Source organism: Staurois parvus, unplaced genomic scaffold, assembly GCF_062004578.1.
Source record: "Staurois parvus isolate SC_StPar_1 unplaced genomic scaffold, SC_StPar_1.0 ptg000245l, whole genome shotgun sequence".
Taxonomy (NCBI): Eukaryota; Metazoa; Chordata; class Amphibia; order Anura; family Ranidae; genus Staurois; species Staurois parvus.
In genome coordinates this window covers 221,494-283,712 of record NW_028318041.1, presented here as the reverse complement: position 1 = coordinate 283,712, position 62,219 = coordinate 221,494, and the positions used below count along the sequence as shown (strand labels likewise).

Sequence of the window (62,219 nt, the reverse complement as noted above, 5' to 3'; positions counted from 1 at the left end):
CTTTTGTTGCCAGCAGTTTAGACATTAACCACTTGCCCTCCAGAGGATTTACCCCCCTTAATGACCATGCCTCTTTTTGCTACTCAGCGCTGCACTAATTCAACTGGTAATTGCGCGGTCATGCAATGCTGCACCCAAACTAAATTTACGTCCTTTTTTTCCACACAAATAGAGCTTTCTTTCGGTGGTATTTGATCACCTGTGCGCTTTTTATTTTTCACGCTATAAAAAAAAGACCGAAAATTTTGAAGAAAAATTATATTTTTTACTTTCGGCTATAAAAAAAAAAAATATATAGTAAACTCAAAGTTAGTTATAAATTTAGGCTAAAATGGATTCTGCTCCATGTTTTTGGAAAAAAAAAAAATCCCAGTAAGTGTATATTGATTGTTTTGTGTGAAGTTATAGCGTCTACAAACTATGGGAGAGATACTGCAATTTACGTCTTTTTTTTTTTTTGCTATACAGCGCTGCGCTAGTTTACCTGACAATTGCGCGGTCATGCAATAAGGTACATAAATCAAATTTATGTCCTTTTTTTCCACACAAATAGAGCTTTCTTTTGGTGGTATGTGATCACTTGTGCTCTTTTTATTTTTGGTGCTATAAACAAAAAAATTTGAAAAAAAAAATCTCACAGTACACAGGACATGGAAATGCAATTATTTTACTAAATATAAATTGCTAAATACCTTTTCTGATCAGCAGTTAGAGCAGTCTTGTGACTTCCATCAGTGTCCAGCAGAGCACTACCCAAAGCTTGTAGGGGAGTTTACTTTCTGCTCTAGGAAGATGCAGAACCCCTGACCTCTGTCTGGACAGTGGTGATTGGCCCTATGCTGATCACATGCACTCTCCCAAGAAAAAAACAACTCTCTAGCAATACACATCAAACTGAGCACGTGCAAAATGCCTACAGTTCAGTCTATCTAATCAGGAGATAAGAGGTGGTCACTTGAAAAAGGGAAAAAAAAGGGGAGGAACAGAGAAGACAGGATCAAACAGCCTTTTTACACAATGCGGAGGATTAACCCCTTAGGTTCCACAGTGAGTATAACAAGCATGCTGTACTGTATAAACAGACTGATTTTACTGTTGTGGGTTTAGTAACACTTTAAAGCCAACTGAACTTTTAGTTTCAATCAGCCAAATACATTTTAGATGCATAAAAACAAAATGTCTGACAGTTTGTTTCCTTTAAAAATCAGCCACAGTGAGTAAAAAAAAAAGCCTGTTCCCTGCCAGCATGTTGTAGAGTAGGTTCCTTGCTCTCTGTGGGGAACCATTTATTTCTGCAGAGGTCCAGCCTATCCCTGCTGAGTCTGAGCTCTCCAATCATTTGGGATATGAGCTTTGCTGATTGCAGAGCTATAGGTTGAAATCACTGGAGGCATGTCAGACCTCTGCAATGAGACCATGTCTCTGCAGCAGCCAACAGGCTTTTCTACTCAGGCTGTGGCTGCTTTAGAAAAAAAACAAAAACTGTAAAAGACACTGTTTTGTTTCAATGCATCTGGAAAGTACTTTGCCTTTTTTTAACCTGAAGTTTAATTTATGAAGAGAGTCTATGTTAGCCAAATAAATGCAAAGCACCAGACAGTAACCACAAATAATCTGCACTTTTTTCAAACACTTTATTATTTGCCAGTCAATTACAACAAATCAGGTATATTAGTAAACCCTGCAGCTATTATTTTTTGCTCGCTTGTACTGCTGATCTATAGCACTCAGCATTTCCTCCATACAGCAGTGTCAAGTGGCATCCCTGATCTGCATGGTACCCGAGCTTGCTTCTAGTTAGCTCATTGGGATAACAAATGAAAAAAAGGAATCTCTAGAAACGTTTAGATTTGCATCCTCCTTTTAACACTGAAAAACATACAGAGAAACGAGGGAGTTTAAAAAGACCAGAGCAGACGAATTTAGTTTATTGCCCAGATTAAAGCTGGACTTCAGAGATGAACGCATATTTTCTAATACAAAAGTCATGTGTTCTCGTTGGATCTCTGTGAGCTTTGTGTATTTCTTCCAGATCTGGGCAGTAATCCAGTGCGAGACTTCCTGTAATAAAGACCGCTCACTGCTGCCCTCTCTCCTTGTGCAGGAGGACTGGTCTGGTCTCCACCCCCTACTGTAGTTTTCTACAGACAGCTTTTAGTAGGTGGGTCCTGCTGAGCCCCTCCCACAGCTCTTCTCTCTGCACAGGTTGTGTACAGCACAGTGATGATGTCAGAGTCACCTGTACACGGTAATATCTGGTTTTGTAAAGGTATTTAATGCACATAAAAGATGGAATGATAACCTTTATGGCTGTTGAGAAATATATTGAAATGAAAATTTTTTTTTTTCCTGGAGTTCCTTTTTAGGGCTGGTTCCCACCATAGAAACAGTCTGGATGAGTTCCTGGCGTTACGTTTTAGGACTGGTTCACATTCTAGAAACAGTCTGGATTAGTTCCTGGCGTTACGTTTTAGGACTGGTTCACATTCTAGAAACAGTCTGGATTAGTTCCTGGCGTTACGTTTTAGGACTGGTTCACATTCTAGAAACAGTCTGGATGAGTTCCTGGCATTACGTTTTAGGACTGGTTCACATTCTAGAAACAGTCTGGATTAGTTCCTGGCGTTACGTTTTAGGACTGGTTCACATTCTAGAAACAGTCTGGATGAGTTCCTGGCGTTACGTTTTAGGACTGGTTCACATTCTAGAAACAGTCTGGATGAGTTCCGGTTCATTTTTTTCTCTCTCTTTTGCCTTCAACTTAAATAAGGACATGTGCATTCTGGCGTGTTCCAGTGCATTTTACTGCGTTCCAATACAGTTCAGTGCAGAAAAAAAATGCAGCATGTTCTACTGTTTTACTGGAACAGACCACACAGGTGTGAACTAGGCCATTGGAAACCATGTAACCGCCTGTCAATGCATTTTTGATGCAGATAACAAAAAAAAACGCACAGGACTGCATGTAATGTGAACTGGCTCTTAAAATCAAATATATAATAATATTGTCTTTTAGGACCCTTGCATCTGTATAATGATTTTTGTTTTTTTGCATATGTATTCAAGATAAAAAAAATTTTTTTTTTACACCTCCATAAGACAGATGTGTATTTGGTAGAATCTGAGCAGTAGTGTGATGCAAACTAGTGAACATCTGACCGCCATTAAAAGCATTGAACGCAGCATTCAGCTCTACACTCCTGCTCGCCTCTGCAAAAGTTATGCCAAGCACATGTCCTGTGATCGATCATGTTTCATTCTCCCGGGTGCTCGGAGATATACATTTCAGTCTGTATATACCAGAAAGTGCGGACAATGTAACAATATATATGTATACTATCAGCTAGGACAACAGATGGGGCTGTCTGATTTTCTTCCAGTTAAAATGCTTACATCCTATTTCACTTCAGTTTCCTTGAAAAGGTTTTTTCAGCCCCGTATCCATTAGTGGCGATCGATCGATGAACTGCAAATTGATTGGAATGTCTGACACAAGAACCACTCGATTCTTTGCCTTAGGTTCCTTCATTTCTGGGTCTGGCAGCACCTGGAATTGCCGGATCATCTGGAGATGCAAAGAAAATTGTTACCGAGACATGAAAGTGGAACTCCAGCAAAAAAAATGTTGTATCAGATAGAGCTGGATAAGGCTTTTATAACTTGCAGTGGGAACACAGGACAGAAAATGAGGGAAATCTTCACAACAGAGTTACAGACATACACTATATTGCCAAAAGTATTGGACCATCCCTCCAGATCATTGGTTTGTTCCAATCCCCTCCATGGCCACAAATGTATACAATCAAGCCCCTAGGCATGCAGACTGCTTCTACAAACATTGGTGAAAGAATGGGTCGCTCTCAGGAGCTCAGTGACTCCAAGCGTGGTCCCGTGATAGGTGGCCACCTGTGCAATAAGTCCATTTCCTGGTTACTAAATGTTCCACGCTCAACTATTAGTGGGATTATAAGTGGAAGCAACAGCAACTCAGCCACCAAGTGGAAGGCCACGTAAAATGACAGAGCGGGGTCAGCGCATGCTGAAGAGCACAGAAGTCACCAACTGTCTGCAGAGTCAATAGCTAAAGACCTCCAAACTTGGTGTGGCCTTCAGATTAGCACAACAACAGTGTGTAGAGAGCTTCATGGAATGGGTTTCCATGGCCGAGCAGCTGCATCCAAGCCTTACATCACCAAGTGCAAAGCGTCGGATGCCGTAGTGTAAAGCATGTCACCACTGGACTCTAGAGCAGTGGAGACGTGTTCTCTGGAGTGACCAATCACGCTTCTCTGGCTATCTGATGGCCGTGTCTGGGTTTGGTGGTGGCCAGGAGAACGGTACTTGCCTGACTGCATTGTGCCAAGTGTAAAGTTTGGTGGAGGGGGGATTATGGTGTGGGGTTGTTTTTCAGGGGTTGGGCTTGGCCCCCTAGTTCTGTGAGGCAGGGAAGGAGCGGCCCAGCCAGAAGGCCTGGTAGCAGCTACCGACCCCACCAGCAGCCACAATACTGACATTGCTGCTGTCCAAAGGTGTTTCTGTTGCTCTTTCATCCAGTATGAGGGTGCTCTAATATAGGAGGTGTGTTACTGGCCAGATTACCAGGTAAAAGCAGAGAAGAAAAAGCAAAAAAAAGGAAAAAAAAAATTTAACACCCACCACATCTAAGGAATATATTATATATTTGGTTTTAATATATTATATATTTGGCTTTAATATCGCTTTAAAGCAGGGTTCTCCAAACTTTCTAAACAAAAAGGGCCAGTTTACTGTCCTTCAGACCTTAGAGGGGCCAGATTGTGGCCAGCGAGGAAAGAAAAAGTCTCAGGGCCAACATCAGGAAGAGTAAACAAGGTCTCAGGTGTGGTGTTCAGTTGCATAGTGCGTGTGGTGAGTAGCAGAGGAGTAGTGCCCTATCAGTGCCATCACTGGAAGGAATATTGGTCCATCATTGATGTTAGTGGATGGAATAGGGCCCCATCATTGATATTAGTGGATGGAATAGGGCCCCATCATTGATATTAGTGGATGGAATAGGGCCCCATCATTGATATTAGTGGAAAGAATAGTGTCCCATTGCTCGTGCCAGTTGGGGGGGAATTATTATTATTATACGGTATTTATATAGCGCTAAAAGGTTTGCTCAGCGCTGTACATTATAGTGGGGGACAGTACATGAGACAATACAGTAACAATACAAAACACGGGTTCAAGGGCCCTGCTCTTTCGAGCTTACAATCTAGGAGGGAGGGGATAGTGGTACAGGAGGAAATGGCTGTGGGGGATGGAGTGGTAGGAGGAGTGGAGGAGTACAGCAGTTAGGTGAGGGTGGGGTAGGCTTCCCTGAAGAGATGGGTTTTCAGGGTGCGCCTAAAGGTGAGGAGGGAAGGTGACAGTCTGATGGATTGGGGTAGTGAGTTCCTGGAGAAGTCCTGCAGTCGGGCGTGGGAGGTGGAGACCGGGGAGCTAGAGAGTAGGAGGTCTTGTGAGGAGTGAAGGGTATGTGTTGGGTGGTATTTGGGAATCAGGTCGGTGAGGTAGTTAGGGGCAGTATTATGAATGGCTTTGTACATCAGTGTTAGTAGTTTGAATTTAATGTGTTGGGCAATCGGGAGCCAGTGGAGGGAATGACAGAGGGGGGTGGCAGAAGCGAAGCAGTTGGTAAGGTGGATGAGTCTGGCCGCTGAGTTCAGGATAGACTGAAGCGGGGATAGTCTGTTATGAGGTAGGCCGGTGAGAAGGGAGTTGCAGTAGTCCAGACGTGAGATAATAAGGGAGTGAACGAGTTGTTTAGTGGTGTCTGGGGTTAGGAACGGACGTATTTTGGAGATGTTGCGGGGGTGGAGCCTGCATGAGTTTGCCAATGATTGGACATGGGGTTGGAAGGAAAGGTTTGAGTCTAGAGTGACACCTAGGACTTTGGCTTGTGGGGTGGGACTGATGGTGGCGTTGTTGGTCGTGATGGAGAGAGAAGGAGGGGGGGCGTGGGCTGGGTGGAAGATTAGGAGCTCGGTTTTGGAAAGGTTCAATTTGAGGAAATGGAGTGACATCCAGTCTGATATGTCGTTCAGCAGGTGGGTGATACGGGCGGAGACTGAAGGGGTGAATTATGCCCCACTTTGGTGCCAGTGTTAGGAATAATGCCCCAAGGGCCAGATAAAGGCTAGCAAAGGGCTGCATCTGGCCCTTGGGCCGCAGTTTGGAGACCATTGCTTTAAAGGGTTAGTTCACCTGTTAAGAAAAAATGAAAAAGAAAAAAAAAAAAGGTAAAACAAACACTCTAAGCCACAGGTGTTAAACTGGCGGCTCTCCAGCTGTTGCTCCCATGAGGCATTGCAAGATTGACAATTACAAGCACATGACCCCCAAAGGTAGAGGCATGATTGGACTTGCAGTTTTGCAATAGCTGGAAGGCAGCCAGTTTGACATCCCCCCCCCCCAGTCCCACCAAGGCCCTGCTTTACTTAGCTCTGTGGGTAATAAGTTGTCAGCGCCCACACAGATACCTCCCAACCTTTTGAGATAAGAACGAGGGACACCTATTATCAAATGTATGTATGCATAAGACACACCCCCTTTCAAGAGAATTATACAAAATAAAATATAACTTAGACCCACAAGTGTTTTTTTTTTTTATACACTACCATTCCTTTATACTGATTTTTGAAATTTACAGATGCAGCAATTTAGATGGAAGGTTTAGCACTGGGAAACACTTTATGAAAGATAACAATAGATAAAGCATTTTATATACAAACTATAGCGATCAGACCAAAATGAGGGACAAATGAGCAGGACAGAGGGAACTATGTTCCAAATCAGGGACAGTCCCTCAAAATCAGGGACAGTTGGGAGCTATGCCCACACAGCCAGTGCAGTGGTCTGGGGACCGGAAATGCATTTTCCGCTCCTCCTTTCTGCAGCCCTTCCAGGACAGATCAGACTGATTCTGATGGGTCAGCACTGGGAACAGGACTAGAATCGGTCTGATCTGTCCCCGAAGTCTTGCAGGGAGAAGGGGAAGAAAATGGATTTCAAATCCCCAGACCACTACACTGGCTGCATGGGCACCGACACCTCATTACCCACAGAGGTAAGTGCAGCAGAGACGGAGGGGGGGCATGTAGAGCATTAGTTCACCTTTTCTTATTCTGAAAAGGTGAACTTACACTTTACATACAGGGTACCATAGGAGTGAGGACTTTACTCCCAATAGGTTATACTGTAATATTCTGAGAGTGAAATTAAATGGACATATGGCATTCATACACCAGTATCTGATAGTAGCACACAACTCACCTGAGACAGAGCTAAGTGCATTTCCAGCTCAGCTACCCGACGCCCCAGGCACCCCCTGACCCCATACCCAAAGGGGATAGAGCTAAAGGGGTGATGTTTCCTCTCAAAGCTGCGCAGCCACCTCTGGGGCAGGAACTTGTCAGGTTCAGAGAAGCTGTTCTCATCCCGGGACAGAACATAGTGAGAGAGTACGAATTGGGTCTGAAAAAAAAATTGTACATTGAGAGTGAGCGGTCTGCTGATACTCTTTTTACCATTTACCCTCAAGGATCTCTTCATTAGTGCAGATTGCCTCAAAAAGCATCAAACTCTATAAAAGGAAGGGTTCCCTGTACCCCCCGAAACACAGACTGTTCTTAGAAATGCATAATTGAACATTTTTTTTCTAGATTCATGAAACTTCTGGCCCTCTCATATTTTACTTGAAGCAATAAAAGCCCTTTGATAAAAGTATTTAAAGGCTAAAAGTTTACTTTTCCAACAAGTTCCTTTGCATTCAATGCCCAGTGCATGTCTTGGTATTTTAGGCAGGATGGGGAGCGTCCCTCACACTGGGAGTTTTTCTGACAGGCCTGGGAAAGGCCACACGTATGATTTCAATGAAGCACTGCACGGTGTGTTTTAATATATTGGGGTGCCTGAATGCATTTTTATTGGAAAGGTGAAATTAGTCTTTGCACCAATGAAAGCCAGGCAAGTAGCATTTTCAAAAAGAGGTCATCAGCTGCAGTCATTGTGTATCTACCAGGGGCGGACTGACCATTCGAGCACTCGGGCACTGCCCGAGGGCCCGGGGTCAGTAGGGGGCCCCATGAAATGTCCCTGGTACCTTTTATAGGCTTTGAGTGTAGGCAAGGACATAGGGGCCCCATGATCCCCTATTGCCTGGGGGTCCCATGAGTTGTCAGTCCGCCCCTGGTATCTACCTGCACAAATACCAGGGGGGGTAGTTTGAATTCTAAAAACCATTGTACTGCTGACAGACTCTCGCTTTCTCCACTTTGTCCAAAACAAATATTTTTTTGGCATTGGACTGGCAATTTTTGGTAGCACAAAAGCATAACCAAAAATTACTCATGTACCAGCAATAAAAAGGAAGTCAGGGTATGATTTCACAGTCTCGTGTTGCAGTCTGTGCTGGGACAAGGTCCTATAGCACCCAAGGCAAAAAAAAAAAGGTCAGAGGGCACCCTCCACCCCTTCCAATTAGCTATCACCTTCTCCAGCAGAATATGTTTCAGGTGTTGCCCTCTTGACTGCTGAAGTTCCCAAGGTTATGGTCTCTTCTGCTAGTTGCCTGGTTGGCTGGCCAAATCAGCCCAGAAACACCCAAGGTGAAAACTTCAAAATGCATTTCTTCTCCTTAGCCATTTTTTCCCAGTTCACATTATACAGTATATATTTCCCTAAAGATTTGGATCCCTTCCAATTCCCATTGCATAGCCTCTGGGTAGATGCTTGAATTATTCTGCAGTATGTACAGTGGTACCAGGGGTCAGGGTGGTAACTGCCTAGCAGAGACCAAGCTTAGCAAGAAGAGAGCCTTGTTCCCTATAATATGCTCCTTATTTCCCTTGTAGAACTCCTTTCCATGTATTGGGTGTTCTATGTTTGGAGGAACTTTTTGACACATATCTGTCTGAACATGTACGGACTTTATTATGGATGGATATTTATTGTATCTATGTTTATGTGTGTATTTACACTTTATGTGTGGCATCTCTTGGGGATATTCATATGTGTGTATTTGATGTCATTTTCTTGTTTATATTTTCTTTTCTAAAACGTTTTTACATGTTTTGTAACATTGGAATTGATAGGTTTATCTCCGGGACTCAGGAGTGCTGATTGAGGCACGTTCTTTGATTAACACCTATAAGAGACAACACTTCTGATTCTCTCTTTGTTATGACCAAGCAGGTGACTGTGTGAAACGTGTTACCAGATACCATTGTCCTGGTGCCTTTTGTGTCCTTTTATGCATCAATAAACAAACAATCTTTACTTTTTCATCATACCTCCGGTGTTTGGCCAAACCCTTCTTTTCCATGTGTACCTGGTGACGAGCCAGGGTCTGCACCTGTGTTGGATTTGATTTTGATTGTTTTACCTGAGCGGTATTTCTTTTTTCATTAGAACAGAAGCCAGGCTGGGTAAAGAGGTAGGCAGAAGAGGCAACTGCCTTGGAAACGTCAGCCGGAGGGTGCACAAAAGAGCAAGACCCGAAACCTGTGCTACTGAAGAGGTTCACAGCTAAATGGGAAGGCATGGGGGGGGGGGGGCGCTCTGACTTCTTTGCCTTGGGTGCTGTCATGTTTCACATGACTGTCATATGCCTTTAGGTGTTCTTTGTATTTAGTCTCTGCTCCTCCCTTTCCTTTGGTTTAGTTTATGCTGTATAGATAGCCCTTTCCCAGTAAGGCTTTTCAGCTTCAAGCCTCATGTCATGAAGCAGATCACATTATGATCTTTTGACCTATCCGATGTTCATTGTTGTAAAATTCTCTCAGTTTGTGGAATAAACTTCACAAGATCTACAAAATGTCTTCTGGATTGAGTCACTGTCTGTGATATTCAACTAAGATTGGAGTTATCGCTATCTCATCACAACTGTAAGTTACAGAGATCACACTTTCAATGCTTAGATTGGAGAGACAGAACAGGTGCTAAAAAGGACCTTGTCCGGCCACTGGAGAGAAAGGAAGCAAGCATACCTCTTGTGTCATCTTCCACCCCAACTGGCAGCCATTGATGTTTAGAGGACTAAGCTTCCAAAAATCCAGAGAACCACACTAGGGCTTCAAAAAGGACAAAGAAAGGTTTCTATTGAGTGTTTCTCAGTGTGTGGTCTCCACTATTAGGCAGGGAGCCTGTTGACTATAAACTTATAAACTGAAAAAAAGTTTCAGGGCCTTTTTTCTTTTTTTTGATTTTCTTGCACCACAAGGTGGTCACTTCTTCCTACCCCTCAGCCCCCCATTACTGAAGAAATGGATGCAATACCATCCTTATAATGGAAATTACTTACATCTTTAGGGAATACATATCCTTCTAGAACGATCTCCTTGTCTGTTATAATACGTCCGTTTTGTGGAACCACCGGATACAGCCTAAATTTAAAAAAATGTATTAATGTGATTGTTTCAATAAATACACAAAAATGTATAACCCTGGAGGTTATAGTAAAAGTGGGACTATAAAGGAAGAGTTATCCACCTCACTACTGCAGAGCACAGTACATCTTTAGAAAAGAAGGACTTCACATTTCTCATTCTTGTACAGATTTCAAATATAAGGAGATTATTCCTTTCCAGGACAATAGCTGGAAGCATGCAAGTCAGTCCTTTATACCCAATGGTTAACCGTACATCCAGATCCACTAGTGTATAGTACAGATCTAGCACAATATCGCACAGCCATTTTTTTCCAACTGGATCGCAAAACACAAAAAGAAAAAAAAAAAGAACAAAACAAACAAACACACACACACCACACAAAAAAACTAACTGGGTTTCCTTATTAAAGGATACAAATAAAACGTTCTCATATATTTTATTAGGTAGTTCAAAAGAGACTCTTGCCTCAGGGTTTCCTTGAAGACTGCTTTCAGCAGAGGCATTCTAGCAAGATCCTCATGGGAGGGAACTTTGTCTCCTGGGATAACTCTCACCACCTCCTCATAGAGAGTCTTTTGGACCTCTGGGTGCTTTGCCAGCAGGTACAGGGCCCATGTCATGGTATTTGATGTCTGCGGGAAAATCAGATAAAAAAAACTGTTGTTGTGGCTCTTCTGAAAATGCTAGTAGCCTGGCTCTCTTGCCACTGCTCTGGTTGTTATATCAGACCAATAACAAGTATACAGAGAAGTCAGCATGAAGAACAGAAATTGTTCAAAGGTCAGCAACTCAAAGTATTAGACCAGAAATCAACAGGAGATCCATGTAAATAGCATTTTCCAATAGAGATCAGCAAGGACTACCTAGGTATTTCTGTCATGATAGGTGTATATTAAAGAATAAGTTATACCTTTTATGTAGCACCTTGTAGACAGGTGCTGGGTTAGGTTCATTTAGTTTTTAACTCTATTGTAATCAGTTGAGCTGCATGTGATTATTTTGGTCTGTGCTGCGTCTCACTAGCTGCAGGATTGACTGCGTTCCCCTTTTTCTGGAGGTTTCTGGAAGACAGCGGGCTGGGAGAGTCAAATGAGCAGCTGAATATGTATGCAATCCCAGCCATCCTCTGGGGAAGATGGGGGGGTGACCAGATGGTGGCTGGGAGGGAGCATAAATAATTTAATTGCAGCAACTCAGAATGGTTCTCAGTAGTTTGTATGGCCTCCACGTGCTTGTATGCATGCCTGACAATGTCGGGGGAGGCTCCTAATGAGACCACGGATGGTGTCCTGGATGGACAGAAACATGATATCCCAGAGGTGACCTATTGGATTTAGGTCAGGCGAGTGTGGGGGCCATTCAATGGTATCAATTCCTTCATCCTCCAGGAACTGCCTGCATACTCTCCCCACAAGAGGCCGGGCATTGTCATGCACCAGGAGGAACCCAGGACCCCCTGCACCAGTGTAGGGTCTGACAATGGGTCCAAGGATTTCATCCCGATACCTAATAGCAGTCAGGATGCCATTGTCTAGCCTGTAGAGGTCTGTGTGTCCCTCCATGGATATTCCTCCTCAGATCATCACTGACCCACCACCAAAACGGTCATACTGAACGGTGTTACAGGCAGCATAACCTTCTCCACACCCTTTCACGTCTGTCACATGTGCTCAGGGTGAACCTGCTCTCATCTGTGAAAAGCGCAGGGTGCCAGTGGTGGACCTGCAATTCTGGTGTTCAATGGCAAATGCCAATCCAGCTCTATGGTGCTGGGCAGCGAGCACAGGTACCTCCTCATGCTACCAGTAGTGACACTGACCCTAGCCAAAGGCAAAACGCGTGAAAAACAGTCAGAAAAGAGGAGTAGGGAAAAAATGTCAGTGGCCTCCACCTGTAAAACCATTCCTGTTTTGGGGGTCGTCTCATTGTTGCCCATCTAATACACCTGTTGTTAATTTCATTAACACCAAAGTAGCTGAAACTGATTAACAACCCCCTCTGCTACTTACCTGACCAGATCAACATCCCAGGAGTTTCATTGACTTGATGCTAGACTCTGATTATAAAGTGTTCCCTTAATATTTATGAGAATTGTATAACTTAGGTATTTCTGCTAGTTTTCTGATGGTTCATTGTACTCCATGATCTTTTACTGAACAAGCTGTACGAGGCAGTTTTCCATTCCAGTTGTTATCACTTTGTACTATGGATCTTCTAATCCCCCCTCTAATTTTTGCACCTTATGTGCTTGGTTGTAAACCAATGGACCTGACACAAAGTACACAACTTTAGCTCAATAAACCGTTTACATATAAAGTGCAGCGCAAACCAACAAACAAATTGGCATACTTGACAACTCAATACAACCTCACTGTAATTAGACCAGTGTAACTATACCAACAGACACACTTACTGAATGAATAATAAATCAAAAGTGAAAAATAGGGTGTATAAAAAAAAAAAAAACACCACACCAAAAGTTTTACAGCATAATATACATCAATGCATGTAGAGAGTCCATGGAAGTCCATATATAAAACACCAAGTGAACTAAGATAAATGAGGAATATTGTACTGCATTTAGTGATCCTTTAACCACTTGCCTACCGGAAACTTTCACTCCCTTCCTGCCCAGGCCAAATTTTTAGCTTTCAGCGCTATCACACTTTGAATGACTGACTATTGTGTGGTCATGCAACACTGTACCCAAACTAAATTTTTATCATTTTTTGAGACAGCTTTTTTATTTTACTATTTTTATTTTTTGCTAAACAAATGAAAAGACTGGAAATTGTGAAAAAAAAGTTTTAGTTTCTGCTATAAAATTTTGTAAATAAGTAATTTTTCTCCTTCACTGAGGTGCGCTAATGAGGCTGCAGCGATGGGTGACATTGATAGGCTTCACTGATGGCCACTAATACAGTGATAAGTGCTAATAAAAAAGCACTGACACTGTACTAATGGCACTGGGCAGGAAGGGGTTTACATCTGGGGCGATCAAAGGGTTAACTGTGTGTTTTAATATGTAGACAAGCTGCTTTGTATTGCTCTGCTGTGCAGAGCAATACAAAGCAGCCTGTTTGTGCTGACAGGCGAGAGATCTGTGTTTACACACAGACCTCACCCCTGTCAGCTCAGCCGCCAACCACCAAGTCCTGGCTGAGAATCGGTGGCCGGAACCTGGTGATTGACATGCAGAGGAGCCAATGGCGGCGTGGGTAGGGATCGCGCCCCCTACCCGGAAATGTAACGCACACAATTTTGCACATTCCTGCTGCCCTGTACCAGTACTTCTGCTATAGGGCAGCTGAGAAGCGGTTTTACTCATAGGGACACTCTCCTTTGATGACACTTAAAAGGATCATTGAATGCAATAAAATATTTCATCATTTCTCCTAGATCACTGGGCGTTTAGAGATGGACTTACTACATGCATTGATGTATATTATGCCTTGAAATTTTTTTTTTTTTTTTTTTTTTTGTTTTTTTACACACACCAATTTTAGTTTTGTCTCAATTTATTAGTCATTTTAAAATAAAAAAAATATAAATCCCATAAAATATAGAAGGAGTCAACTTATAAAGCATAAATTCCCTTTAAAGTAAAAATGTGCTTCGGTCGTGCAGGTTACGGGGTCACTTAGAGGCTCCCCTATATCGGGTGACTCTCTCACCATCTTGTCTACGTGCCCAATGGCCAGTACATAGCCAGTAATGTCATATGGTGCTGGAGGGGGAGAGGTCTTTACTCTGTAAGCTCCATCCAAATACTCCTTTAAAAAGTTGTTACTATTTCTGAATAAAGGAAATTATGAAATGAGGAAGCCTTTACAGAACACACTGTGTCCACCCCAGCTTGAAGGATCTCCGGCATGATCCCATACACCTCCTTCAGGCCCAGCGTCCCATTGGTCAGCAGATGAGTAAGATAGGCTCCTCCCAAATCTTCTCCTCTTTGGAGGCGCCCTTCAATGTCTTCCATTTTCTTGTCAATCATTTTCGTCCCTACAAAGAGCAAGTGCATTAACAGTGCAGCATTTATTACAAAATGTGGGATGTTAGTAAAATGCATCTATAGCCAAAACCTTTTCTAGTTTTGTAGGGAGTTGGAAAGGATTAGAACCCCTATCCGGTTTTACTGATATCTGAGGCTCCATTACAAAATGCAAATCCAATCTGATGTGAACAAAAGCTCATTGGCACTCTGCCCAAGCTCATACCTTAACGGATTTTAAGATGGTTGGAAATGTCCGACATGAAATATGCATTAAGCATATCCCTCTATAGTGTGTACCCGTCTCTGTAAAGAGCACTAAGTGCCATTTCTTTCTGCTGCCTTGTTCTACTACTACTTCTGACAGGTTTTCCTGACACCAAGAGAAAAATGGTGACAGGGGAGGGAGCTCTAACAGGTTGACAGCCTCAGCTCTGTTCCTGTGAGCTGTGTGGAGGGGTATGTCTCCCTTCCCTCCAATTAGCGCAGAGATCTCCTCACTGGAGCTCTGCAGAGTGTAATTTCACCTCTCCGCCCCCTTTTTTCTAAACTCTTAAAAAAGCTTTCTGAGAAGAGAAAAAAAAAAGGAGAAAACGAAAAGAGAGAAAAGAGAAAAGGCAAATTGCAGATAAACAGGTACAACTTATGTAGGAGGATTTGTTTAATCTCTGTGTATCACCCGAGACCAGCCACTTCACTAATTATATGTAAGGGTTTCAACCACTTTATTTAGTGAACAAAGGGAAGCTATACATGGTTTTAAATCAATTGAATTTTAAATGCATATTTTATATAAATTACACACTTTATACAAGGATCTTCTTTGCTTCCTGTATATAGAGTTTGCAGTGCATTCTGGCCTTTCTAATAAGCAAGTCCAGCACTACATGCTCAGTTTTGTGATTACCCGAGTCTAACCGAATTCCTAGACAGCTTTCTCCTGGTAGTCACAGTATGCAGTAGACTCATTCAACCATGTATGTTGTAAATACACAATGCAGAACATAGCAGGATATCACATTATCCCAGCCATTTACAGCACAGCAGAAACATTACTCAGAGGTGGTGAAAAGCAGGCTCAAAATTGCTATCCGCTGGTAACATCAGATATTCTTAGTCAGTATAATAAATAAAATATATGAAAATACTCTACGTTCTCCTTGCCAGATGGTGCCTTGTGTGATTGAGCAGGTTGGCCGTAGGATTGGACAGGTTGGCCGTACGATTGGACAGGTTGGCCGTAAGATTGGACAGGTTGGTGGTAGGATTGGACAGGTTGGCCGTACGATTGGACAGGTTGGCCGTAAGATTGGACAGGTTGGCGGTAGGATTGGACAGGTTGGCCGTACAATTGGACAGGTTGGCCGTAAGATTGGACAGGTTGGCGGTAGGATTGGACAGGTTGGCCGTACGATTGGACAGGTTGGCCGTAGGATTGTAGAAGAAAATGAAAGAAAGAGCGCACAAAGCTTGCGCATTACCTCGATAAATAGTGACTAATTTTATTATTAAGGAAATATACTCACAAAGTGATGTTATAACAGGCATAAGTAACCATAATCCACACAGGGTTACAGGTAAATCCAAAAAGGGGGGGAATGAAGGCTAACGCGTTTCGAATGGTGCTTAGTGTCACTAAACAGGCTGAACTGCTGTAATACTGACACTCAGTGGCTGAATGTCTGCTTGCCATGGGAACTCTGCCATACTGAAGTCTCTATCTGCTCAACCCAGCTCTGATGAAGAAGGGAGCACCCTTCGAAACACGTTTTCCTTTATCCCCCCCCCCCCCCCCCTTTTTGGATTTACCTGTAACCCTGTGTGGATTATGGTTACTTATGCCTGTTATACCATCACTTTGTGAGTATATTTCCATAATAATAAAATTAGTCACTATTTGTCGAGGTAATGCGCAAGGTTTGTACGCTCTTTCTTTCATTTTCTTCTACAGTTTTATCAAGCTTCCCCAGCTTCATGATAGAGCTGCACAACCTCTGATCACCAGCGGATGAACTCGCTGCTTGTTACTAAACGCCCGTTTGATCTGAGTCTTTGAGCGCAGGAGATAATGGATATTTGATGACTGTGGCCGTAGGATTGGACAGGTTGGCCATACGATTGGACAGGTTGGCCGTACGATTGGACAGGTTGGCCGTACGATTGGACAGGTTGGCCGTACGATTGGACAGGTTGGCCGTACGATTGGACAGGTTGGCCGTAGCTAAAGCTGGGTATGGAAATCAGTTTCTTGTGCACTGTACAAACCTGATTGCTTGCAGATCAAGACATCACTTACCATAAGCAAAGAGGGTGTCCCAGGCCTCTACAAAACGTCCCCAGTAAGGAAGCCAATTTCTGGTCCAGTGAGGTAGCCGTTCAAGCACTACCTCGTTCTCCAACATGATTCCAACCGAGCTGATGAATTTCTGGGTTTCATCTGCAACCTCACCTCTGAGACAGCCCAGGCGGGCCTCAAATATTACACCACAGATGCCTATGACAACGCACACAATTAAAAAATTGCAGATAATAATAACTGTAAGAAAATGGTAAAATTACCTTGTGTAATGCATTTCGATTGGCAGTAATGAATAAAGACAATTTCTATAGACTGGCATTCAGGCATTTCAGCAGTTGGTATATGTACAGTATCACAATGCAGTAGTTGGTAATTGTACAGTATCGCTAGGCTTGGGCCTGTATTACCAAAGGGCGACTTCTGCTGGAGGGGTGGCAGTTTGCGGTACGATGGGATGGCAGTTTGTTGCTGCTGGTGTAACACCCTGCTATAATATGTCTAATGGAGGATGTTGAAGCCAACACAAGATTTCACTGTCCTGCAGAATACTAGCATTCACATGTTGAAGAACAGCCATGTGGAACTTGTATGCTGAATTGCAGGACTTTACTAATGAGCATTGCAGCTGGAAACTACATTTCCCAGAGGAGCTTGCGTGTGGGCGGGGACATATACATCTCAAAGCCCAGGAGACTGATTAGGAAGTGAGAGGGGAGAGAGAGGAGAAAGTGTGTTGATGGCTGGAGTACTGGACCAGGCCGCAGAGCCAGAGAGGGAGGAGTGGAAAGATTCGGTCTTGCCACTCAGCGCAGTGAGCCAATCTGGGATGCCAAATCAGGACTGGAGAATCTTCCGTGGGCCCGCCCCCCATCTGCTGAAAGACAAACCGCTAAAACCTGCCGACACCATTGATTGGGTGAGAGTCTCGTACACTCACTATCCAAGCTGACCACAGGACACCCAGCTGCAGGCCAGGATACAGCAGTGCCAACGGAAACAACAAATTTACCCTTCCCAGGTAAACAGGATTTCTACTACTGTTGCCTGTGGCCCTTGTCACACAAAGTTGATCTTGCTCACAGACACTAATGCCAACTGTTACATTTCACTACTTCGAATGTGTCCTTGTTTAGTGCCTTAAAGGGGACCTTTCATCAGTTCACTACCATTAAGAGGAGAAGTACTTATTAACTATCATCTACACCAGGGGTGTCCAAACTATGGAAAAATTGCATAAAAGAAATTGGGATGTCTCACAAAATTAAATATTATGTAATAGAGTCCAAAAAGGAAAATTCTTAATTACTGCATAATGAAAATGCTGCTGACTCACCAAATACAATGGTGGTGTCCTCAGAACCATGTTTGTTCTCATTAGGACCTCTATGCCAGTGGATCTCTTTCCCCTGGTTTTCTCTTCTTTTTACTGTGTCCAAACTATGGCCCTTCAAGTGTTGAGGAACTGCAAGTCCCATAAGGCCTTGCAAGACTGACATCCACAGGCAGAGGACTTTTAGTACTTCAACAGCTGGAGGGCCATAGTTTGGACACCCCTGATCTACATCTTAGATCTTCACACCAACTGGGCCCCAACTAGCGCATGGAAGACTATATTGTTCTTAAAAAGGTACATTGGTTGATTATAGACAAGAGCTCTCTCCATTTTCAAATCTAATCCTTGCCATCAGGTTCTGAGGACCCGCAGTGAGTTTTTCTGTTTATTCATAGTTTTTCTCGTTCACTGGGGATTCAACAGTCACCTCAAGTTGGAGGCCTTACTGGGAGCTGGGCAGGGTGTGGAGACTAGGTGCAACTTGGAAGGGGGGGGGGGGAGTACCTGTACCTATTCCCATGCATGTATGTGTATATACACACACTGTAATATTAATTATACACACACATTGCAAAAGAAGTTAAATGCCAAAGAGTTCTCTTCCAGGCAAGCCGTGGAGCTCCAGGGTGCTTGTCAAACAGAGGAAACAGGATTTTCAGTTTTCTCAGAGACTGGAAAACCCCCACTTTGGGTCTTGGAGCCTTGAGTCTTTGTAGAGACTTGGGAGGCATGAAGTGTATCATCCTGGGTCCAGGTTTTGAGGACATCCAGCACACTGACTGTGCAGGGCTTTTGTTAGAGACTTGACAAGTGTCTAGGGCTCCATCTTTGTAGAGCGGAGTTCTCAGACCTGGAGCAGCCCTGAACACTAGTGGGAGAAGAAACCCCTGAACCATCAGTTTGGCCAGTGGCCTGTATATGTTAATCACCACACTTATATCCAGTATATAATGCCTTTAATTGAATCCAATCTGAATGATTGTCATGGATGACTGCAAGTCACAGCTCTTGCACATTTCTTTAGTAGGGACTTTGTGTATTATAGCGACAGTGCCTCTGGGTGGGAAGAGTACCTGGACTTACTTTCAAAGGCAAACTTATACATCAGTTCAGCCACATTGGTCACCACCAGTCCCGACTGACTCTCTGCTCTCAGCTCCCTGATCTTGTCCAGCAGTTCGGGGACCACCTCGTTCAGCGTGTCAGTGTAGCGCACGGCATCGGTTGGTTTCAGCATCTTCTGGTTGAGCACTGAGCGCAGTGTTTGCCATCGATGGCCCTGTCTTTGGAAATGTATGACATTCATTTCATTGGGACAAACCGTGAAAGGTCTAAACATACGACTATGGACATTGATGCCAACTTGTTCTATAGACACAATACTGACTTGGTGGCTGGGAACGACTTCCTGTTAGTCCGGACAACCAGCCGAGGCATACAGAGGGCGGGAGGAGATGGAACGGAGGAAGGCCGGAGCCCATCGGGAGGAGAGAGCCACCCCCGGCCGGCCAATCCCTTCATTTACTCCCCCTCCCCGTATATATATTATCACTGATCCCGGACACCGCCGTGTATACACCCCCCTCCTCTGTATATACACCACACCCCTCCCCCCTCCTCTGTATATACACCACACCCCTCCCCCCTCCTCTGTATATACACCGCACCCCTCCCCCCTCCTCTGTATATACACCCCCCTCCTCTTTATATACACCACAGCCCTCCCCCCTCCTCTGTATATGCACCACAGCCCTCCCCCCTCCTCTGTATATACACCACAGCCCTCCCCCCTCCTCTGTATATACACCACACCCCTCCCCCCTCCTCTTTATATACACCCCCCCCCTCTGTATATACACCACACCCCTCCTCTGTATATACACCTTACCCCTCCCCCCTCCTCTGTATATACACCACACCCCTCCCCCTCCTCTGTATATACACCGCACCCCTCCTCTGTATATACACCGCACCCCTCCTCCCTCCTCTGTATATACTCCTCCCCCCTCCTCTGTATATACACCTCCCCCCTCCTCTGTATATTCACCACACCCCTCCCCCCTCCTCAGTATATAAACTGCACCCCTCCCCCTTCTCTATAGATACACTACTCCCCTCCCCTCTATATATACACCACACCCCTCCCCCACTGTATACTGAGCGCTGATCCTGTATATACACCTCACACTTCCTTTATACATTCCCACCGCTCATATATACCGCAATATTACCTCCCCCCCTTAAAAACTTTACCACTTATCCCTCACTCTGCATTTATAGTATATACTGAGCCTCTATATAACCCCCCCTTCTTTACTGCCAATCTATACCTCCCTTTCCCCACTGCTTGTGAATACCCCCCATTCTCTACTGCCTGTATATACCACCACCCTCCTCCCACTGCCTGTATATACAACTTCCCCTTCTCTGCTGCCTGTATATAACCCCCCCTTCTTTACTGCCTGTATATAACGCCCTCTTCTGCCTATATTTACCACCCCCCTTATTTACTGCCTGTATATAACCCCCCCTACTTTACTGCCTGTATATAACACCCTCTTCTCTTCTGCCTGTATTTACCACCCCCCTTATTTACTGCCTGTATATAATCCCCCCCCCTTATTTACTGCCTGTATTGGAACATATGTGGTTGTATTCTGGATTACACGAAGTGCTCTCTATATTGAACCTTTTTCTTGTTCTCTTTGTAACTCAATAAATACAGATTTTTTTTTTTTTTTTTTAATCTGCGTGTTCTGTAGTTCCTGTCATGTCTGCACCCGGTATTTATTTTGTGATATAAAACATTTCAACAACGAGTTTCGTGGGGAAGAAAATGGCAAATAAAAATCTCCTCTAGTGTATAGAATTGTGACACAAGTCATATTGTAATTGAATGTTATTAGAAATGACCTTTCCTGTTCAGTCATCAGCGCTGTGATCTTCTGTAATATACAACATGGCAGCCTGGAGGTGTTCTACACACAGATGGTGTACAGAGCGCCCCCCACAAATGTCATTTCCTGCTTGTGTGATTGGTTGACTGATTTCCCAGAAGTCTGCACTAAGATACAAGTCGGATATTGGGCATCCTCTGCAACAAAAATGTCATTTTTGATGAGATACTCAAAAAACTTCATAAAAACTTCCATGCAGAGTGAAAACTTTGTGAAAATTGTGATCGTGTCTACACACATATCCTCAGTTCGTCATTGAAATCACATGACTTACCCTGAGTGATTTCAGTGACGCAACACATTGGTACGCAGTGACGCAGCTTCCGGCACGTGGTGAAGCACAGCCGGCGTGGACGCCATCTTAGGACACCCAATTTCCCTAAGCCATGCAGTACACCCAAGCATGAGGTTTATATACAATTTTGTGATGTTATACAAGTGAGTGGGCATTTGTTATTTAACCTCTTGCCGTCCGCCTGCTGTTTATAAATGGCAGGGCGGTGGTACTCCAGGGGCGGGTTGCCGTTCATAAACGGCACCCGTCTTTTCTAGCTGTGCGCACTCCTTGGGAGCGTTCAGCACCACGATCCGGTGCCCGCTGTGTCCTCAGGACACAGTAAAACACCGATCATCGGACGGGACCTCTGTACGAGGTCCCGATCATGTGATAACTGATAGGCCAATCAGTGATCACATGCAAAGTAGTAAGCAAGATATCACTTGTGACATCATTGCTTACTACGTGTGAAATCTGTGAATGATCACAGAGGTCACATGGTACAAGGCTATTCACAACAGCCTTGTACCATGTGAGAAGGTGTGACCAATCACAGCCCACTCAGTATTTCTCAATGGCTGCAAGAATGCAGACAGAAAGAAAAATGATTGCTTTTACATCCTATATGGGTGTAAAAGCAATCACTGTAAAAAAAAAAAAAATCTTCATCACCCCCACAAGTAGTACAGTGTCAACATGGTGACACTGTACTGCTAGGGTGACAGTATGTAAAAAAAAAATAAAAAAACATAAATAATAATATAAAAAAATAAAAATGTAAAAAAAAGTTTAAAAATGATCATTTTTGGTTTTAAACTAATTTGGCTTATTTTTATTTTACTAAAAATATAACGGAATAAATTTTTGTCAAGATTTATGATGAAAGATTATTTATTTGCAAAATTTTATAAGAAAAACACTTTTTAAAAAAATTTTTGGACATTTTCATTTACATAGCAAAACAATACCACCAAAATAAAGCTTTATCTGTCTCAAAAAAATGGTAAAAAATTCATATGGGTACAGTGTTGCATGACCGCGCAATTGTCATTCAAAGTGTGATAGCGCTGAAAGCTGAAAATTGCCCTGGACAGGAAGGGGGTGAAAGTGTCCGGACTGGAAGTGGTTAAAATAAAGGCTTTATTACTGTAATTACTACACTGTGGAGGGTCTTTTGTCTCTCACCATGGGGGGTATGGGAGAGTATGTTATATAGCAGATGTACATGTCGTGGGGGGCCTGGAGAACCGTGTTACCTACCAGAGAGGGGGCCACAGGTGGATTACTTCTGATACCAGCTATTGCCAGAGAAGGATCCTGGAGTGACCCTGAAAGCGAGGTGGCCCAGTGGCTCGCTAAAAGGAGGTGAGGGGGCAATTGAGCCACTGAGGATATGTGTGTAGACACCATCACAATTTTCACAAACTTTTCACTCTGCATGGAAGTTTTTTTGAAGCACAATTGATTTGGAAGATTTATGGACTATTAGAGACTTTATCTGTTACATATATATTTATTTATATACCTTTTTTACAGTTTTTATTTATGATTGCATTTTGTATGTAATAATTAGTTTGGTCACTTTATGGTATTTATATATTTTGCACAAGTCCCTTTGTGTGTTATTTCCCCATTCTTAGGAGTTTCATGATATACCTACTTAAGTAGGAGGTGTTGGGGGGTTTATTGTTTCCCAATAAATAATAAACCTCAGGATGCACTTTGTGAGCACTTTAGTTAGTATGTACACCATATACATCTATATTGATCTTATCACTAATTATTGTTTTGTGTGTGACAATCGCATGATTTATTGATTTGAATATTATTTATGGTGTTTTTTAGCGCTGCACTATTTTATTATTTGATTACACTGACTGTTAAGGTATCAGTTTAGAGTGTTGGCTGCTTTATTATTTACATATCACTTCCTTTAAGCGCAGGAGGAATTTTCCAGTTGATTGACAATTATGAAATCCCTCCCATTACATTCACTCTGCACATGGACACAGACAAACAAACAGCTATAGCGGGTAAAATAAGTACTGAACACGTCACCATTTTTCTCTGTAAATATATTTCTAAAGGTGCTCATGACATGAAATTTTCCCCACATGTCGGTAACAACCCATGCACTCCATACAGATCAGCAGTTTTTGAAATACTCAGACCAGCCCGCCTGCTACCAACAACCATGCCACATTCAAAGTCACCTAAATCCCCTTTATTCCCCATTCTGATGCTCAGTTTGAACTTCAGCAAGTCGTCTTCACCACGTCTAGATGCCTAAATGCACTGACTTGCTGCCATGTGATTGGCTGATTAGCAATTTGTGTTACCAAGCAATTGAGTAGGTGTACCTAATAAAGTGTCCGGTGAGTGTATATTGTTATTATACAGGATTTATATAGCCAACAGTTTGCTCAGCACTTTACAATATAAGGGAGACAATACAGCAACAATACAGCTCAATACAAGAGGGTTAGGAGGGCGTATGTGAACTTTTATATGCACTTTTTGCTTGTGCTGTAGTCCTCATAAAAAGGGGGTATCCGACCCCCCCACCCCGATACACACCGGCTTTCATGGAATTTATTCTTTATTAAAATACCACTTTGGACTTTCTGACCATTGGTGTAATCCTCCTACTCCTTCTTGCATAGTCTGAGAACTAAGGGGGGGGGGGGAGCCAGAGAAGTCATATTCCTGATCTGCTTACTGCCAGGTAAGTAGTATCTTCAGCCCAAGGCCTCTTTCACATAGGCAGCCACGAAAGGGGGCTGTGGCAAAAACGGGCCATTAAGCCGTGGTTTTCATGGCCATCTAAAATCTATCATACAGCCATAGGGAGATTGTAGAAATGTGGTCGCTGCGAGACTTTGCATCACAGCCGCAGCAAACTTAACTCGGCTTGTGGAGCTGACAGGTGGCACCTCCAGTCAAACTCACCCGTTCGAGTCAGTGAAGCCGCACCAATAGGGGATGTATAAAAAATGAAATGTGGGTGAATATACAAAATCCAATATACAGTATTTTCCGGCGTATAAGACGACCCCCTACTTTTCCTGCTAAAATGTAGTGTTTGGGCTATACTCGCCGTATAAGACTACCCCTCTTCCAATGCACACCAGTGGGAGGAATAGTGCCCCATCATTAGTATCAGTGGGAGGAATAGTGCCCCATCATTAGTATCAGTGGGGGGAATAGTGCCCCATCATTGGTGTCAGTGGGAGGAATAGTGCCCCAACATTGGTGTCAGTGGGAGGAATAGTGCCCCAACATTGGTGTCAGTGGGAGGAATAGTGCCCCAACATTGGTATCAGTGGGAGGAATAGTGCCCCAACATTGGTGTCAATGGGAGGAATAGTGCCCCAACATTGGTATCAGTGGGGGGAATAGTGTCCCAACATTGGTGTCAGTGGGGGGAATAGTGCCCCATCATTGGTAACAGTGGGAGGAATAGTGTCCCATCATTGGTGTCAGTGGGAGGACTAGTGCCCCATCATCGGTGTCAGTGCCCCATCATTGGTATTAGTGGCAGAAATAGTGCCCCATCATTAGTATCAGTGGGGGGAATAGTGCCCCATCATTAGTATCAGTGGGGGGAATAGTGCCCCATCATTGGTGTCAGTGGGAGGAATAGTGCCCCAACATTGGTATCAGTGGGAGGAATAGTGCCCCAACATTGGTGTCAGTGGGAGGAATAGTGCCCCAACATTGGTGTCAGTGGGAGGAATAGTGCTCCATCATTGGTATCAGTGACACCAATGATGGGGCACTATTCCTCCCACTGACACCAATTACACTTGCTGACCCTGTTCTAGTATGGTGATGCTGCAGCCAGCATATGTGGTTGCAGCAGCACCTCTACACTGAACACTTACCTGCTGCTCCTGAGGAGGTGGAGCCGAGCAGCCGCGCGAACATCCAGTGGCCGAACTGAAGGAGCAGCCGCGCTTCCTGGACCGGATCGTCGTGGGACCGGAGCCAGGTAAGAAACAACCCCTGCCCACCCCTATACTTAGTGTCCCTTCTGTTGGAAGGGGGGGTGGTGGCGGCGGCACCGCGCCACCCGCCTAAAAAGTGTCAGTATGCCGTATACCAGCGTATAAGACGACCCCCGACTTTTGAGAAGATTTTCAAGGGGTAAAAAGTCGTCTTATACGTCGGAAAATACGGTATCTCTATAAAAGGAGATTCCAAAATGACCATAAATAAAATGGCTGCTGAACACCCGGCTGACCATCAAACCCATACAAAACAAGTAATATTCATTTTAGTGTATATTTTTTTCTAAAAATTTGTGTTAAATGAAAAGCTGCACAAATATCATGCGACATAAAAAAATTGTCACAGCCACCACTTTATTCTCCAGGGCCTCTGCTTTCAGAAAGTATATAATGAATGAGAGTTTTCTAGCAAAAATACTGATATTTACACATATGTGAAAAATTAACAAAATTGCCCAGAGCAGCAAGTAATTAAAGGAAGGGATTGCTTTCCCCCACCGAGCCGAGATCTGACAACTACAGCTGGGGTGCCGATATGCAAGAGATAAAAAATCAAAATCATGTCACATGTTCCCAGAGCTGCAGCATCGCCAGTCCCCCCCCCCCCCCCCACCTAATATCTGCAAAATTTGAAAACAGCGCGGCTGTGTGGGGCTCCACCCACATGGCCGGGTCATTCATTCACAGACTTCCATGAATGAACTGCAAGTCCTGGCAGCCTTAGTGGCTGTTGGTTTGTAGTTTTCAATGAACTACCGTGACACTATGGAACGCCGTGGTAGATCAGTGAAGCTTCCTGTTAGAATATCTGCTTGGCCGTACATCCAGTACATCCAGTACATCCCTTACATCCTGTACACCCCTTACATCCCGTACACCCCTTACATCCAGTACATCCCTTACATCCTGTACACCCCTTACATCCTGTACACCCCTTACCTCCAGTACATCTCGTACACATTTATTTATTTCATTCCTTTATTTATTTATTTTAGTTGTAATTTAAGAGCGCTGTTATTGTGGTCTCTTTCACACATATATATGCATAAGTCCTACATTTGTTTTTAAATTGGGGTATTCATAATTCCTTCCCGCCCGGCCTATTATACACTGACAGCCGTGCGGGAACCCTATTGTACACTGACAGCCGTGCGGGAACCCTATTGTACACTGACAGCCGTGCGGGAACCCTATTGTACACTGACAGCCGTGCGGGAACCCTATTGTATAATGACAGCCGAAGGGGAACCCTATTGTAAAATAACGGCCGAGCGGGAACCCTATTGTAGAATGACGGCCGTGCGGGAACCCTATTGTACAATGACGGCCGAGCGGGATCCCTATTGTACAATGACAGCCGAGCGGGAACCCTATTGTACAATGACGGCCGTGCGGGAACCCTATTGTACAATGACGGCCGAGCGGGAACCCTATTGTACAATGACGGCCAAGCGGGATCAGGATTGTACAGTGGTGGCCGTGCGAGAACCCTATTGTAGAATGACGGTCATGCAGGAACCCTTTTGTAGAATGACGCCCGAGCGGTAACCCTATTGTAGAATGATGGCCGTGCGGGAACCCCATTGTAAAATGACGGCCGAGAGGGAACCCTATTGTAGAATCACGACCGTGCGGGAACCCTATTGTAGAATGACGGTTGAGCGGGAACCCTATTGTAGAATTACGGCTCTGTGAGAACCCTTTTGTAGAATGATGGCCGAGCAGGAACCCTTTTGTAGAATGACGCCCGAGCGGTAACCCTATTGTAGAATGATGGCCGTGCGGGAACCCTGTTGTAGAATGACGGTTGAGCGGGAACCCTTTTGTAGAATGACGCCCGAGCGGGAATCCTATTGTAGAATTACGGCCGAGCTGGAACCCTATTGTAGAATGACGGCCGAGCGGGAACCCTGTTGTAGAATGACGGCCGAGCGGGAACCCTGTTGTACAATGATGGCCGAGCTGGAACCCTGTTGTAGAATGACGGCCGAGCGGGAACCCTGTTGTAGAATGATGGCCGAGCGGGAACCCTGTTGTAGAATGACGGCCGAGCGGGAACCCTGTTGTAGAATGACGGCCGAGCTGGAACCCTGTTGTAGAATGACGGCTGAGCGGGAACCCTGTTGTACAATGGTGGTTGAGAGTGAACCCTGTTGTACAATGACGGCTGTGCGGGAGCCCTGTTGTACAATGACAGCCGAGCGGGAACCCTATTGTACAATGACGGCCATACGGGATCCCTATTGTACAATGGCGGCAAAGTGGGATCCCTATTGTACAATTACGGCCGAGTGGGAACCCTATTGTAAAATGACAACAATTGCTGTGGTGTTCAGACAGGGTAGTGGTAGTCAAGCAACGTAAAGTACCCAAGAAAGCCTGGGATCGGTTCTGTTACACCTATTGTACGACAGTCAAGCTGGAATGACGGCCGTGCGGGAACCCTATTGTAGAATGACGGCCGAGCGGGAACCCTATTGTAGAATGACGGCCGAGCGGGAACCCTATTGTAGAATGACGGCCGTGGGGGAACCCTATTGTAGAATGACGGCCGAGCGGGAACCCTATTGTAGAATGAGGGCTGTGCGGGAACCCTATTGTAGAATGACAGCCATGCGGGAGCCCTATTGTAGAATGACGGCCGAGCGGGAACCCTATTGTAGAATTACGGCCGTGGGGGAACCCTATTGTACAGTGAGGGCCGAGTGGGATCCCTATTGTACAATGATGGCCATTGCTGTGGTGTCTGTTGTCGGTGTTCGGATAGGGAAGCGGTAGTCTAACAGAAGTACCCCAGCGCATCCTGGGGTCGGTTCCAATATACCTATTGTACAATGACGGCTGAGCGGGATCCCTATTGTACAGTGACGGCCGAGCGAGATCCCTATTGTACAATAACTGCCGAGCAGGAACCCTATTGTACAATGACAGCCATTGCTGTGGTGTTCAGACAGGGTAGTGGTAGTCAAGCAAAGCAAAGTACCCAAGCAAAGCCTGGGGTTTGTTCCGTTACACCTATTGTACAATGACAGCCAAGCGGGAACCCTATTGTAGAATGACGGCCGTGCGGGATCCCTATTGTACAATGTCGGAAGAGCGGGATCCCTATTGTACAATGAGGGCCGTGCGGGAACCCTGTTGTACAATGACGGCCGTGCGGGATCCCTATTGTACAGTGACGGCCGAGCGGGATCCCTATTGTGCAATGACGTACGTGCGGGAACCCTATTGTACAGTGACATACGTGCGGGAACTCTATTGTACAATGTCGGAAGAGCGGGATCCCTATTGTACAATGACGTCCGAGCAGGATCCCTGTTGTTCAATGAGGGCCGTGCGGGAACCCTGTTGTACAATGACGGCCGTGCGGGATCCCTATTGTACAGTGACGGCCGAGCGGGATCCCTATTGTACAATGATGGCCGAGTTTGATCCCTATTGTAGAATGACGGCCGTGCGGGAACCCTATTGTACAGTGACGGCCGAGCGGAATCCCTATTGTACAATGACGGCCGTGCGGGATCCCTATTGTACTGTGACGGCCGAGCAGGATCCCTATTGTACAATGACGTACGTGCGGGAACTCTATTGTACAATGACGGCCGAGCGGGATCCCTATTGTACAATGACGGCCGAGCGGGATCTCTATTGTACAATGATGGCCGAGCGGGATCCCTATTGTACAGTGACATACGTACGGGAACCCTATTGTACAATGTCGGAAGAGCGGGATCCCTATTGTACAATGACGTCCGAGCGGGATCCGTGTTGTACAATGAGGGCCGTGCGGGAACCCTGTTGTACAATGACGGCCGTTCGGGATCCCTATTGTACAGTGACGGCCGAGCTGGATCCCTATTGTACAATGATGGCCGAGCTTGATCCCTATTGTAGAATGACGGCCGTGCGGGAACCTTATTGTATAGTGACAGCCGAGCTTGATCCCTATTGTACAATGACGGCCGTGCAGGAACCCTGTTGTACAATGATGGCCGTGCGGGAACCCTATTGTAGAATGACGGCCGTGCGGGAACCTTATTGTACAATGACGGCCGTATGGGATCCCTATTGTACAGTGACATACGTGCGGGAACCCTATTGTACAATGTCGGAAGAGCGGGATCCCTATTGTACAATGATGGCCGTGCGGGAACCCTGTTGTACAATGACGGCCGTGCGGGATCCCTATTGTACAGTGACGGCCGAGCGGGAATCCTATTTTACAATGATGGCCGAGTTTGATCCCTATTGTAGAATGACGGCCGTGCGGGAACCTTATTGTACAGTGACAGCCGAGCGGAATCCCTATTGTACAATGACAGCCGTGCAGGATCCCTGTTGTACAATGACGGCCGTGCAGGATCCCTGTTGTACAATGACGGCCGTGCAGGATCCCTGTTGTACAATGACGGCCGTGCGGGATCCCTATTGTACAGTGACGGCCGAGCGGGATCCCTATTGTACAATGACGGCCCAGCGGGATCCCTATTGTACAAAGACGGCCGAGTGGGATCCCTATTGTACAATGACGGCCGAGCGGGATCCCTATTGTACAATGACAGCTAAGCGGGAACCCTATTATACAATGACGGAAGAGCGGGATCCCTATTGTACAATGACATCCGAGCGGGATCCCTATTGTACAATGACGGCCGAGCTTGATCCCTATTGTAGAATGACAGCCGTGCGGGAACCCTATTGTACAGTGACAGCTGAGCGGATTCCCTTTTATACAATGACGGCCGAGCAGGATCCCTATTGTACAATGACGGCCGAGCAGGATCCCTATTGTACAATGACGGCCGAGCAGGATCCCTATTGTACAAGGATGGCCAAGCGGGATCCCTATTGTACAATGATGGCCGTGCAGGAACCCTGTTGTACAATGACGGCCAAGCGGGATCCCTATTGTACAATGACGGCCGAGCGGGATCCCTATTGTATAATGACAGCTAAGCGGGAACCCTATTATACAATGACGGACGTACGGGATCCCTATTGTACAGTGAGGTACGTGCGGGAACCCTATTGTACAATGTCGGAAGAGCGGGATCCCTATTGTACAATGACGTCCGAGCGGGATCCCTGTTGTACAATGAGGGCCGTGCGGGAACCCTGTTGTACAATGACGGCCGTGCGGGATCCCTATTGTACAGTGATGGCCGAGCTGGATCCCTATTGTACAATGATGGCCGAGCTTGATCCCTATTGTAGAATGACGGCCGTGCGGAAACCTTATTGTTCAGTGACAGCCGAGCAGAATCCCTATTGTACAATGACGGCCGTGTGGGAACCCTGTTGTACAATGACGGCCGTGCGGGAACCCTATTGTACAGTGACAGCCGAGCGGGATCCCTATTGTACAATGATGGCCAAGCTTGATCCCTATTGTAGAATGACGGCCGTGTGGGAACCTTATTGTACAGTGACAGCCGAGCGGAATCCCTATTGTACAATGATGGCCGTGCAGGAACCCTGTTGTACAATGACGGCCGAGCGGGATCCCTATTGTATAATGACAGCTAAGCGAGAACCCTATTATACAATGGCGGCCGTACGGGATCCCTATTGTACAGTGACGTACGTGCGGGAACCCTATTTTACAGTGTCGGAAGAGCGGGATCCCTATTGTTAAATGACGTCCGAGCAGGATCCCTATTGTACAATGACGGCCGAGCTTGATCCCTATTGTAGAATGACGGCCGTGCGGGAACCCTATTGTACAGTGACAGCCGAGCGGAATCCCTATTGTACAATGACGTCCGAGTGAGATCCCTATTGTACGACGGCCGAGCAGGATCCCTATTGTACAAGGATGGTTGAGCGGGATCCCTATTGTACAATGTCGGAAGAGCGGGATCCCTATTGTACAATGACGGCCGTGCAGGAACCCTGTTGTACAATGACGGTCAAGCGGGATCCCTATTGTACAATGACGGCCGAGCGGGATCCCTTATGTACAATGACGGCTGAGCGGGATCCCTATTGTATAATGACAGCTAAGCGGAAACCCTATTATACAATGACGGCCGTACGGGATCCCTATTGTACAGTGACGGCCGAGCGGGAACCCTATTGTACAGTGACATACGTGTGGGAACCCTATTGTACAATGTCGGAAGAGCGGGATCCCTATTGAACAATGACGTCCGAGCGGGATCACTGTTGTACAATGAGGGCCGTGCGGGAACCCTATTGTACAATGACGACTGTGCGGGATCCCTATTGTACGGTGACGGCCGAGCGGAATCCCTATTGTACAATGATGGCCGAGTGAGATCCCTATTGTACAATGACGGCCGAGCAGGATCCCTATTGTACAATGGTGGCCGAGCGGGATCCCTATTGTACAGTGATGTTTGAACGGGATCCCTATTGTACAGTGATGTTTGAACGGGATCCCTATTGTACAGTGATGTTTGAACGGGATCCCTATTGTACAGTGATGTTTGAACGGGATCCCTATTGTACAGTGATGTTTGAACGGGATCCCTATTGTACAATGATGGCCGAGCGGGAACCCTATTGTACAGTGACAGCTGAGCGGAATCCCTATTGTACAATGACGGCCGAGTGAGATCCCTATTGTACAATGACGGCCGAGCAAGATCCCTATTGTACAATGACGGCCAAGCAGGATCCCTATTTTACAAGGATGGCCGAGCGGGATCCCTATTATACAATGTCGGAAAAGCGGGATCCCTATTGTACAATGACGGCCGTGCAGGAACCCTGTTGTACAATGACGGCCAAGCGAGATCCCTATTGTACAATGACGGCCGAGCAGGATCCCTATTGTACAATGACAGCCGAGCGGGATCCCTATTGTACAATGACGGCCGAGCGGGATCCCTATTGTACAATGACGGCCGAGCGGGATCCCTATTGTATAATGACAGCTAAGCGGGAACCCTATTATACAATGACGGCCGTAAGGGATCCCTATTGTACAATGTCGGAAGAGCGGGATCCCTATTGTACAATGACGACTGTGCGGAATCCCTATTGTACGGTGACGGCCGAGCGGGATCCCTATTGTACAATGATGGCCGAGCTTGATCCCTATTGTAGAATGACAGCCGAGCGGGATCCCTATTGTACAATGATGGCCTAGCGGGATCTCTATTGTACAGTGATGGCCGAGCGGGAACCCTATTGTACAGTGATGGTTGAGCGGGATCCCTATTGTACAGTAATGGCCGAGCGGGATCCCTATTGTACAGTGATGGCCGAGCGGGAACCCTGTTGTACAATGACGGCTGAGTGAGAACCCTATTATCCTGGGAGGACGTCATATGACACCCTCCAAGAATTGGGCCGCCATTTGTTAATTAAAATTTTTTAAACAATTAAAAAAAAAAAAATCTGTCACCAGTCAGTGTCCCTGATCACCACCTAGCCAGTCATATGATGACACTGTACTGCACTGGTGAATTATTACAAAAAACTTCAGAAAACTCGCCATGCCTCTTACTAAATACCTCAGACTGTCTTCTTTCTGAAAAGCGGTCATTTTGGGGGTATTTATACTGTTCTGGTGTTTTTGGTCCTCAAGAAATTAGATCTTCATTCAAAGTGCAGCGCCATATGCATTCAAAGTGCATCAGCACTGAAAGGTGAGAACTGTCCTGGGCAGGAAGGGGGTAAAGGTGCCCGGTAGGCAAGTGACTAACAATATAAATGCTAAGTCCTGGCTTTGTTTTGCTCCTGGGGGATCCTGCCTCCAGTAGTGATTCTTCCTTCTTCCCTCCTGTCTGTCCCTCTGGTTTGCACCAATCCTGCGACCCGCACAGGATGGCAATCCTCGGTCCTGGCATGGAGGATTCTTACTAATACTAAAGATAATCCTATCACAAGATGATTGTTTTTAGTCTCGGAGGATTCTTATTATTACTAAAGTCCTGTGTGGGATCTATTATTAGAGGATTCTTCTGTCTGAATAGAACTAACATTGGGAGCGAACACTAAGCTCCTCCCTCCTCCTATAATCTCCTCCTCTTACGCCGTACAACATCCATATAAACACTTACTGCATTTCCAAGCCGTTTTTCCAAATTCCACGAATCCCTGAAAACAATGGAGAAACCATTGGCCGACTCTACGAATCCTCAGACAGATATTCTCTCTGGCCTCCTCGCACGCTGCCATGATTTCATCCAACTTGTTGGTAATACGATAAAATCTCTTCCAGGCGTTCATGATGACGTCCTCTTCAGTCCAAAGATTGAAACTCCAATCTCAGAGAAATCTGAAACCACGTCCTCTCCTGTGCACCGCTCAAATGAAATGACTGACTTCTATTTACAGACTCTGCTCACTGTGACATCACTTCCTCTGTCATGACCATATATGGGCATACAAGCCCCACCCACTTTTTAAAAAACCTTTCAAATCCACCCTGGTCAAATGACCATATATGGACATACAAGCTCCGCCCATTCCCCCCAGAAACCAATACGGTGCCTCTAACACCAGGATTGTCGGGATGATGATAAAATATATAAAACCCAAAACTGAAACGATTCTCAGTCACTCCACCCTGACAACATTTATAAACATTGATAACGTCCCATATATGTGTCACATACAAAAATATGAATCCAGAAAATAGATCTGTGATATGATGCCGGGTGACAGGTCCTCTTTATACAGACATTGGGGTCTATTACCTCCTATGCCCCTCCCCCCAGCACGGAAAAGATGAGAACCTGAACTAAAGCTGGGGGAGGGACATGTACTGAGCTTCTATTCCGCTCAGCCAATCACAGTGCGGTGAATTTATCAACACAGGAGAGGCTGTGCATTGCGACCAATCAGCTTCTCTATTCACCTGATTTAGTTAAGCTTTAAACTTGGAAGAATGAAGCTGATTGGTGGACAGTTACAGATGTTTCTGCCTTCATAATTTCCTTTCGCACAATCTGGGCACCGCCTAGAAGGCGGGTCTGCCGGGGAGCATGACCGCAACCAATCAGAGACAGGAGGCAGGGCCGAAAGGTAAACATAGTCCGGCTCCTCCCCCCAACGACTTCCTGGTAGTCCGGACAAACAGCCGAGGCATACAGAGGGCGGGAGGAGATGGAACGGAGGAAGGCCGGAGCCCAGCGGGAGGAGAGAGCCACCCCCGGCCGGCCAATCCCTTCATAGACTTCCCGGTGAGTCCTCCTCCCCCTCCCTGTATATATATTATCACTGAGCCCAGACACCGCCGTGTATACACCCCCCTCCTCTGTATATACACCTCACCCCTCCTCTGTATATACACCTCCCCCCTCCCCCCCTCTGTATATACACCTCACCCCTCCCCCCCTCTGTATATACACCACACCCCTCCTCTGTATATACACCACACCCCTCCCCCCTCCTCTGTATATACACCTCCTCTGTATATACACCTCACCCCTCCCCCCCTCTGTATATACAATTCCCCCCTCCTCTGTATATACACCTCACCCCTCCCCCCCTCTGTATATACACCTCCCCCCTTCTCTGTATATACACCACACCCCTCCCCCCTCCTCTGTATATACACCACACCCCTCCCCCCTCCTCTGTATATACACCGCACCCCTCCCCCCTCCTCTTTATATGCACCTCCCCCCTCTGTATATACACCTCCCCCCTCCTCTGTATATACACCTCACCCCTCCCCCCCTCTGTATATACACCTCCCCCCTTCTCTGTATATACACCGCACCCCTACCCTTCCTCTGTATATACACCGCACCCCTCCCCCCTCCTCTGTATATACACCACACCCCTCCTCCTCCTCTGTATATACACCAAACCCCTCCCCCCTCTGTATATACACCTCACCCCTCCCCCCTCCTCTGTATATTCACCACACCCCTCCCCCACTGTATACTGAGCACTGATCCTGTATATACACCTCACACTTCCTTTATACATTCCCACCGCTCATATATACCGCAATATTACCTCCCCCCTTAAAAAATTTACCACTTATCCCTCACTTTGCATTTATAGTATATACTGAGCCTCTATATAACCCCCCCTTCTTTACTGCCAATCTATACCTCCCTTTCCCCACTGTTTGTAAATACCCCCCATTCTCTACTGCCTGTATATACCACCACCCTCCTCCCACTGCCTGTATATACAACTTCCCCTTTTCTACTGCCTGTATATAACGCCCTCTTCTCTTCTGCCTGTATTTACCACCCCCCTTATTTACTGCCTGTATATAACCCCCCCCCCCTTCTCTTCTGCCTGTATTGGAACATATGTGGTTGTATTCTGGATTACACGAAGTGCTCTCTATATTGAACCTTTTTCTTGTTCTCTTTGTAACTCAATAAATACAGATTTATTTTTTTTAATCTGCGTGTTCTGTAGTTCGTGGGGAAAAAAATTGGCAAATAAAAATCTCCTGTAGTGTATAGAATTGTGACACAAGTCATATTGTAATTGAATGTTATTAGAAATGACCTTTCCTGTTCAGTCATCAGCGCTGTGATCTTCTGTAATATACAACATGGCAGCCTGGAGGTGTTCTACACGCAGATGGTGTACAGAGCGCCCCCCACAAATGTCATTTCCTGCTTGTGTGATTGGTTGACTGATTTCCCAGAAGTCTGCACTAAGATACAAGTCGGATATTGGGCATCCTCTGCAACAAAAATGTCATTTTTGGTGAGATACTCCCAAAGGGAAATCACTGCCACTTTCCTCATTAGAGCCCTGCAGGTGCAGCAGCTGATTGATAATTATCAAATAATAAAATAGTGCAGCGCTAAAAAAACCCATAAATAATATTCAAATCAATAAATCATGCGATTGTCACACACAAAACAATAATTAGTGATAAGATCAATATAGATGTATATGGTGTACATACTAACTAAAGTGCTCACAAAGTGCATCCTGAGGTCATCTACACGGCCTCTATAAGGTGTCATCAATACCACACAAATGATTGGTAAACAATAAACCCCCCAACACCTCCTACTTAAGTAGGTATATCATGAAACTCCTAAGAATGGGGAAATAACACACAAAGGGACTTGTGCAAAATATATAAATACCATACAGTGACCAAACTAATTATTAAATACAAAATGTAATCATAAATAAAAAAATGTATATAAATAAATATATATGTAACAGATAAAGTCTCTAATAGTCCATAAATCTTCCAAATTAATTGTGCTTCAAAAAAACTTCCATGCAGAGTGAAAACTTTGTGAAAATTGTGATCGTGTCTACACACATATCCTCAGTGCGTCAGTGAAATCACATGACTTACCCTGAGTGATTTCAGTGACGCAACGCGTTGGTACGCAGTGACGCAGCTTCCGGCAAGTGGTGATGCACATCCGGCGTGGACGCCATCTTAGGACACCCAATTTCCCTAAGCCATGCAGTACACCCAAGCATGAGGTTTATATGCGATTTTGTGATGTTATACAAGTGAGTGGGCATTTGTTATTTAACATAAAGACTTTATTACTCTAATTACTACACTGTGGAGGATCTTTTGTCTCTCACCATGAGCGGTATGGGAGAGTGTCAGGGACCATGGAGATGCATGGGTCTGCACATGCGTAGGTGTCTGTCAAGACATGCAGGCAGCAGGGCACTAGGACCCAGGCGCACCCGTCGCCTATGACGGTGTTGGGCAGGCACTAGGACCTAGGCTGCGCCTGTCAGGTGCAGGGCGGTCTACTTAAACCAGCCCTGCACAGACACAAGTTGCCGTATGGTCTGATCTTGTTCCTGTGTTCCTGTATTGCCGTTGTTTGAGATTCGTTGCTGACCTGCCTGGACCTGACCCCTGCTGACTTCTTTTGCTCTGACCCCTGGCTAAGTTCGACCTCTCTTTTGGATATCCCTACCTGATCTGAACTACTGGTACCGACCCCGGCGATTGACCTGACTATTCTTCTTCCTGCTGCCTTGTACTACGCTGACCCCTCTGTTACCGACCTGGCCCGTTTGACCACGCTATTGCTCAGCCATCCATCCGACCCGCACGGATTAGCTGCTTTTCTGCAGACCTGTCTGCCTCTTCACGTCAGGCTCTCTATCTGTCATTAGCTCTGGTGATTCCCCTACCTCAGGTGGGTGTACTCAGGGGCCGCGACCTGGTCACTGTCTGCTCCAAGCCCATCCCCACCATTAGGGGCTCTGGTGAACAAGCGGACTGGGGCTTAGACTCCGCGCCCGGGGAATCCTGTCCTGTGGACTGCTAGAATACACTAGGTGGTCCATATCAGAGAGTATGTTATGTAGCAGATGTACAGTCAGGTCCATAAATATTGGGACATCGACACAATTCTAACATTTTTGGCTCTATACACCACCACAATGGATTTGAAATGAACAAGATGTGCTTTATCTGCAGACTGGATATAGAGAAATCAGGTGGCGCTCACACCTAGTGCATTATCCAAGGTTTATTGTAAGGAGTGAAAAATAAAAACATACTCACAGACGAAGCATGTATCTAAAAAGCATAGAGAAATGATGATGGCCACAACGGCAGGCAAGGTGTTCTCACTGTCAGTGCGGTCAAATGGCTGACGCATTTCGTCTCCCACTATCCATTCATTACACATCAGCATCAGAGGTTGGTCATTAGCTCTTAGGAAAGTGATTCGTCCCCGAAACGTGTCATCCATTTGACCGCACTGACAGTGAGAACACCTTGCCTGCCGTTGTGGCCATCGTCATTTTTCTATGCTTTTTAGATACATGCTTCGTCTGTGAGTATGTTTTTATTTTTCACTCCTTACAATAACCCTTGGATAATGCACTAGGTGTGAGCGCCACCTGATTTCTCTATATCCAGTGGCTGATCTCCCCGTCTGAGGAGGGCTGCACCCCTGAAGCATTTCCTTTGGTTGTCGCTGTCCTGGTCCCCTTGGCTTCCCTTTTGGCTGTGCATATCCTGAGGCGCTGGAGAGTACATATGATATCCGGTTTGGTTGTTTTTTTTTAACTGCACACTGTGAGCTTTAATTTTAGGGTATTTACGTCCAAATCAGGTGAACGGTGTAGGAATTACAACAGTTTGCATATGTGCCTCCCACTTGTTAAGGGACCAAAAGTAAAGGGACAGAATAATCATAAATCAAACTTTCACTTTTTAATACTTGGTTGCAAATCCTTTGCAGTCAATTACAGCCTGAAGTCTGGAACGCATAGACATCACCAGACGCTGGGTTTCATCCCTGGTGATGCTCTGCCAGGCCTCTACTGCAACTGTCTTCAGTTCCTGCTTGTTCTTGGGGCATTTTCCCTTCAGTTTTGTCTTCAGCAAGTGAAATGCTCAATCGGATTCAGGTCAGGTGATGGACTTGGCCATTGCAGAACATTCCACTTCTTTCCCTTAAAAAACTCTTTGGTTGCTTTTGCAGTCAGCTTTGGGTCATTGTCCATCTGCACTGTGAAGCGTCCAATGAGTTGTGAAGCATTTGGCTGAATATGAGCAGATAATATTCCCGAAACACTTCAGAATTCATCCGGCTGCTTCTGTCAGCAGTCACATCATCAATAAATACAAGAGAAGCAGTTCCATTGGCAGCCATACATGCCCACGCCAAGATTTATATAGCCAACAGTTTGCTCAGCACTTTACAATATAACGGGAGACAATACAGCAACAATACAGTTCAATACAAGAGGGTTAGGAGGGCGTATGTGAACTTTTATATGCACTTTTTGCTTGTGCTGTAGTCCTCATAAAAAGGGGGTATCCAGACCCCCCCACCCCGATACACACCGGCTTTCATGGAATTTATTCTTTATTAACCACTTCCTGTCCGGACACTTTTACCCCCTTCCTGTCCAGGCCAATTTTCAGCTTTCGGCGCTCTCACATTGTGAATGACAATTACTCAGACATACAACACTGTATCTAAATGAAATTATTATCATTTTTTTCAAACAAATAGAGCTTTAATTTGGTGGTATTTAATCATCACTGGGGTTTTTATTTTTTTGCTAGAAAAATGAAAAAAACTTAAAATTTTGAAAAAAAACATGTTTTTCTTAGTATTTGATACTAAATTTTGCAAATAAATATACTTTCTTCATAAATTTAGGCCAAAATCCATTGTGCTACATTTTGTTGGTAGACATAACCCAAATCAGTGTGTATTATTTAGTCTTTGTGAAAGTTTTATAGAGTCCACAGACCACGGTATATATATTTGATATATTTGAAAATGTATCAATCCTGATGTACGGACTACCTATATAATTTCTTGGGGCCCTAAAATGCCAGGACAGTACAAATACCCCCCAAACGAACCCTTTTTGGAAAGTAGACAGTCTGAGGTATTTAATGAGAGGCATGGGGAGTTTTTTGAAGTTGTCATTTTTTGCCAATTTTTTAAGGAAATGATGAAAGTAAAAAAAATTCTTTTTTTTTTCCCACAAAGTTGTCATTTAACAAGTTCTTTCTCTCACACGGCATAGGCATACTTGCAATTACACCCCAAAACACATTTTGCTACTCATCCTGAGTATGGCGATACCACATGTGTAAAACTTTTTCACAGCCTAACCACATAGAAGGGCCCCACATCCAATAAGCACCCTTAGGCGTTCTAGGGGCAAAAATTACACATCTAATTTCTTGACTGTCTATCACAGTTTTGGAGGTCCTGGAGCACCAGGACAATTGAATTACCCACAAAATGACCCCATTTTCGAAAGAAAACACCTCAAGGTATGTTTTAAGAGGCATGGTGAGTCCTCTGAAGACTTCATTTTTTGCCACATGTTTTTGGAAAATGTGAAAAGAAAATGAAAATGTATTTTTTTTTACGCAAAGTTGTCAATCTATGAGATATTTCTATTACACAGCATAGGCATACTTAAAATGATACCTCAAAACGCATTCTTTAACTCCTGCTGAATATGGCGATACCAAATGTGTGAGACTTTTTCACAGTCTGGCCACATAGAGGGGTTCCACATCCAATAAGCACCTGTTAGCGTTCTAAGGGGAAAAATCACACATCTAATTTCTTAACTACCTATTGCTGTTTTTCAGGTCCTGGAGCATCAGGACAATGGAATTATCCACAAAATGACCCCATTTTGGAAAGCAAACACCCCAAGGTATGTTTTAAGAGGCATGCGGAGTCTTCTGAAGACTTCATTTTTTGCCACAAGTTTTTGGAAAATGCGAAAAGAAAATGAAAATGTATTTTTTTCTACTCAAAGTTGTCAATCTATGAGATATTTCTAATACACTGCATAGGCATACTTAAAATTACACCCCAAAACACATTCTCTAACTCTTCCTGAATATGGTGATACCAAATGTGTGAGACTTTTTCACAGTCTGGCCACATAGAGGGGTTCCACATCCAATAAGCACCTGTTAGCGTTCTAAGGGGAAAAATCGCACATCTAATTTCTTGACTACCTATTGCCGTTTTGGAGGTCCTGGAGCATCAGGGCAATGGAATTATCCACAAAATGACCCCATTTTGGAAAGCAAACACCCCAAGGTATGTTTTAAGAGGCATGGGGAGTCTTCTGAAGACTTCATTTTTTGCCAAAAGTTTTTGGAATATGTTAAAAGAAAATGAAAATGTATTTTTTTCTACGCAAAGTTGTCAATATAGAAGATATTTCTAATACACTGCATAGGCATACTTAAAATTACACCCCAAAACACATTCTCTAACTCTTCCTGAGTATAACGATACCACACGTGCAAGACTTTTTCACAGCCTAGCCAAATGGAGGGGCCCCACATGCAATAAGCACCGTTAGGCATACTAAGGGCAAAAATTACACATCTAATTTATTGACTACGTATCACAATTTTGGAGGTCCTGGAGCAGCAAAGTCTTCTGAAGACTTTTTACACAGATTTTTAGAAAATGTGAAAAAAAAGTAGTTATTTTTTTTTTAATGCAATGTTACCAATAATAACATATTTCTAACACACTGCATAGGTATTCTTAGAATAACACTTTAAAACACATTCTGTTACTTTTCCTGAGTATGGGGATACCACATGTGTAAGACATTTTCAGTGTTTGGACTGATTACTGGTCATTGCAACCTGTTTATCACAAAAATTAGCAAACATTATATATCAATAAAGCATAGTGTAGCTTCACCTACAGCCTGTTCCTAAAAGCTTAACCTACTAGTACGTGGCTGTCCACATAGCACTATGTTCATTCACCAAGAAGGTGAACAAAAGATAAACCAAAGAGTACCTGTGGTTTCAGTGCAGAGGATGGGTGGCACCAGTGTCTTGCAGGAAGGTAGCCAGTGGGATGTGCAGATGGGTCAGTACCGGTGTCATGCATAGACGTGGTGAGCAAACAGGCAAAGTAGTGGTCCAGGAAGAAGACAGGAACATGGTCCATAAAAAGGCCACAGTCAATACAGACAGCAAGCAAAGACGTGGTAAAAGGATTGGTCCAGGCAGAAACATTAAGCTTAGGGCCTTGGTTAGGTAAGACTGGACAAAGGGGTAGAGGCTTCATCCCACCCAAATCTCTTTGAAGCCTCTGGTCTCCAGACCCTGATCCGGGAATTAAAAAACCCAAAGAAAACAAAAAGGTTTTCTCTGCTCGGAAACACTACTCTGGATCCCCTCACATATGTGAGACCCCTGTGTTGTCTTGAATCCCACTACTAAAGTGGGAGGGCAAAAGATCAGTCCAGGAGGCAGGCAGAGGCATGGTCGATTAACAGGCCGAGGTCAGTTCAGGCAGCAGGCAGAGGCATGGTCGATTAACAGGCCGAGGTCAGTTCAGGCAGCAGGCAGAGGCATGGTCGATTAACAGGCCGAGGTCAGCTCAGGCAGCAAGCAGAGGCATGGTCGAGTAACAGGCCGAGGTCAGTTCAGGCAGCAGGCAGAGGCATGGTCCATTAACACGCCGAGGTCAGTTCAGGCAGCAAGCAGAGGCATGGTCAATAAACAGGCCGAGGTCAGTTCAGATGGAAGGCAGGAAAATGAATTCAGGCAACAGGCAGAAACGTGGCAGGGAAATAGCAAACAGAGGACAAAGAGATATATCTTCACCGTACTTCACTAATAATGTAGTGCGGTATGGTAGATACGGAAGCACTCTTCTATACAGAGACCAGGCTTTGAGGGACACTGGGGACAGTAGTATCGGGTGTCAGATCGAATTCTATGTTTGGAGCATACCCGACATCTCTTTTGAGGATTGCGGTCTGTTTCGGTAGGGGGGACGATATTGGGGAACTGTCTTTCATGCAATCGGCTCACTGCATCAGACCGAATTTGTTCAGGTACGGGTCTTACTTGATAGATGAGGGATGTGATTATCTCTTCCTGATATTGTAAGAAGGTGACAGGTCTTTGTGTGGACTTCTGGAAAACGATGTAGGAATTGTACAGGGCCATATGGAAAAGGTAGAAGGATACTTTTTTATACCAGTAGATTGATCTTCTGTTGGGTATGTAGGGCTGTAACATTTGATCATTTAAATCCACTCCCCCCATGAACAGGTTGTATTCGTGTATGCATTGGGGTTTTCGGATGGGACCGCGACTTCCTTGAATTTCCAATGAGCTGCTGTTATGGATAGATGAAAGGACATACACATCCCGTTTGTCTCGCCACTTAAGGGCCAGGATCTCTTCATTTCTCAAGCTAGCTGACTCCCCCCTGTTTAGCTTGGTGGCAACCAATTGTTGTGGAAATCCCTTCCGATTGGGTGGAACTGTGCCACAGGCTACAGTGTCCTTGAGATAAAGGTGGCGGAAAAGGGGCAGGCTTGTGTAGAAATTGTCCACGTAAAGGTGGTACCTCTGATTGAAGAGGGGGTATACCAGGTCCCAGACAATTTTTCCACTAACCCCTATATAGGCTGGGCATTCAGGGGGCTCTAGCTGACTGTCCTTTCCCTCGTAGATACGGAACTTGTACACATACCCTGTGGCCCTTTCGCAGAGTTTGTTCATCTTCACCCCGTATCTGGCCCGTTTACTTGGAATGTACTGTTTTATGATCAGCCTCCCAGTGAAATGGACTAGGGATTCAGCGACACAGATGTTTTTTTCAGGACAATATATTTCTGAAAATTTTTGGTTGAAATAATTGATTAGTGGACAAATTTTATAAAGTTTGTCGTACTCGGGGTGATCTCTGGGGGGGAACAGGGAATTATCGTTGAAATGTAGAAAGTGCATAAATGTTTTATAGCGGGTCCTGGACATAGTGGCAGAATAGAGCGGCATGTGTTGAATGGGATTTGTCGACCAATAAGCATGCAGTTCATTTTATTTTGTTAGTCCCATATTAAATGTAAGGCCAAGAAACACTTTAAATTCTTCAACTGTGAGGCATTTCCACTCAAATGTTCGAGCATAACAGGAGTTGGGATTTTGAGTGATAAATTGCTGGGTGAAAATATTGCATTGGTGCACAACTGAATTCAAAAACTCTTCAGTGAAAAATAAATGGAAATAATCAATGGCTGTAAAATTTTGGGTTTCTGCCTGAATGCCTGGTTGGGCTATGAATGGGGGAATTATAGGTGCTCCTGATCCTGAAGGTAGCCACACAGGGTTTAAAAGAGCATCTGGGACAGCAGTATGGGCCCTAATCCTTGGTGGCTGATGTGACACCTGAATACTAGAACTTGCACTTACAGTGCTGGTAGTAGCCATATCAGAAGAACGTATTGAGCTGCTGGTGGTTGCTTGCTGCTCCTTGGAGTTCCTCATTCTTTTTGTTGGAACACCTTCTTCTGATTCAGAGAGTGAACTGCTGCTGTGTACTGGTTCATATACAGAATCAGAGTTTGACAGTGAGAGTTCTCCGTCACTCTCATCTGTCATACTCAGAATTTGAAATGCCTCCTGGCTTGTATATGATCTTTTGGCCATATTTTTGACACTGATCAGGACCCACTGGTATGGCAGTGATCAGGGGGGTGTTGCAGTGAGGGACAGATATCTGGCTGCAGTTGGTTCACACTAGTCACTGTTGGGCAAAAATCAGAGATACAGTGAGGTGGATGGCAATGTTTTGTGAGTGTGTGTAAACTCTGTGCAAAGGCTGAAAATTACTCACAGTTAGCTGTACTGGATCTCTCTCCTCACAGACGATGGCAGTGAACAGGATCCACTGTTGTGGCAGAGATCAGGGACACTTTATGAACAGGCACACTGTAAGGTGATCAGGGACACTGATTGGGCCACTGTATGGTGATCAGGGACACTGCTGGGCCACTGCGGTGATCAGGGACACTGCTGGGCCACTTGTGTGGCGATCAGGGACACTGTGGCAGTCAGGGACACTGTGGCAATCAGGGACACTGCTGGACCACTTGTGCGGCGACCATGGACACTGCTGGGCCACTGCGATGATCAGGACACTGCTGGGCCACTTGTGTGGCGATCAGAAACACTGCTGGGCAACTGCAGTGATCAGGGACACTGCGGTGATCAGGGGCACTGCTGGACCACTTGTCCGGCGATCAGGGACACTGCTGGGCCACTTGTGTGGTGATCTGGGCCACTGCGGCAATCAGGGACACTGCGGTGATCAGGGACACTGCTGGACCACTTGTGCAGCAATCGGGGACACTGCGGTGATCAGGGACACTGCTGGGACACTGCGGCGATCAGGGACACTGCTGGACCACTTCTGCGGCGATCAGGGCCACTGCTGGGCCACTGCGATGATCAGGACACTGCTGGGCCACTTGTGTGGCAATCAGAAACACTGCTGGACTACTGCGGTGATCAGGGACACTTCGGTGATCAGGAGCACTGCTGGACCACTTGTCCGGCGATCAGGGACACTGCTGGGCCACTTGTGTGGTGATCAGGAACACTGCTGGGCCAATGCGGGGATCAGGGACACTGCTGGGCCAATTGTGTGGTGATCAGGAACACTGCTGGGCCAATGCGGTGATCAGGGACACTGCTGGGCCACTTGTGTGGTGGTCAGGGACACTGCTGGGCCACTGCGGCAATCAGGGCCACTGCGGCGATCAGGGACACTGCTGGACCACTTGTGCGGCAATCAGGGACACTGCGGTGATCAGGGACACTGCTGGGCCACTGCGGTGATCAGGGACACTGCTGGACCACTTGTGCGGCAATCAGGGACAATGCTGGGCCACTTGTGTGGCAATCAGGGACACTGCTGGTCCACTTGTGTGGCAATCAGGGACACTGCTGGGCCACTGCGGCAATCAGGGACACTGCTGGGCCACTGCGGCGATCAGGGACACTGCTGGACCACTTGTGCGGCAATCAGGGACACTGTGGCAATCAGGAACACTGCTGGACCACTTGTGCGGCAATCAGGGACACTGCGGTGATCAGGGACACTGCTGGGCCACTTGTGCGGCAATCAGGGACACTGCTGGGCCACTTGTGCGGCAATCAGGGACACTGCTGGGCCACTTGTGTGGCAATCAGGGACACTGCTGGGCCACTGCGGCAATCAGGGACACTGCTGGGCCACTGCGGCAATCAGGGACACTGCTGGACCACTTGTGCGGCAATCAGGGACACTGCGGCGATCAGGGACACTGCTGGACCACTTGTGCAGCAATCAGGGACACTGCGGTGATCAGGGACACTGCTGGGACACTGCGGTGATCAGGGACACTGGTGGACCACTTGTGCGGCAATCAGGGACGCTGCTGGGCCACTTGTGTGGCGATCAGGGACGCTGCTGGGCCACTGCGGCAATCAGGGACACTGCTGGGCCACTGCGGCAATCAGGGACACTGCTGGGCCACTGCGGCGATCAGGGACACTGCTGGACCACTTGTGCGGCAATCAGGGACACTGTGGCAATCAGGAACACTGCTGGACCACTTGTGCGGCAATCAGGGACACTGCGGTGATCAGGGACACTGCTGGGCCACTGCGGCATAAGGGACACTGCTGGGCCACTTGTGTGGCAATCAGGGACACTGCTTGGCCACTGCGGCGATACTGCTGGGCCACTTGTGTGACGATCAGGGACACTGCTTGGCCACTGCGGCGATCAGGGACACTGCTTGGCCACTTGTGTGGCGATCAGGAACACTGTGACGATCAGGGACACTGTGGCGATCAGGAACACTGCTGGGCCACTATGTGGCGATCAGGGACACTGACAATCAGGGACACTGCTGGGCCACTTGTTGGGCGATCAGGGCCACTTGTTGGCAATCAGGACCACTTGTGGGCAATCAAGGCCACTTGTGGGCGATCAGGGCCACTTGGGGCAATCAGGGACACTTGTGGGTGATCAGGGACACTTGTGGGGGCAATCAGGGCCACTTATTGGGGCGATCAGGGCCACTTATTGGGGCGATCAGGGACACTTTAGGGGCGATCAGGGACACTTTAGGGGCGATCAGGGACACTTTAGGGGCGATCAGGGACACTTTAGGGGCGATCAGGTGTCACTGAGCTGGAGGGCAGTTAGCTACTACCTATTGTTCGCTGTTTCTCCTCTCACAGACAACTCCGTGTGAGGAGAAGGAGGCGGAAGCCGCACCATGCGGCTTTTATTCACACTTAAGCTGTGTCCTTATTGGACACAGCTGATCACATGGTATGGGACCGATTTAATTGGTCCCATACCATGTCACGTAATCCACCGTGTCCGTCGGACTCGGCGATCATCGGGCTCACGGGTGCGCGCTCTAGGAGTCGCGCACGAGCCTCAGATACAAGGTGCCGTTTAGAAACGGCAACCCGCTCCTGGAGGTGTCCCGTCCTGCCGTTTATAAACAGCGGCCGGACGGGAAGTGGTTAAAATACCACTTTGGACTTTCTGACCATTGGTGTAATCCTCCTACTCCTTCTTGCATAGTCTGAGAACTAATGGGGGTGGGGGGGGTATTGTAAAAAAGGTTAGCTGCCTGGCTGTCTTGTTCAGCCTCTTAATCCAGTGTATTCTGAAGGGCCAAGAACAGCCAGAGAAGTCATATTCCTTATCTGCTTACTGCCAGGTAAGTAGTATCTTCAGCCCAAGGCCTCTTTCACATAGGCAGCCAGGAGAGGGGGCTGTGGCAAAAACGGGCAATTAAGCCGTGGTTTTCATGGCCATCTAAAATCTATCATACAGCCATAGGGAGATTGTAGAAATGTGGTCGCTGCGAGACTTTGCATCACAGCCGCAGCAAACTTAACTCGGCTTGTGGAGCTGACAGGTGGCACCTCCAGTCAAACTCACCCGTTCGAGTCAATGAAGCCGCACCAATAGGGGATGTATAAAAAAATGAAATGTGGGTGAATATACAAATTCCAATATACAGTATTTGCCGGCGTATAAGACGACCCCCTACTTTTCCTGCTAAAATGTAGTGTTTGGGCTATACTCGCCGTATAAGACTACCCCTCTTCCAATGCACACCAGTGGGAGGAATAGTGCCCCATCATCGGTGTCAGTGGGGGGACTAGTGCCCCATCATCGGTGTCAGTGGGAGGACTAGTGCCCCATCATCGGTGTAAGTGGGAGGACTAGTGCCCCATCATTGGTATTAGTGGCAGAAATAGTGCTCCATCATTAGTATCAGTGGGAGGAATAGTGCCCCATCATTGGTATTAGTGGCAGAAAAAGTACCCCATCATTGGTGTCAGTGGGAGGAATAGTGCCCCATCATCGGTGTCAGTGGGAGGACTAGTGCCCCATCATTGGTATTAGTGGCAGAAATAGTGCCCCATCATTAGTATCAGTGGGGGGAATAGTGTCCCAACATTGGTGTCAGTGGGAGGAATAGTGCCCCATCATTGGTGTCAGTGGGAGGAATGGTGTCCCAACATTGGTGTCAGTGGGAGGAATGGTGTCCCATCATTGGTGTCAGTGGGGGGGGGAATAGTGCCCCATCGTTGGTGTCAGTGGGGGGAGGAATAGTGCCCCATTGTTTGTGTCAGTGGGAGGACTAGTGCCCCAACATTGGTGTCAGTGGGAGGAATAGTGCTCCATCATTGGTATCAGTGACACCAATGATGGGGCACTATTCCTCCCACTGACACCAATTACACTTGCTGACCCTGTTCTAGTATGGTGATGCTGCAGCCAGCATATGTGGTTGCAGCAGCACCTCTACACTGAACACTTACCTGCTGCTCCTGAGGAGGCGGAGCCGAGCAGCCGCGCGAACATCCAGTGGCTGAACTGAAGGAGCAGCCGCGCTTCCTGGACCGGATCGTCGTGGGACCGGAGCCAGGTAAGAAACAGCCCCTGCCCACCCCTGTACTTAGTGTCCCTTCCGTTGGAAGGGGGGGGGGTGCGGCGGCGGCACCGCGCCACCCGCCTAAAAAGTGTCAGTATGCCGTATACCAGCGTATAAGATGACCCCCGACTTTTGAGAAGATTTTCAAGGGGTAAAAAGTCGTCTTATACAGCGGAAAATACGGTATCTCTATAAAAGGAGATTCCAAAATGACCATAAATAAAATGGCTGGTGAACACCCGGCTGACCATCAAACCCATACAAAACAAGTAATATTCATTTTAGTGTATATTTTTTCCTGAAAATTTGTGTTAAATGAAAAGCTGCACAAATATCATGTGACATAAAAAAATTGTCACAGCCACCACTTTATTCTCCAGGGCCTCTGCTTTCAGAAAGTATATAATGAATGAGAGTTTTCTAGCAAAAAATACTGATATTTACACATATGTGAAAAATTAAAAAAATTGCCCAGAGCAGCAAGTAATTAAAGGAAGGGATTGCTTTCCCCCACCGAGCCGAGATCTGACAACTACAGCTGGGGTGCCAATATGCAAGAGATAAAAAATCAAAATCATATAACATGTTCCCAGAGCTGCAGCATCGCCAGCCCCCCCCCCCCCCCCCCACACCTAATATCTGCAAAATTTGAAAGCAGCGCAGCTGTGTGGGGCTCCAGCCAAATGGCCGGGTTATTCATTCTCAGACTTCCATGAATGAACTGCAAGTCCTGGCAGCCTTAGCGGCTGTTGGTTTGTAGTTTTCAATGAACTACACCCCTTTCATCCAGTACATCCCGTAAATCCCGTACACCCCTTACATCCCTTACAACCCGTACACCCCATACATCCTGTACACCCCATACATCCCGTACACCCCATACATCCCGTACACCCCGTACATCCCGTACACCCCTTACATCCCGTACACCCCTTACATCCAGTACATCCCGTACACCCCATGCATCCCATACGGCAAGCAGATATTCTGACAGGTCTGCAGACCTGCATGGCATCAGCCATCTACTGATCCCTGGTGCAATGCTTTCCAGGCTCCTTTGGACATAAATAATGCACATTTTTTACCTGCAAAATATCTGCCTCTGCCTCCCTCAAGTATCCTTCATTCGCAAGTTTGATATTTGGAAGATATGTGTAATAAAGGACCCCTTTGATGGAAGTAAAGGGCCCCATTATTGGTGGCAAGAGCCCTGGCCAGAGTTCAGGGAGGCCCTTCAAGGTTTATTGCACCGGGGCCCTAAATGTTCTAGTCATGCCTCTGACTAGAGGATTTTTTTTTAAGTGTAGGACTATCCTAAACAACACTAAACCCAAGTCCTACATTTAGAAAAATATAGATAAAAAAAATTGATATAGAATCAATGTATCCTAAAGCCTATATCATCGCACATCATGAATATAGTATTTAGAATAGTTGATTATATTGGAGCTGCTACTATACACTAATGAGTAGTTTCATATTCTCCTCTGATAAGGTGTCTAAATGAGGCAATCAGCGTAGTTTGGGTCATCCTGTGTTCAATTGTCAGAAGGTGTTGCTATGTAAATCTATGCCAACCAATGGGAGACTGTGTGGCTCTATAAAAGCTAGCTTAATCCACTGCTAATCACACCCTCGGGCGAAGTCGTGTGACGAAACGCGTTAGGAGGTGATCCAGCAGTGAAGTCATCACGTACGCCATTATCACGTGTCTGATCCACATGACTGCAATCGCGTCATCTGTTGCAGGCAAGTGAGACGTCACTGTGTGTGTTGGAAGCCGTGTACTAAGCGCTGCAGGCTGGGACCGATTTTTAAATTAAAAAGCTTTATATTTGCCTAATGTGAGTGCAGTTTTAATTGGGAATTTGTTGGAATAAAATTTCTGAAACGTTTTTACACTGTAGAGAGTTTTATTTATTTATTTATTTATTTATTTATTTATCGAGTTTATATAGCGCCAAAGGGTTTGCTCAGCGCTGTACAATAGAGGGGGGGACAATACATGAAACAGTACAGTAACATCAAACAGCACATAAGGGGTAAGAGGGCCCTACTCTTTCGAGCTTACAATCTAGGAGGGAGGGGGTAGAGGTACAGGAGGAAATGGCTGTGGGGGATGGAGTGGTAGGAGGAGGGAAGGGCAGCGGCTGTTAGGTGAGGGTGGGGTAGGCTTCCCTGAAGAGGTGGGTTTTCAGGGAGCGCCTGAAGGTGAGGAGGGAAGGTGACAGTCTGATGGATTGGGGTAGTGAGTTCCAGAGGATGGGGGAGGACCTGGAGAAGTCTTGCAGTCGTGCGTGGGAGGAGGAGACCAGGGAGCAAGATAGAAGGAGGTCCTGTGAAGAGCGAAGGGTACGGGTAGGGTGGTACCTGGGAATCAGGTCGGTGAGGTAGTTAGGGGCAGTGTTGTGAATGGCCTTGTAGGTCAGAGTGAGCAGTTTGAATTTAATGCGTTGGGCAATGGGGAGCCAGTGGAGGGAGAGGCAGAGGGGGGAGGCAGAGGTGGAGCGGCTGGTGAGGTGGATGAGTCTGGCAGCTGAGTTCAGGATGGTCTGAAGCGGGGAGAGTTTGCACTGGGGTAGGTCGGTGAGGAGGGAGTTGCAGTAGTCAAGGCGTGAGATAATCAGGGAGTGTACGAGTAGTTTAGTGGTGACTGGGGTAAGGAAGGAGCGTATCTTGGCGATGTTCCGGAGGTGGAGCCTGCATGTATTTGTAAGTGATTTGACATGAGGTTGAAAGGAAAGGTTTGAGTCCAGAATGACGCCAAGGACCTTGGCTTGCTGGGCAGGATTGATGGTGGTGTTGTTGGTAGTGATGGAAAGGATGGGGGGGTGGGGCGCGGGAAGGGGGAAAGAAGAGAAGCTCGGTTTTGGAGAGGTTGAGCTTGAGGAAATGGAGCGACATCCAGTCAGAGATGTCGTTTAGGAGGTGAGTGATGCAAGCGGAGAATGTGGGGGTGAGGTGAGGGGTGGATAGGTAGATTTAAGTATCATCAGCGTAGAGGTGGTAGTTGAAGCCGTGGGAGTGTATGAGTTTGCCAAGGGAGGAGGTGTAGATGGAGAAGAGAAGGGGTCCAAGGACAGAGCCCTGGGGGACCCCAACAGAGAGGGGGAGGGAAGAGGAGGTGGCACCGTTGTAGGAAACGCTGAAGGAGCGTTGGGATAGATAGGATGAGAACCAGGAGAGAGCGGTGTCTCTGATGCCAAGGGAGAGTAGTTTATTAAGGAAGAGGGTGTGGTCGACTGTGTCAAAGGCCGCGGAGAGGTCTAGGAGAAGGAGGACAGAGTAGTCGCCTTTGGCTTTGGCGGTTAGTAGATCGTTGGTGATTTTGAGGAGGGCAGTTTCGGTGGAGTGTAGGGGACGGAAGCCGGACTGTAGTGGGTCAAGGAGGTTGCTGTCAGTTAGGTGGGCGCTTAGACGATCGTAGACCAAGCGCTCAAGGAGCTTGGACGTGAGTGGCAGCAGGGAAATTGGTCTGAGGTTGTTGAGGTCAGTGGGGTCCAGGGAGGGCTTTTTGAGTATGGGGGTGATGTGCGCATGTTTTAGGGGGGAGGGGAAGACGCCAGTAGAGAGGGAGAGATTGAAGACGTGGGTAAGGGAGCGGATGAGGGAAGAGGGGGGTGACCGGAGGAGTTGAGAGGGGATAGGGTCCAGGGGGCAGGTAGTGAGGCGGGCTTCTGAGAAGACTCTGGTGACTTCCTCAGTGGTAGTAGGGCTGAAGGAGTGCAGTAATGGGGGGGTTACGGTAGGCAGGGCCTTGGGTGTGGTGGGGGGCAGTGCCATTGCGAGGTCAGAGGAGGGGAGAGATGAGGGGGTGATGGAAGGGGGGAGGCTAGATGGGGAGGTAGATTGCAAGTTGACTATGTCCTTGCGGATTGCGTCAATCTTGTTGTGGAGATGAGTGGCAATCTCGTGGGCGGTAAGTGAGGTACTGAGTGGAGGAGGGGGGGGAGAGAGCAGGGAGTTGAAGGTGGAGAAGAGTCGGCGAGGGCAGGTGGAGAGGGTGTTGATCAGGTCAACAAAGTAGGCCTGCTTGGCGGCGTGGAGGGAGGCGGTGTAGGTGAGGAAGGCAGATTTGTAGAGGGAGAATGCATGAGGGGACCTGGTTTTGCGCCATAGTCTCTCCAGCGCACGACTGCGACGTTTGAGGCATTTGCCATGGTTGGAGCGGTGTGGGTTTGATGTTGCGTGTGGTTAGGGGTGCCAGAGAGTCTAGGGTAGCTGATAGTGAGTCGTTGTACGCGGTGTTGGGGTGTTGTCGTTGATGGGGATGTTGAAGTCCCCGAGGATGATGGTCGGTATCTCAGAGGAGAGGAAGAAGGGAAGCCAGGCGGCGAAGTCATCCAGGAAGCGGGCTATGGTTCCGGGGGGCCTGTAGATCACTGCGATCCTTAGGGGGGTGGGTGAGAAGAGCCGGATGCAGTGAGCCTCGAAGGAGGAGAAGGTTAGGGAGGGGGGGTTTAGGGAAGACCTGGAAGGTGCTCAGCGGTGGAAACGAGGAGGAGAAGTGCAGGTGGCATGCTGGGGTGAGTGCAGTGCTGTTTGGGTCAGGGGAGGTGAAGGGATACGGGTCAGGGCGAGGTGATGTGGAGAGTCTGTATCACCGTGGAGGAGTCCACTAGAGTCCTTCTGTAGGGGGAGAGTGGGAGTAAAGTCCAGCAGCTGGTTGGCTGCAATCTGTGGGTGCAGTATGCTGGCGTCCGAGGGGTCTTCAGTGGGTCCGGTGGATCGGCGAGTGGAGGGGACGTAGGGTGTGATGTCTGGGGGCGTTGGTAGGCACGGCGTCTGGTGATGCTGGCGGCTCGGTGACTGGAGATTCGCTGGGTGGTCCGGGAGATTCGCTGGGCGACGTCTCGATTCGCTGGGTGGTCCGGGTGTTGGGTGTCCAGAGGTGGTAGCTGGGTGCCCGGTAGCTGGGTGCTGGGTGTCCAGGGGTGGTAGCTGGGAGCCTGGTAGCTGGGTGCTGGTTGTCCAGGGGTGGTAGCTGGGAGCCTGGTAGCTGGGTGCTGGGTGTCCAGGGGTGGTAGCTGGGTGCCCGGTAGCTGGGTGCTGGGTGTCCAGGGGTGTTAGCTGGGTGCCCGGTAGCTTGGTGCAGGGTGTCCAGGGGTGGGCCCAGAACCGATGTAAGGGCTGGGCAGCGGAGCAGCGATCAGTGGGCCTGAGCTGGTTCCTGGTGGTCAGAGATGGACACAGGGCTAGTGAGGAGGGCCCTGCGGAGGCTGGCAAGTCTGTGGGGATCGGTGGTGGCAGCTTACCCGTTCTGGTGGTGCTGCCGTGCAGGTATCCTGGGGTGGTCCTGGGCTGCTGTCAGCTTGGTGGTCCTTGCTAGGCAGATCTTTGGTGGGGTGGTTGCTGTCACCTTGCGTCAGGCTGCTGTGGCCCTGGAGACGGTGGAGAGGGTCAGGGGAGGACCACTCCGCTGTGTGTCAGAGGGCAGGAGCCGAGGGACGGAACGGCGGCGCCGCGATTTGGCCGCGGTGCCGCAAGTCGGCCCGCGAATAAATCGAGGCCGCGGCTTCGCAGGTTTTAGTAGGCCGCGATTTCGGAGGGGGCCAAAACTGCTCAGGACCCCTCCCAGATGCTTCACTAGGGGCCGCAGGTGTGTCGGGGCCCTCGTAGTGTCCGTTGCCGCCCAGATGGCAGTGGATTAGGCAGTGGGGCGACGGAGCTCTCTGATGGCATGTTGCTCCGTCGCCATCTTGGAACAGGTATGTTCTATTTATTATATCTATTTTTATCTATAATCTATGTTTTCTATTTCTTCACATGTGGCTCATGCTCAATATGATGGAGATTACTGAGAACATCTGATGAATGATTACTAACGATATGCTGCTGATTTATCTCCCATCCATTGATATATAAGATATGCTGGTTTATCACCCGTATCTGGTGAGTTTGCACTTTGATGGGGTGTTGAGCACTGGATCATTCACATTGGTGGAGGATTGATTATGTGTGAAAGAAAGATTCCATATCTTCATTGAAGGAAGATCATATGATATGTACAGTATATGGACTTTATTTGATGGACTTTGTTATTATTATTATACAGGATTTATAGAGCGCCAAGAGTTTGCTCAGCGCTTTAGGATCAGTTATTTGATTTTCACTATATCATTTTTTTATATAATTTTTGTGTCACAAATTTTCATTTTATTTTGTGGTTCTGGGTTTTCTAGACATTTATTTATTTCATTTATTTATTTATTTTAGTTGTAATTTAAGAGCGCTGTTATTGTGGTCTCTTTGCCACATATATATACATAAGTCCTACATTTGTTTTTAAATTGGGGTATTTCTAATTCCTTCCCGCCCGGCCTATTGTACAATGACAGCCGAAGGGGAACCCTATTGTGCAAAGACAGCCGAGCGGGAACCCTGTTGTACAGTGACGGCCCTGTGGGAACACTATTATACAGTGAGGGCAGAGTGGGATCCCTATTGTACAATGACGGGTTCCCGCACGGCCGTCATTGTACAATAGGGATCCCGCTCGGCCGTCACTGTACAATAGGGTTCCCGCACGGCCGTCATTGTACAAAAGGGTTCCCGCACGGCTGTCATTGTACAATAGGGTACCCGCACGGCTGTCATTGTACAATAGGGTTCCCGCACGGCCGACGCTATACAATAGGGATCCCACTTTGCCGTCATTGTAAAATAGGGATCCTGCTCGGCCGTCATTCTACTATAGGGATCCCGTTTGGCCGTCATTCTACAATAGGGATCCCGCGCGGCCGTCATTCTACAATAGGGATCACGCTCGGCCGTCATTTTACAATAGGGATCCCGCTCGTCCGTCATTCTACAATAGGGATCCCGCTTTTCTGTCATTCTACAATAGGACTTCCGCTTTGCCGTCATTCTACAACAGAGATCCCGCTTTGCCGTCATTCTACAATAGGGTTTCCGCACGACCGTCATTGTACAATAGGTATAATGGAACCAACCCAGGCTGCGCTTGGGTACTTCTGTTAGACTACCACTACCCTATCCGAACACCGACAACAGACAACACAGCAATGGCTGTCATTGTACAATAGGGATCCCGCTTGGCCGTCACTGTACAACAGGGATCCCGCTCTGCCGTCATTGTACAATAGGGATCCCGCTTGGCCGTCACTGTACAAAAGGGATCCCGCTCTGCCGTCATTGTACAACAGGGATCCCGCTCGACCGTCATTGTACAATAGGGTTCCCGCATGGCCGTCATTCTTCAATGGGGTTCCTGCTCGACTGTCATTCTACAACAAGGTTCCCGCTCGGCCGTCATTCTAGAATAGGGTTCCCGCTCGGCCATCATTCTACAATACGGTTCCCGCACGGCAGTCATTGTACAATAGGTGTAACGGAACAAACCCCAGGCTTTGCTTGGGTACTTTGCTTTGCTTGACTACCACTACCCTGTCTGAACACCACAGCAATGGCTGTCATTGTACAATAGGGTTCCCGCTCAGCAGTTATTGTACAATAGGGATCCCACTTTGCCTTCATTGTACAATAGGGATCTCGCTCGGCCGTCATTGTACAACAGGGTTCCCGCTCAGCAGTTATTGTACAATAGGGATCCCACTTTGCCTTCATTGCACAATAGGGCTCCTGCACGACCGTCATTGTACAACAGGGTTCCCGCACGGCCCTCGTACAATAGGGATCCCGCATGTACGTCACTGTACAATATGGTTTCCGTATAGCCGTCATTGTACAATAGGGATCCCGCTGGGCCGTCATTGTACAATAGGGAACTCGCTCGGCTGTTGTTGCACAATAGGGATCCCGCCCGGCCGTCATTGTAGAATAGGGATCCCGCTCGACCGTCATTGTACAATAGGAATCCTGCACGACCGTCATTGTACAATATGGTTCCCGCACGACCGTCGTACAATAGGGATCCCGCTCGGCCATCACTGTACAACAGTTTTCCCGCACGGCCGTCATTGTACAACAGGGTTCCCGCACGGCCCTCATTGTACAACAGGGATCCTGCTCGGACGTCATTGTACAATATGGTTCCCGTATAGACGTCATTGTATAATAGGGTTCCCGCACAGCCGTCATTGTACAACAGGGTTCCCGTATAGCCCTCATTGTTCAATAGGGATCCCGTATAGCCGTCATTGTACAATAGGGATCCCGCACGGCCGTCATTGTACAACAGGGTTCCCGTATAGCCCTCATTGTTCAATAGGGATCCCGTATAGCCGTCATTGTACAATAGGGATCCCGCTCGGCCGTCATTGTATAACAGAGTTCCCGCTTGGCAGTCACTGTACAATAGGGATCCCGCTCGGCCGTCACTATACAATAGGGTTCCCGCACGGCCGTCGCTATACAATAGGGTTCCCGTACGGCCATCATTGTACAATAGGGATCCCACTTTGCCGTCATTGTACAATAAGGATCCTGCTCGGCCGTCATTCTACAATAGGGATCCCGCGCGGCTGTCATTCTACAATAGGGATTCCGCTCGGCCGTCATTTTACAATAGGGATACCGCTTTTCTGTCATTCTACAATAGGAATTCCGCTTTGCCGTCATTCTACAATAGGGTTCCCGTATGGCCGTCATTGTACAACAGGGTTCCCGCACGGCCGTCATTGTACAATAGGTATAATGGAACCAATCCAGGCTGCGCTTGGGTACTTCTGTTAGACTACCACTACCCTATCCGAACACCGACAACAGACAACACAGCAATGGCTGTCATTGTACAATAGGGATCCCGCTTGGCCGTCACTGTACAACAAGGTTCCCGCTCAGCTGTCACTGTACAACAGGGATCCCACTCGGCCGTCATTGTACAATAGGGATCCCGCACGACCGTCACTGTACAATGGGGTTCCTGCTCGACCGTCATTCTACAACAAGGTTCCTGCTCGGCCATCATTCTACAATAGGGTTCCCGCTTGGCTGTCATTGTACAATAGGTGTAACGGAACAAACCCCAGGCTTTGCTTGGGTACTTTGCTTTGCTTGACTACCACTACCCTGTCTGAACACCGCAGCAATGGCTGTCATTGTACAATAGGGTTCCCGCTCAGCAGTTATTGTACAATAGGGATCCTGCACGACCGTCATTGTACAATAGGGATCCCGCTCGGCCATCACTGTACAACAGTTTCCCCGCACGGCCGTCATTGTACAACAGGGTTCCCGCACGGTCCTCATTGTACAATAGGGATCCCGTATAGCCGTCATTGTACAATAGGGTTCCCGCTCGGCTGTCATTTTACAATAGGGATCTCGCTCGGCCGTTGTTGCACAATAGGGATCCCGCTCGGCCGTCATTGTAGAATAGGGATCTCGCTCGGCCGTCATTGTACAATAGGGATCCCGCTCGGCCGTCATTCTACAATAGGGATCCCACTCGGCCGTCATTGTATAACAGAGATCCCGCTCGGCAGTCATTGTACAATAGGTGTAATGGAACCAACCCCAGGCTGCGCTGGGGTACTTCCGTTAGACTACCGCTTCCCTATCCGAACACCGACAACAGACAACACAGCAATGGCTGTCACTGTACAATGATTGCCCCGTTGTAGAATGATGGCTGAGTGAGAATCCTATTATCCTGGGAGGACGTCATATGACACCCTCCTGGCTTTGTTTTGCTCCTGGGGGATCCTGCCTCCAGTAGTGATTCTTCCTTCTTCCCTCCTGTCTGACCCTCTGGTTTGCACCAATCCTGCGACCCGCACAGGATGGCAATCCTCGGTCCTGGCATGGAGGATTCTTACTAATACTAAAGATAATCCTATCACAAGATGATTGTTTTTAGTCTCGGAGGATTCTTATTATTACTAAAGTCCTGTGTGGGATCTATTATTAGAGTATTCTTCTGTCTGAATAGAACTAACATTGGGAGCGAACACTAAGCTCCTCCCTCCTCCTATAATCTCCTCCTCTTACGCCATACAACATCCATATAAACACTTACTGCATTTCCAAGCCGTTTTTCCAAATTCTGCGAATCCCTGAAAGCAATGGAGAAACCATTGGCCGACTCTACGAATCCTCAGACAGATATTCTCTCTGGCCTCCTCGCACGCTGCCATGATTTCATCCAACTTGTTGGTAAAACGATAAAATCTCTTCCAGGCTTTCCAGGCGTTCATGATGACGTCCTCTTCAGTCCAAAGATTGAAACTCCAATCTCAGAGAAATCTGAAAGCACGTCCTCTCCTGTGCACCGCTCAAATGAAATGACTGACTGCTGTGCTGACTCTGCTCACTGTGACATCACTTCCTCTGTCATGACCATATATGGGCATACAAGCCCCGCCCACTTTTTAAAAAAACCTGTTCAAATCCACCCTGGTCATATGACCATATATGGACATACAAGCTCCGCCCACTCCCCCCAGACACCAATACGGTGCCTCTAACACCAGGATTGTCGGGATGATGATAAAATATATAAAACCCAAAACTGAAATGATTCTCAGTCACTCCACCCTGACAACATTTACAAACATTGATAACGTCCCATACATGTGTCACATACAAAAATATAAATCCAGAAAATAGATCTGTGATATGATGCCGGGTGACAGGTCCTCTTTATACAGACATTAGGGATCTATTACCTTCTATGCCCCTCCCCCCAGCACAGAATAGATGAGAACCTGAACTAAAGCTGGGGGAGGGACATGTACTGAGCTTCTATTCTGCTCAGCCAATCACAGTGTGGTGAATTTATCAACACAGGAGAGGCTGTGCATGGCGACCAATCAGCTTCTCTATTCACCTGATTTAGTTAAGCTTTGAGCACGGAAGAATGAAGCTGATTGGTGGACAGTTACAGATGTTTCTGCCTTCATAATTTCATTTCGCACAATCTGGGCACCGCCTAGAAGGCGGGTCTGCCGGGGAGCATGACTGCAACCAATCAGAGACAGGAGGAGGGGCCCAGAGGTAAACATAGTCCGGCTCCTCCCCCCAACGACTTCTCAGTAGTCCGGACAACCAGCCGAGGCATACAGAGGGCGGGAGGAGATGGAACGGAGGAAGGCCGGAGCCCAGCGGGAGGAGAGAGCCACCCCCAGCCGGCCAATCCCTTCATAGACTTCCCGGTGAGTCCTCCTCCCCCTCCCTGTATACATATTATCACTGAGCCCGGAAACTGCTGTGTATCCACCCCTCTCCTCTGTATATACACCCCTCCCCCCATTCTCTGTATATACACCTCTCCCCCCCCCTCTGTATATATACACCACACCCCTCCCCCCTCCTCTGTATTTACACCACACCCCTACCCCCCCCTCTGTATATACACCACACCCCTCCCCCCTCCTCTGTATATACACCGCACCCCTCCTCTGTATATACACCACACCCCTCCTCTGTATATACACCTCCCCCCTCCTCTGTATATACACCTCCCCCCTCCTCTGTATATACACCGCACCCCTCCTCTGTATATACACCACACCCCTCCTCTGTATATACACCTCCCCCCTCCTCTGTATATACACCTCCCCCCACCTCTGTATATACACCACACCCCTCCTCTGTATATACACCACACCCCTCCTCTGTATATACACCTCCCCCCTCCTCTGTATATACACCTCCCCCCTCCTCTGTATATACACCACACCCCTCCTCTGTATATACACCACACCCCTCCTCCCTCCTCTGTATATACACCACACCCCTCCCCCACTGTATATACACCACACCCTTCCTCTGTATATACACCACACCCCTCCTCCCTCCTCTGTATATACACTACACCCCTCCCCCACTGTATATACACTACACCCCTCCCCCTCTGTATATACACCGCACCCCTCCTCTGTATATACACCACACCCCTCCTCTGTATATACACCACACCCCTCCTCCCTCCTCTGTATATACACCACACCCCTCCCCCACTGTATATACACCACACCCTTCCTCTGTATATACACCACACCCCTCCTCCCTCCTCTGTATATACACTACACCCCTCCCCCACTGTATATACACTACACCCCTCCCCCTCTGTATATACACCGCACCCCTCCTCTGTATATACACCACACCCCTCCTCTGTATATACAACACAGCCCTCCCCCCTCCTCTGTATATACACCACACCCCTCCCCCCTCCTCTGTATCTGTATATACACCACAGCCCTACCCCCTCCTCTGTATATACACCTCTACCTTCCCCCCTCCTCTGTATATTCACCACACCCCTCCCCCACTGTATACTGAGCACTGATCCTGTATATACACCTCACACTTCCTTTATACATTCCCACCGCTCATATATACCGCAATATTACCTCCCCCCCTTAAAAAACTGACCACTTATCCCTCACTCTGCATTTATAGTATACACTGAGCCTCTATATAACCCCCCCCCCCCTTCTTTACTGCCAATCTATACCTCCCTTTCCCCACTGCTTGTGAATACCCCCCATTCTCTACTGCCTGTATATACCACCACCCTCCTCCCACTGCCTGTATATACAACTTCCCCTTCTCTGCTGCCTGTATATAACCCCCCCTTCTTTACTGCCTGTATATAACGCCCTCTTCTGCCTATATTTACCACCCCCCTTATTTACTGCCTGTATATAACCCCCCCTACTTTACTGCCTGTATATAACACCCTCTTCTCTTCTGCCTGTATTTACCACCCCCCTTATTTACTGCCTGTATATAATCCCCCCCCCCTTATTTACTGCCTGTATTGGAACATATGTGGTTGTATTCTGGATTACACGAAGTGCTCTCTATATTGAACCTTTTTCTTGTTCTCTTTGTAACTCAATAAATACAGATTTTTTTTTTTTTTTTTTAATCTGCGTGTTCTGTAGTTCCTGTCATGTCTGCACCCGGTATTTATTTTGTGATATAAAACATTTCAACAACGAGTTTCGTGGGGAAGAAAATGGCAAATAAAAATCTCCTGTAGTGTATAGAATTGTGACACAAGTCATATTGTAATTGAATGTTATTAGAAATGACCTTTCCTGTTCAGTCATCAGCGCTGTGATCTTCTGTAATATACAACATGGCAGCCTGGAGGTGTTCTACACACAGATGGTGTACAGAGCGCCTCCCACAAATGTCATTTCCTGCTTGTGTGATTGGTTGACTGATTTCCCAGAAGTCTGCACTAAGATACAAGTCGGATATTGGGCATCCTCTGCAACAAAAATGTCATTTTTGATGAGATACTCAAAAAACTTCATAAAAACTTCCATGCAGAGTGAAAACTTTGTGAAAATTGTGATCGTGTCTACACACATATCCTCAGTTCGTCATTGAAATCACATGACTTACCCTGAGTGATTTCAGTGACGCAACACATTGGTACGCAGTGACGCAGCTTCCGGCACGTGGTGACGCACAGCCGGCGTGGACGCCATCTTAGGACACCCAATTTCCCTAAGCCATGCAGTACACCCAAGCATGAGGTTTATATACAATTTTGTGATGTTATACAAGTGAGTGGGCATTTGTTATTTAACCTCTTGCCGTCCGCCTGCTGTTTATAAATGGCAGGGCGGTGGTACTCCAGGGGCGGGTTGCCGTTCATAAACGGCACCCGTCTTTTCTAGCTGTGCGCACTCCTTGGGAGCGTTCAGCACCACGATCCGGTGCCCGCTGTGTCCTCAGGACACAGTAAAACACCGATCATCGGACGGGACCTCTGTACGAGGTCCCGATCATGTGATAACTGATAGGCCAATCAGTGATCACATGCAAAGTAGTAAGCAAGATATCACTTGTGACATCATTGCTTACTATGTGTGAAATCTGTGAATGATCA

General features: G+C 46.9%; 1 protein-coding gene across 1 annotated transcript; it reads right to left on the bottom strand.

Moving 5' to 3' along the window:
* Positions 1-1,620: 1,620 nt before the first annotated feature.
* On the bottom strand, positions 1,621-19,589 carry LOC149459824 (sterol 26-hydroxylase, mitochondrial-like). The gene is made up of 8 exons (XM_089680590.1): positions 19,122-19,589; positions 16,703-16,900; positions 14,254-14,417; positions 10,878-11,044; positions 10,325-10,406; positions 7,297-7,497; positions 3,394-3,565; positions 1,621-2,239 (listed from the first exon to the last, which is right to left on the bottom strand). Exons 1-7 carry the CDS (start codon positions 19,375-19,377, stop codon positions 3,407-3,409), a joined length of 1,227 nt encoding a protein of 408 aa, XP_089536716.1. The 5' UTR covers positions 19,378-19,589; the 3' UTR covers positions 1,621-2,239; positions 3,394-3,406.
* Positions 19,590-62,219: the final 42,630 nt, after the last annotated feature.

Excerpts from the sequence above, each read along its gene's own strand:
- LOC149459824 (XM_089680590.1), bottom strand. The coding sequence starts at position 19,377 with ATGTTTAGACCTTTCACGGTTTGTCCCAATGAAATGAATGTCATACAT. Across the intron at positions 16,901-19,121 it reads GTATAAGTTTGCCTTTGAAA|GCATCTGTGGTGTAATATTT; the intron begins GTAAGTCCAGGT and ends GCGTTGTCATAG. Across the intron at positions 7,498-10,324 it reads GATATGTATTCCCTAAAGAT|ACCCAATTCGTACTCTCTCA; the intron begins GTAAGTAATTTC and ends TTTTTTTTTCAG.